Source organism: Nicotiana sylvestris, chromosome 4 (genome assembly GCF_000393655.2).
Source record: "Nicotiana sylvestris chromosome 4, ASM39365v2, whole genome shotgun sequence".
NCBI lineage: Eukaryota > Viridiplantae > Streptophyta > Magnoliopsida > Solanales > Solanaceae > Nicotiana > Nicotiana sylvestris.
Genome location: NC_091060.1, coordinates 8,310,648 through 8,382,736, shown reverse-complemented (window position 1 = coordinate 8,382,736; position 72,089 = coordinate 8,310,648). Strand labels below are relative to the sequence as shown.

The 72,089-nt window shown below is 36.6% G+C and overlaps 2 protein-coding genes and 1 non-coding gene across 3 annotated transcripts; 1 reads left to right on the top strand and 2 right to left on the bottom strand.

Moving 5' to 3' along the window:
* The first annotated feature begins 13,760 nt into the window (after positions 1-13,760).
* Positions 13,761-22,346, top strand: LOC104233509 (ATP-dependent 6-phosphofructokinase 5, chloroplastic). Its single transcript, XM_009786914.2, has 13 exons — positions 13,761-14,360; positions 15,318-15,408; positions 16,717-16,790; positions 17,437-17,548; positions 17,660-17,755; positions 17,952-18,053; positions 18,165-18,239; positions 18,660-18,800; positions 19,423-19,539; positions 19,622-19,726; positions 20,431-20,511; positions 21,456-21,584; positions 21,704-22,346. The coding sequence occupies exons 1-13, from the start codon at positions 14,035-14,037 to the stop codon at positions 21,869-21,871; spliced, it is 1,617 nt and encodes a 538-aa protein (XP_009785216.1). The 5' UTR covers positions 13,761-14,034; the 3' UTR covers positions 21,872-22,346.
* A 410-nt stretch (positions 22,347-22,756) lies between these two features.
* On the bottom strand, positions 22,757-22,838 carry TRNAS-GCU (transfer RNA serine (anticodon GCU)). The gene has a single exon. It is a non-coding gene; the product is annotated as a tRNA-Ser (tRNA).
* A 7,440-nt stretch (positions 22,839-30,278) lies between these two features.
* LOC104233549 (protein PELPK2) lies at positions 30,279-30,614 on the bottom strand. Its single transcript, XM_009786963.1, has one exon. The coding sequence runs from the start codon at positions 30,612-30,614 to the stop codon at positions 30,279-30,281; it is 336 nt and encodes a 111-aa protein (XP_009785265.1).
* Positions 30,615-72,089: the final 41,475 nt, after the last annotated feature.

The following is a 72,089-nucleotide window of genomic DNA, read 5'->3' as shown; positions in this document are numbered from 1 at the left end:
TAATAGTTCAAAAATATATCTACTAGAAAAGAAGGATGAGCGGCCAAAATACTTACTGTTGAATATATATTTACGTCCAAGAAATCTTATAAAAACAACTATCTCTTCCACCTGGAGAAACATAATGCGGGGTTGGTTGTGTTATCACTTCGGGCATCAATGGAACCTTACCAATGGCAACTATGTGCATTTTTGGTCTGATCCTTGGATTAAGCCAAATTTCACACTCCGTAATTGTATCACTGGACCATTCCCTAGATATGAGGCGGCAAAACTAGTTTCACATTACTACTATAACCAGGCTTGGCATTTGGAAAAATTGTCTTTTATATTACCACACCAACTTGAGCAAAGCATCAAGGACATATATATGCCTCTATCAACAATAAACTATGATCAAATTTTTTGGTCTCTTACCTCCGATGGTATTTTCCCTGTCAAATTTTGTTACGCATCTCTTAACCCTAATATCAGTCAACTTTCTTCTTACAATTGGATTTGGAAGTTAAACATTTCACCAAAAATGTATTTCTTTCTTTGGTTAATTTCCCATAATAAACTTGCTGCATACCTTTCCCATTTAGGTATTTTAGCATCATCTATATGTACACAGTGCCATTTGGCACATGAAACAATGCAACATATCTTTTTCTGTTGCCCTAACACAATCCAGTTATGGAAATATCTTAACATGTCACTCCCACTCTCGTGCACTAACACACCTCCAACAGATCCTACCACTTGGTTGTATGACATTATTCACACACATCAATCATCCAACCCCCATCACATCCCATCTACTATATTCATACTGTTTGCCTTATGGCATATTTGGCTTCTACGGAACAAACACAGGTTGAAAAATAAAAGACTTCCGTTAAAAATTTAATTACTTTTTAATACTACAGCGGAATATTATTACTCAACGAGTCATAAACAGAGAAAAAAGAATTGTCAATCCATACCTTTATATATCAGATGGCATCTGCCAGCTGAAAACTACTATAAACTAAATATAGATGGCCCTAGTTCATTTTCCCATAAACAATATGGCATTGGTGGAGTATTTCGTTGTCACCAAGGTAGTTGGGTTATGGGCTTTGCAGGAAAATCTAAACAAGGTACCAGCATACAATCAGAGCTATTTGCACTCCTCATGGATTAAAAATAGCGTTGCAAAAGCATTTGACACCATTTGTGATCGAAACAGATGACCAACAACCCATAGGTATGTTTCAAATACATCTATGCATTATACTAACATTATCAATGATTGCAGGTTGTTACTTCTACAGCTGGGTAGCCCACCCATCCAGCATATATATCGAGAGCAGAATTGTGTTGCTGACAGTTTAGCTAAATATGGATCCAGGAGTGCCGCGTCTATCTGCACACTTTTTGCACAACCACCACCTTTTGTTACACCTTATTTTCAGCAAGATCAAGAGGGCGCCCAACAAAGGAGACTTGTACATGCTTCAACACAATCGCTCCCTACTACAATTGGTACTAGTATTTGTAATACTAATGTAATATCTACTTATGACTTAGTACCTAGTAGTGTTCCCCATGCGGGGACACCTACAGTTCCTCTTATGCATTTTCCTCTGGCAACTATGATGCCTAGGTTGCATTACTTTTAATGTATTAGTACTTTTATCTATAATACATGTTCTTTCTTTTTACCAAAAAAAATAGATGTACACATGTCAAAAATGAGTTTAAAAAATTGCTTGAGATTTGCACTTGCTCCAAGTGTGGTAATGAAATAAGGAAAAAGTGTTAATTTAATTTTTATCGATTAATTCAATTTACCTCACAATCTTGGTATAGTGGTAAACAATTTGTACTGGGGTGAAGTGGAGAACAATAAAGAAAATAAGGAGATGAATTGGAAAGTGGGAGTACGTCCAGAATGAGGGAGAGAATGATGATGAAGGCTGGGGTCCACGGCTCCACGTGTCAAACCATAAATAGCCTCACTCAAGTATGATGTGGCATGTCTCACACGTTGTAAAATTTCTCGTCCCTTTAGTGTTGGGCTCCTTCGAATTTTCTGTTCGACAAGGTCAATTCCATGCCGTACCCGAAAGGAAAAAATAGTAGACCAACTTCTTTACCTAGCTGAAATAATATTAATCCAGTAGAACTGGCCACGGGAAAAGGAACTTTAAAACAGAAAATCTAGGTATGTGCAAATAATAAATTCAATTTCGTTTTCACAACCACAATAGGAAAAAAGGAAAAGTTAGATAAATTCAGACGTAAACCAGGCGAAACTATGCAAACAGCTCTGAAATCGCAGGTAAAGTCATCTCAGAAAATTTAATTCTAGCGATTGTGAAGTATATACAAAAGAGAGAAACGATCGACCAACTATTTTACCCCAATTATACAGTTTAATCGAATAGGACCTGTGATGAGATTATAATCTAAAAATAACAGAAGGTGAGAAAATCAAAGAAGAGAGAAGAGCGCAAATGTAAACTCACCGGATAGTTCCACAGACTATGCAACGAAATCTAACAGTGCCAGAGGAGAGGAATGGAGATGAACGAAAGTGTTAGAAAATAATAATCAAAATTGGCTTTGAGGCGTGAAAATCGATTGTCCTTAAAGAGTTATCGCTTGTATACTAATTTAGGGAAAATACAAAACGATTCTCTTCAGGATACAACAAAACCTGCAATAACACTTGTGATTTTCTATATCCACTTCCTTGGAATTCTTGTGTATTTATAGGCAACCAACAGACCCTTTCAGAAAAGATGTCTTGTTTCACAAACAGATACGACTATTTATTCGAATTTTGAATTTAAAATTCAAATAAATTTGATTTTTCTGTTAAAAATAATTAACTCTAGGATCTCGTGCCTGTTGAGTCAATCTCGTGCCTGTTGAGTCAGTCTCGTGCCTGTTGAGTCAGTCTCGTGCCTGTTCTGTGCTATTTCATAATGATCAGTTCCGAGGCTAACAGGCACGGTACGAGTAAGGTCGGTCCCGGGGTTGTTTCACATGACAGGCACGGAACTTCTTTCTTCCGATGTGGGAAGAATCCCACTTCCAACATGTCAATAACAAACTATCTTACAATTCCCCCCTAGTTTGTTATTTCACTTCATAACACTTGTGAATAATTGAAAGTATCTTTTACAGATTTGAACTTTTCTTTAGTGTAAGTATATTAAAGTTTTGATGAAGTTAATGGTATCTTAAGATTTGAACCACAAATCCTTGTTCCAAAACCGAAAGTACCACACACACAGCGTTATCTAGTAGCTTAAAAAATCCAGTATTCGTTTTAGCACGTTTACGGCCATGTGCTCATCCTGAATTCATGAATATTTACAAGATCAACCCTTTAAATCTTGCTAGAAGCGGCACCACTTCAATATTCATATAGGTGGAATTAGTTACTATGTCCCTGTTACTCCAGACATTAATAATTCCATTAAGATTAATCAACCTCTTCATGTAACAGTATGCACTTTGGAGTTTGTCTTTATGCCCCTGTTATAACAAGCATTTAACAACTCCTTAACTCCTCATATAACAGTAAGTAGTACAATAGAATTAGGGCTCCTAAAGAGGAGATCAGTGCTTAAACAATACAAGTAACTTGTTATTACCCATTGAACTTATATTGTTAGAGTGTATACTAACTCAAAGTGGGGTTCCTATTCCTTGTATTTAATTTAAGGGTCTCAGCCCCATCCCTCCACAAGTTTGTTGTACTACATCTCTACCTAATGGCTTCGTAAGTGGATCAGCCAAATTCTTATTTGATCTCACATATATTATAGCTATAGCTCCATTTGTAATTAATTCTCTTATATAAGCATGTCTCAAGCTTATATGTCTCGATTTCCCATTATATATTTTATTGTGAGCAACACACATTGTAGTCTCACTATCACAGAATATGGAAATGGCTGGCATAGGTTGTGGCCACAACTTTATATCAAGTAACATATTCCTCAGCCATTCTGCTTCTTTTCCAGCAGCTGCTAATGCAATAAATTCAGATTCCATAGTAGAATGGGAAATACATGTTTGTTTCTTGGATGCCCAACTAATGGCTCCACCGCCTAGAGTAAATATCCATCCTGATGTGGATTTATTATCATTAACACTTGTAATCCAACTTGCATCAGAATATCCCTCTAATACATTAGGAAAACCATTATAGCAAATGCCTAAGTGCTTTGTATATTTTAAATATCCAAGTACTCTACTTATTGCTTTCCAATGATCATTACCTGGATTACTGGTAAACCTTGAAAGTTTACAAACAGCAAATGCAATGTCGGGTCTAGTGCAATGCATTGCATACATCATACTACCTATCGCACTTGCATACTCCAACTGTGCTACTGCTCTTCCAGTATTTGCAGTTAGCTTAACACTAGAATCATAAGGAGTATTATACCCCTTTATTCCTAAATGACTGAATTTAGTAAGGATTTTATCTATATAATGTGCTTGTGACAAAGTCACTTGCTTGTTATCTCTTTTGACCTTGATTCCCAAAATAGTATCAACTTCATTTAAATCCTTCATTTTAAAAACTGAGGTTAGATACTTCTTGGTCTCGGTAATTCCTTGTAGATTCGTACCAAAAATCAGCATGTCATCGACATATAAACAAATTATTACTCCATATTCTTTTGTAAATTTAGAGTAAATGCACTTGTCTGCATTATTATGTACGAATCCGGTTGATAGTATTACACTATCAAATCTTTCATGCCACTGTTTAGGCGCTTGTTTAAGACCATAAAGAGACTTTATCAATTTACAAACTTTCTTCTCGTTTCCCGGAAGAACAAAACCTTCAGGTTGTTGCATATATATTTCTTCACTAAGGTTCCCATTTAAAAAGGCTGTTTTAACATCCATTTGATGTACGTAAAGATCATAGATAGAGGCCAAGGATAAAAGGACTCTAATGGATGTTATTCTTGCAACAGGAGCATATGTATCAAAATAGTCTATGCCTTCCTTTTGAGTGAAACCTTTTGCAACTAATCTTGCTTTGAAGGTTTGGACAGAACCATCTGTATTGTACTTTCTCCTAAAGACCCACTTACAACCTATAGGTTTTGATCCAAGAGGAAGATCAACCAAAACCCAAGTGTTGTTGGATATAATTGAGTCCATTTCATCATTAATGGCCTCTTTCCAAAAAGCAGCGTCTCTAGAAGACATTGCTTCTTGAAACGTCTTTGGGTCTTCTTCAACATTTAATACAATTGGAATTTGATTACAAACGTTTGTCCTATCTCCTTCAACAAGAAATACTATAGATTGTGAAGAAATAAAATCAGAACCAAGATGTTTTTCTTTTCTTATTCTTTGGTTTTTCCTTGGTTCTATCTGCATATCATCACTTCTTTCCTTAGTTTTAATAATTTCAAAAAGCAACAATTTATTAGCATCAATACGTTTTCCATTTATTTCAGTCATTTCATCAACATTGTCATTTATAAATCTATTTTCAATAAATTCAACATGTATAGATTCTATTGACATTAGATTCTAGATCTAGCAGTCTATAAGCTTTGGAGTATTGTGCATATCCTACAAAAACACTTTTAATTCCTCTAGGACCCAATTTTGTTCTTTGATGGTCAGGTACTCTATAATAGGATATACACCCCCACACTTTAAAATAATTTAAATTTGGTTTTCTACCATTCCAAAGCTCATAAGGCGAAATATGCATACTCTTTGAAGGCACTCTATTTAAAATATAACATGCAGTTAGTAGTGCTTCACCCCATAAATTATGTGGCAAATGTGCATTAAGTAACATAGCATTAACCATATCCACCAAAGTTCTATTTTTTCTTTCCGCTAACCCATTTTGTTGAGGAGTATAAGGGGCACTCATTTGATGTATTAGGCCATGCTCTTCACAGAACTTATTAAATTCGTTAGGAAAATATTCTCCGCCTCTATCACTTCGAATAATTTTAATTTTCCTACTCCTTTGATTTTCCACAACAGACTTGTATTCTTTAAACTTTTGAAAAGCTTCGTCCTTAGTTCTAAGTAGGTAAACATATGTAAATCTAGAGAAGTCGTCTATAAAAGTAATAAAATATCTTTTGCCTCCTCTAGTTAATTCTCCATTTAATTCACACAAGTCTGAATGTATTAAATCTAATAGTTCTGTGGATCTTTCAACTTTACGAAATGGTTTCTTAGTCATCTTTGCTTGTATGCAAATTTCACATTTTATATGTTGAGTTTTACATGAGATATAACCATTTTTGGACATATAATTCAAGGAGCCAAAATTTAAATGTCCTAGTCTAGCATGCCATAAACAAGAATCAGACTCAACGATGTAAGCAGAAACATAATTTATTTCATTAATACTCAATTTTGAACATGCCGTTACAGTTATAGCCTTTTTCCAACAAAAACTCCATTCTTAGACACTATTACATGATCAGACTCAATAACTATCTTGAAGCCTTTCTTTGATAGCAAAGCAGCGGACATTAAGTTTTTCTTCATATCAGGAACATGATACACATTCAGTAACGTCAACTTCTGGCCAGATGTGAAGTTAATCTCAATACTTCCTTTTCCAGCAACATCTGCCGCAACATGGTTTCCCATCAAGACTTGTTCAGAATCCTGCACTTCTGCATATGTCTTGAACATCTTCTTGTCATAACAGACATGAATAGTAGCACCCGAATCTAGCCACCAGTCTTGAGTATTTGTAGCAGCGGTAGCCACATTCAACTCTGTGACCATACCAATTTGCATTGCGGAAACCATGGCAACCAGTCCTTGGGCAGAATTTTCCACTACGTTTGCCTTTTCAGAATTTCCAGATTTTTTAATCTTTCCAGACTTTTCGGTATTGCCTGCATTGAAATTTATTCCTGCCTTTCTATATCTGCAAGTCCCGAATCATATGGCCTTTCTTTCCACAATGATGACAACTAAAGTTCTTTCTCTTTTTAAAAGAAGACTTTTTGGAAACTTTCAGATGTTTGTTCCCACTTCCTAAATCATTTTGTCTGACAAAATTGACTACGGAACTCGAAGGCTGACTAATAGCATCACGAGCACGAGTCTCACTTTCAATTTGAATGTGAGTACGAAATTGTTCCACAGTCATTTTATCCATAGAATGTAGGATTTTCTTTCTATAGTCATTCCAAGAGGAAGGGCAATTTCGAAAGAATAACACCTATTTGAAGTGCATCAGGAATTTTAACTTCAAGATCACTTAGTTTTGATACTAAGATTTGCAGTTCATGAATCTGATCCATTATAGGCCTAGTATCAAATATTTTAAATTCAAAGTACTGCAGAGCCAGGAATTTGTCAATACCTCATTTTTCATTCTGGTATGCAGTTTGTAGAGCAATCCAAATCTCTCTTGGCGACTTCAGATTGCAGTAAAGATCATAGAGTCGATCTGTCAAAGTATTCAGAATATGGCCGCGACGCAACAGTTCATCATGTTCTCGTTTCTTCCTTTCTTCCTTGACTACGTCAGAATCTTCTGCTGTGGGCTCAGGCATCGTAGGCAAGGCAGAATCAAGAACATAGTAGATATTGAGAGCGGACAACAAGAATATCATCTTGTCTCTCCAACGGGTAAAGTTCGTTCCATCAAAGCGATCAAGTTTGATGAACTCCTTCGGATTCTCAACAACAGACATCAATTTCTCCATAGCAGAATAACTCTTTAAGATTGTTAGAAAATAATAATCAAAATTGGCTTTGAGGCGTGAAAATCGATTGTCCTTAAAGAGTTATCGCCTGTATACTAATTTAGGGAAAATACAAAACGATTCTCTTCACGATACAACAAAGCTACAATAACACTTGTGATTTTCTATATCCACTTCGTTGGAATTCTTGTGTATTTATAGGCAACCAACAGACCCTTTCAGAAAAGATGTCTTGTTTCACAAACAGACACGACTATTTATTCGAATTTTGAATTTAAAATTCAAATAAATTTGATTTTTCTGTTAAAAATAATTAACTCTAGGATCTCGTGCCTGTTGAGTCAATCTCGTGCCTGTTGAGTCAGTCTCGTGTCTGTTGAGTCAATCTCGTGCATGTTATGTGCTATTTCATAATGATCAGTTCCGAGGCTAATAGGCACGGTACGAGTAAGGTCGGTCCCGGGGTTGTTTCACATGACAGGCACATAACTTCTTTCTTCCGATGTGGGAAGAATCCCACTTCCAACTTGCCAATAACAAACTATCTTACAGAAAGCAGGAGGAATTTGGGGAATTTTCACACAGAGGAACCGGAATACCCTGGTTACAAAATCCCGAAAATACCCTTGTGCGTGCAAGCAGCTAACCGGAAGCTACTCAAACTGTCTCTTATTAATATAGAGAATATTACAAAGAATACTTAAAAGGAAGCCCGGTGCACTAAGCTCCCACTATGCGCGGGGTTCGGGTGAGGGATATATAAAATGTGAAAAACTAAGCGTGTGGATAATGACTTCGTGGAATATATATGTCATCTTTCCCTGCACCTATAATTTGTCATTGTTGGGTGCAAAGTTTTGGTGTTGAAATAGTTTCACATGTTATTCTCTTTAGTTCTGGTAATTAAACAGATATTTGTTAGAAAATTATAGCTATACTTTCTACGTGGCTTACTTAATGAGTACATCTACATATGCTAATATATATCTGTGGGTAACGTGCATTAGAAACAGCCTCCTCTGGTTAGTTACTGGTCATAGTGATGGCATATATTGACAAAAGGGGTTCAATTGAATCCTTAATTATACCATGTTATATATACGAATACGGTATATATATATATATATTCATGCAAGAGAAACTTTCAATTTATCTTTAACTTGATGTATCGCGTGAAGAAGATTTTATCTGACAATATTAATGAATAACATTAAAAAAAACTATATATTTGTTTATTTTATGGTGTTACTTATTATTAATCTCCTTATTGAGAAAGATCTCTTAATGTCGCATTACTCGATTTTCTGCTTGAGTATATAAGGGGTGCTTTGATAATTTCTTAACTTAAAAAGTAATTTTAGAAAAGCTCTTCAAGTTTTAAAAAACAACTTACCTCTTTGATAAGGGACAGGAAAATCCTGCTCAACTTGAAACTGGGGGCAATAAAGGAAAGTTCCACGGGCAAAATGTGAAAGTGAAAAGTTTCCCATATGAAATAGGAAGAAAGTTCATAATTGCATATGGGAAAAAAACTATCTTGAAAGTTTGTGACAAAGTGCCTTTTAATGAAAGAAATATGCTAAACTCTTTTTTAAATAAATACAAAAAAAATTTAGCTTTTGCTTTATTTTTTCTAGAAAGAAATTGCTCATCCACAAAAAGTTGTATATCTTTTACCTTAAAATAATGCCAATCTATTGACCCAACCTTTGGAAATATAATACTATATCTAAGAAATTATTCTACCGAATATATAAAAAAGATGCTAGGGTTAGTACCCATGACACGAGATAAAATGACAAAGTGCCTTTATTCCATGGTCAACTTTCTGCTTTAATCGTTCAAGTTTTATAAGTTCATAAATGGATCACATCAATTCAATTGAGCACCAATTCTTCGATTTAAATGCTTCTACATCTAAAGCAAAGGGAGTGAACAAGACTAAATAATATTATTCATCACGTCCAACTATGCCTTATAAAAAAGACTAAGCGGTTGTTGCAAATATAATCCAGTTTATAAGTCCGGAGTCGAATCTCACAGAGAACTACGGCTTAGCTACAGTCGCTCAATATCGCTAAAAAACACAAGCTTGAACAATTCGTAATTATAAATATTAAGATTCTTATGTATAACTAATTAACTAACAAATTAAAATAGAAAATTAACAACTAAAGATATTAAGGGTTGGAGACAAAATTAAGGAGGTCTAGAGTTATGATTTCTCCAATTGTCGGAATCCTTTCCGCTACGTTTTCTATAAATTTGGCTAAGTTTTCTCTACCGATCATGAGCTCTCTGAGAGTCGTAATTCTCTCCCGAGTAATTACCACAATTTACTCGACATATTCTCTCGAATTATGCTAGCTGGCATTAAGTACGGTTCACTCGGATCACACCAAGGTTTCGTTATCCCTAATCTCACCTTTAAACCCTCCGTATTGATCCCTCATATACGTTAGGAGTGATGTTGTTTAACAACTACCTAAATATGCACTCTCTCCCGAGTAATACACACTAAATAGGCATAGTCGGTTGAGAGCTCTTCAACCAACTACAATAATAACGTAGTTAAACAAATAGAATATACTACGGCAAATCTATATTAACATAACAAGAAAATCATCCTCCAATAGGTTCTATCAAAACCCTAGATAACAAATTAGTTATTCATAATAGTATGCAATAATTACAATACTAAAATTCATAACCAATAATGAAAATAGGAAGAAGGAAGTGAAAAACTTGTAGAAGAATTTCCCGCCTTACTCCTAGAGTGTTCTTATCTTCTTAGGTCGAATATCTGGTCTCTCTGGTCGAATCTACTGTAAAAACGGTTCTCTCTCAAAATTGATGTTTAATAACTATTTATATGTATAGAAACAAACCTAGACAAAAATAACCAAGTTCAAAATTAAATAGGAAATAAAATAGGCCTTAAAACCCGAAACACGCAACGCCTCGCGTTACCCTGGCGGCGCGAGCTCTAACGCGAGTAAGTTTGCTTGCTCGCCTGCTGCTTCTTTTTTCAATTCGTTCCTTCTTTTCTTAGCTGCCAAACTTTGCCATTTCTTTTCTCTTCTTTTTCAATTCATTTGCATTGTTTCTTTTTGTTTTCTTTTGATTTCTTTTGTCCCCTAATTAAATAATTATAATTTTATTTTTATAGTGTATAAAATACATATAAAATTTTTACTTTGCTCCCAATTTCGTCTTCAACGTACCTACACAAAATAATTCAATTAAACACAAATATAATATAATTTAGCATTAAAACCCCGAAATGTAAGGTAAATAATGAACTAAAATATGAAATTATAACCGAACATCAATATTATAAATGATGAGTGTCCTCCTTTAATTACCAAAAAGAAAAATGATGAGTGTTCGCGCGCTATAGCCTAAAAAAATACAAATATGCACTATTTAGGTGTGTTTGGTATGATTTTTCAATTTTCTCATGTTTGGTTAGCCTTAAGAGAAGGAAAACATTTTCCTCCAATTCCCTATCAAGAGAAGGGAAAACATTTTCCAAAACTCTTATTCAACCTTCCTTATCCTATTCCTCATCCCCACCAACCAACCCCACACTCCACCTCCATCCCACCCCCACCCTAAATAAAAATATTATTAATAGTACTTTATTTTCATGTTATACATAGATTTTCTTTTCATTTCAACAAATGAGTATTTTTTTTTCATGATATAAAAAAATATTTTTTTCATTTTAACAATTTTTTTTTCATTTCAACAAAACAAGTATTTTCTTTTCATGATATAAAAAAAGTTTTTTTTTTCATTTCAACAAATGAGCATTTTTTTCATGATGTAGAAAAAATATTTTCTTTTATTTCAATAAAATGAGTACTTTATTTTTATGTTGTAGAAAGAGTACTTTCTTTTTCAACAAAAAAAAAAGAGTATTTTCTTTTTAGTTATGGAACATAAATTTCAACTTTATTTTTGCGTAAAAAAGTAAAGCAGCACATTAGTTCCTTTGAGTTTGCGTGAATTTTTAGAGATTTGGGGGATGAGGAGAGTAGCATAACAAAATATATTTCTAAAAAGTTATTTTCTACTCTCCAACCAAACACTAGAAAATATTTTCCGCTATTCACCAGCCAAACAAAGAAAACCATTTATTTTCCATAAAAAACATTTTCCTTCTTACCAAACACACCCTTAATGTATAATAGTACTCATTATAAGTAGGAAAATGAGGGCTTTGGAATAAAGGACGAACCTAACAAAAGAGGAGATTCGAATCTCAGGTTTGTGATTCCATTGTTCAAAATCACACAGTGAAAATAATGCAATCTCCATTGACTTGAAATGTCAAACATTATTTCCTTTTTCGTTTAAGCCGGAAAAATCGCCTATTTTGAGAAGTGCTTTTTTTAAAAGTGCTTTTGAAAAAAGTACTTTTGGAGAGAAGTAGTTTGTGTTTGGCTAATCAGTCTGAAAAGCACTTTTGAGAAATAATTTGTGTTTGGCCAAGCTTTTTAGAAAGTGCTTTTAAGTGTCAAATTACGAATAAGGACATGAATAGATTTACTTAATAATTAATATTATAAGTAAATAAATAATCTCAAAATTTTGTTATTACATGCAATAATTAAAAAAAATCATTTTATTTAAGTAAAATATGAAAATAAAATTAAAAAGTACTTAATTCATTTAATATAAGTTAATATATTAAAATTCCTTCAACAAATATAAAAGAATTCACCCCTAACGTCACTATATATTAGAAAGTTTTCCTAAAAATAAGAAGAAATATTTATAAATTAATATTCTAAGTATTAGATTTAAGGGTTGTTTTGGTATATACTATATTTTGTTAAGGGTATTTTAGGTAAGAAGAAAAGCCAAAACTGCTTTTGTTTTTGGAGAGAAACTACTTTTTTCTGCTTCTTCTCAAAAGCACTTTTTTCCCCAAATAAGCTTGGCCAAACACCTCAAGTTAGGAAAAAAAAAGTGCTTTAGGAGAAAAAAAAAGAAAAAAACTTTGGCCAAGACTATTAGAAAGAGAGAATAAGTTAACGAGGACTCAAGCTATGAAAAATACATGGACTTACCCTATTCTTTCCCTCTATTACAATTTGCCTACCTTTTCTAGATTGCGGAATTTGCAGTATATATTGTCCTCTCATGTTTCTTATCAAAATAAAATTAAGTTGACGAATGCAAAAATTAGAAAAGAAAATATAGTAATTGCCGATATGTTCTTTTATGTTGTACTAGAAAAACTTTTAATAATAAAAGTTTAGATTTACAATGTGAAGACGTTTTGTTTAATGATAAACCTAGTTAAAGATATAGAAATGAAATTTTATCCTATTATACTAATGAAAAGTTAATGCTGGTATGCTGAGTAATAATATTAATATTTCGAATATGCTAAAAAAAATTGATTTCAAACAAGCCACATATTGATAGTGGTGTTATACTCTCGACTAATATATATATAACACTTATATGAGGGTTCATTATTATTTTATATAAAATGTAAAGAGTATTAATAATGTACATATTAACAATATCAGTGCATATAATTTTTGTTTTATTATTAACCTTATAACATTCCACATGATGTTTTTTAGTGTATAACAAATTAGCAATTCTTACAATAATACTACTGCATAACAATACCTATGGACCAAAATTGTAGTAGTAGACAATACCAAAAGCACCAACAAGGGTTGTGGTGAAGTGGTAAGTACTTCTTCATCCTTAACCCTCAGGTTCTAGTCCCTGGGTATGGAGTCGTCTTTGTTAGGGAGCGCTTTTACCTCCCAATGTGAGACTTTCCGGCGCGAATCTGAATTTAGTCTGGTCTCAATATAGGTACCGGACACCGGGTGGGAAACCAAAAAAAAAAGACAATACCCAAAGCATAATCTTTACCTAACTAGTCCATGAAAATAACGGACTCTTTTGTCCTTAATGTAAAGTTTTAGAGGTTCAATGAGCAATATTTGAAATTGCAGGAATCTTTCGTCATCAACTGAAAATTAGAGTAGTAAAGTACCACTATTAACCTTTTATAAGTCTACTTTTTTAAGACTCTTGAAAAAAACTAAAACCCATAAAGCAAACAATAAAAAGGTCAAAACCCAAACAAAATTAAAAAAAATTGATCATTGCTTTGCTCTTATTCGCAAGCTGGCTGCTAAATAATTCTCTACTGTTTTTGTTTTTCTCTTCTCTCTTTCTCCGTCACTCTCCGATCTCTGTATCTTCCACCTATATATAATATACATATATATATTCCCACACACAGAACACACAGTAGTCACACACACAGAGGTACACGCAAACAGAGTTTCACATGGAGTCGCTTTCGCCGGCGATCGGACAGAAAGCGATTCTACGGTATACGACTACTTACAGCTATCACGATCTCTTTTTAAGTTCCGTTAGGTTAAGAACTGTACGGAATCCGAACAGAGTTAGCCGGAGATTGAGAATTCGAGTGCAAGCTAAAAGCGGAGCCTTCGAAAATTCTGCCGCCGGCGGCGGCTGCATCGATTTCAGTGATCCTAATTGGAAGTTAAAGTATCAGAGAGAATTTGAGGCTCGTTTTAATATTCCTCACATTACCGATGTATTTCCCGACGCCGTTGAGTATCCTTCCACTTTTTGTCTTAAAATGAGGTATGGTTTTGTAAAGAACTGTTTTTTGAAAAAAAAATTATGGTACTTTTCTCGATTTATGTTTAAAAATGCTGGTTGAATTGGAAATAGCGATTAAATTTTAGATTTATTATTGAAAAGTTATAGGTACTACTAGGAACTTAAATTATAATGTGACATTCTTTCTTTTGTAGTAGTCTATTGCAAAAAGAATGACAATTTCTTATATGTAGAAAAAAAATTAAACCTTAATTTTACATTTTTATGAATCATTTATAGTCACACAATACATGTATTTTAGACCGCAAGTTCAAAAAGTATTTTCTTTCCCTTAAACTCCGTGTTTGGTCAAACACCACCATATGAATTGGGACGGAGTGGGTACTACTTTTCTTTGGATATTTGACTGGACATGAAGTTTAATATTTTAATTTGACCAGCTGCAGCAAGAAGCATCTATTTTTGGAAAGAAAGAAAGAGGTGCGGTTATTCAATAGGGAAAGAAAATAGTAAATATTAAAATAACTTTTGAAATTTTAATTTGATAGATAAAATATCATATCAAAGTTTAAACTTTTAAGTAAGTTAATCATTTTGGATGCTTGAAAGTTATGAAAGTTATATGGAGTATAACTCTTTGCAACCTCCTAGTATGAAACGAGTATCACATGAATTGGAATAGAGGAGTATTCCATTCAAATTTGATTATTCTGCTGCGTTGTACACTTGTAGTATTAGTTACCTTTCTCTATGTACCACTAGTATTGCAATATTCAGTTGGTTATATTTGGCTTTATCACTTATCCAAATTTTGGTATTGCAAGTTCTCTTGCATAATTTGTTGTAATGCACTTGGCCAGGTGGTCTGGTAATTAAATGGAAAGAGATATATTTTTTCTTAAAAATAATGAAGATTTCTGACAGAAAATTTGCTTAAGGAGTAATTTTACTAACTTTGACGCATCATTCCTGTTACAGGACTCCAGTATCTGAGGAGTTTGCAGAAGGTTACCCTTCAGATGAAAAATGGCATGGTTACATTAACAATAATGATAGAGTACTTCTTAAAGTAAGTCCCTACTAATTTTGCATAGCTTTTCACCGATCAAATTCAGTTTCCTGTTGATTATGGTAGTAAAAGTGACATATATCTTTTTTCCAGTAATCATGTCATATTTATCTACCACTGCATGCGAAAATGGGGAAATATACCTTTCAAAAATCATGTGGGAAGTTAATGAGATTCTTCTTGTGGGGATTCTTCAAAATACACTAACCCATACCATGCACTTATGGGTGTGGGGTACCTACCCTTATATTAGTGCCTGTAACATTGGTTATCACTCCCTCATGTTTTCCAGCGGTAATGGACTTCAGGTCAAAAACCATGTGATATCAATTTAAAGTTGATTATTGTGTGGTATATCTACTTCTCAGCAGTCAGCACTGATCTCCAGCTACTTGGTTATTGTCTTTAATTCAAATGTAGAAGCTCTGGCTCGTATTGATGTAGTTTTCGACTTGGTACAGAGAACAGATATTACTTTCTAGTAATTTTCCTCTGGTACTATGATTCCTTGTTCTCCTTTGACATAGATGGATAGATTAAATAAGTCACGCACTAACATCCTAAGTTGCTCAGACTCTCCAAAAATGTTGTTGCACCCGTGTCGGATCCTCCAAAAATATACTACTTTTGGAGGATCCGACGCGCACCCGACGGCATCTTCTGAGAGTCCGAGCAACATAGCTAATATCTATCCTTTTTAGCTGCTATTTACCTCTTCCTACAGTTGAGGGTGGCTGTGTTTACTTATTTTTGATCCTCTTCTCTATCAAGTCTTCTATACCGATTTTCTATTTGACTGTGCAAAATACACCTACATGTCTAATGTGGATCATTTTGATGGAAAGTAGGTAGGCAGTTCAAAAAGCTAAAAAATCCAGTTTTTATGTCACAAGTATTATTTTTTCTTCCGTTAATTAAGAGCTCGAAGTATTATTCCTTGCTGAAGATGGTACTATCTCACTGTTCCAATATATATATATATACACACGTTCCACATATTGAGGATCAATTTAGATTAATTCGTCCATTTTGATCATTTAGGTATTAGTTGATAAAAAACTAAACTTGAACCTCCCATTTCAAAATGGCCATAAAAATATTTATTTGAACATCTTAGTCAAAAGTTGGTTTGACTCCCAAGAAGTGTAATAGGACTATCTTTGGAATGGACAAAGTAGTTGACAAAGTAAGCTATTTGTTTTTGTTGTCTGCTGATGAAAAAGTAAATGTTTTTTTTTTGTTCTATTTCCTCCAAGTGCACTCATATTATTTAAGTCTTTGACTCTAAGTTAACAATTTACATTTCAGGTAATTAATTATTCCTCCCCAACATCTGCTGGTGCTGAGTGCATTGATCCCAATTGTTCATGGGTAGAGCAATGGTAAACTTCTTTAGAATTTTCTACATTAAAGAGTTACATGATACAGTTATATACCTGTGAGGAAATGTTACAAACTTAACTGCTTATTGATATCAGTTTAACCACTCTCACAGTCTCACCCCCTTTTATTCAGGCATAAGTCTTCCATAGTTGCCATGTCTATAGATTGACAAAATGATTCTAGATTACTAAATTTTCTTTCTCCATCTACAAGCTCCTGCTCCCAGTTGTCACAAATCGAAGTCCTCTATCAATGTTGACTTTTCCACTATGCAAACAGTTCAACACCCGAATTGGCACTATCCATTTCCTTGCCATCTTCTAAATTTGAAATTTCCTTTCTCATAGCTTACAGAAATAAAACTAGATAGTTGAGACTTGAGATGTAAAAGAAGTTATTCAATGAATTAATAGAAAAAGAGGGTTCTTTAAATTTATATTCAACCTCTAATAACTAAATATTACTAGATATATACAATGTTGCATGCCAAGGCACAAATCCGTGAGGTTTATTGGGCCAAAGCGGATAATACGTGCCACGGGCTTGGGCTGTTGCATTTAGATCCAACAGTTTTGTGCCAAGTATCATTCTTGTTTGAAAACTGGTAAGACTTTAACATATACCTTTTGGCACCAATTTTTTTAGGGTTCACCGTGCTGGTCCCAGAGAGAAGATATATTTCAAGCCAGAAGAGGTGAAAGCAGCAATTGTAACTTGTGGTGGACTTTGCCCTGGGCTTAACGATGTTATTCGACATGTAATAGCATTTCATTATTGTTTGGTTTTGGTTCTTTGATTTCTCAGGATGTAGTTGATTGCTGCTGCACTTTGTTGTTCGTCATCCTCTCTTTGTTTTCATTGGACGCAGATAGTTATCACCCTTGAGATATATGGAGTGAAGAAAATTGTGGGAATTCCTTTTGGATATCGTGGGTTTTCAGAAAAAGATTTAGCCGAAATGCCAGTAAGTTACATTAACTCTTCTTCACTGCCCAAATGCTCCTTAAATTTTCAAGTTATGTTATTCGGAATTAAGTGCAAAAGCCTAACTTTAATCTCCAAACCGTCGTTACTGATGAGATGTTATTCTACAATCGATAGATTTCTCTTTAATGAGGTCATGTGTTTTAGTGATTCTTTTCCGGCTGCTTTGTTCTTAGTTATCCAGGAAAGTGGTGCAAAATATTCATCTTTCTGGGGGAAGCTTGCTGGGGGTATCACGTGGAGGACCTAAAGTTAGTGACATTGTGGATAGCATCCAGGTGCTTAACTGACTTTATCGTATACAACAAACATATAGCTCGTTTGGATTGTTGCATTAGAGATGAATTTGCTAGGGTTTATCTAAGATTCGCTTCTTTTGCTATTGTCAGGAAAGAGGAATCAACATGCTCTTTGTGCTGGGTGGAAATGGTACACATGCTGGTGCAAATGCAATTCATGATGAGGTATCTATGCCTGGCCTCTATAGTCATATAGGGTGCTCTTCTAGATCAATATGCATGTCAATTAATGTTCTCTGATTAGTTGAAGTTTGGTTAGTATGGTGTGTAGTTGGAGACTGTATAGAGAAATGAATATTTCGAGAATAAGTGATTCTCTCTAGTGGCTCTTTTAGAAAAGTAGAGTGAATGGTCCCTCTTCCACTGAAACTTTTTTTTTGGAAGTCCCTCTTAAATAGAAAATTATGCGTTGAATTTAGAGTTTTGTCCCCTGAAATTGAAGAAAGCTAATGTATCAGATGAGCAAGGATATGTAATAGTCTAGTAGTTTCTCCCTATGTCCCTGCTTATTGAATGGTTAATAACATTAAGTCCTTCTGCTATTGTTAGAAACTCTAATTTTGTTTTTGTCTACTGGATGTACAGTGCCGTAAAAGACGTATGAAGGTGGCTGTAGTTGGTGTGCCAAAAACTATAGACAACGATATTATGCTTATGGATAAGACATTTGGTTTTGATACTGCTGTTGAAGAAGCACAGAGAGCCATTAATTCTGCTTATATAGAGGTACTACATCATGATCAACAATAATGTCATGCATCGCTTTCTTCTATGGTCTATTCCATGATAGGAAGAACCTTCTATCTTCTTTTCATATGTTTTGCTCCCTTCAATTTGCTGGACCTCCTCTGACCTAATTCAGTTGACAATCTCTTTTGAGAAGGAATTCCATTGACAATCTCATCAACTTCGATTCTATGAATTACTCTCAGTGCAGTTATATTTTCTTGATCTTCTACTACAAGTTCAAGACATATTGATCACGTGTTGCCAAATCTTGCAAGAACTACCTTGTTTGACAGCATTGCCTAACTTTTTCTTTTTTGGAATATCCCTAGTGATCAGTGTCTATTTTTTCCCTGATTTGTTGGACTTCGAGTTGTTTTCTCAAGTTTTTAAAAATTTGCCTCTAAAATTACATCGTAAAAAATTATCTCATGTTAAGGATTGATTTCCAGAAGAAAAGTGCTCATTTGCTTTTTCCTCAATTACAGTTGTTTTTTGACGAAGTAAGATGTTATTTGCTGGCATCAAGAAGATGCAACGAGTCCTCAATTACAGTTGTTATGCATCATATTTCTTCCGTGCAATCTGCTTTAGATGAAGTTTCTTTTTCTCTCTTTTGCAGGCGCACAGTGCATACCACGGTATTGGAATTGTGAAGTTGATGGGCCGTAGTAGTGGGTTCATAGCTATGCAAGCATCCCTAGCTAGTGGACAAATAGACATATGCTTGATTCCAGAGGTTTGCCTGATATATATCGGATGTTATGCAATTCTTTTTCTGATGAGTTTCTCATTAGATCATATCTTATTTCTGATCTCAGGTGCCTTTTAATCTGCATGGTCCACATGGTGTATTGAGGCATCTAAAATATCTGCTCGAGACAAAGGGATCAGCTGTGGTCTGTGCAGCAGAGGGAGCTGGACAGGTTAGTTCCATCATAATCATGTTTGTGCTGCATAGGGATGTAACATTAAATGAGTTTTTTTATTGAGAAGGTCCCAACTAACAGAAACTGAAAGCAATCTCTATAAAATTAACGAAACTTGCACTTGCAAAGCATCATTACTATAGTCAAAGCATGTGACAATAGTAGTTACTTAAATCAGTTCTTCCTTTTCTTCCTTAACATCTGCTTACCATCTTGACCGTCTCCATAATCTGTGTGTTATAGTTAAGGGCTCGAGAGTTTTATATGAACAGGAATTCTGGAAAAAGACCTCAGTCATTCGTTTGTTTTGTAGGAATCCATTTGCATTTTCTTCACTTAGATGAAAAGTGCTCAGGTTTAGCAAATTTAGAGGATCTTTTGTGTTCAAGGTAACAAAATAGGGACAAAAATTGACCTACTTACAGGACTATTCTAGTTAAGAACTCAATATTAGGTAGTGTTTAATATCCTCATAACTTATCCCCTTTGCTTTTATTTATGTTACATAGTTTTCTTTTTGAACCTTTCTTTCAGTTCAATGTTATCACTATACTACACGGCTCAAAGGTTATTTAGATGTTTACAAGTGTTGGTTACTTTATCATAATTTATTGTTTGCAAACTATGAGTAATGAAAACAGATAGATCAGTTTCTGATTCTCTACAACACTTAACTGCATCTGGCCCAACTTTCATTGCAGGATTTCCTCGAGAAAACCAATGCAAAAGATGCATCTGGAAATGCTGTACTTGGAGATATTGGAGTTTATTTGCAACAAGAGGTTAGTGGCTGGCCAGCTTTACCTTTGCGGGATTTTTGCTAGATACCTCTTAGCTATTCACATGAATGTTAGTCTGTACATCCCTTGTCATTCTGAGGATTTTATTCTTTATTGATCTTCTTCATTAAAGAAGTTCAAGTTACTTGACCAAATCACTTGTAAGTTCTACTTGGCATCTATGTACAGTATGAGCACAAGGCATGTGGTGCTCTACTTAACATAGCATTGGTAATCTTCCAAAATTCTTTTTCATGCATCTGTTCTCAAGACCGTCTTTCAGTTGGATCAAATTTAGTGGAGTTCTTAAAGAGCGTTTTTGCTGGATGTAACTCCTAGTGTTACAATTTCTTGGGTGGTCTCATGTATTGCACATAAAAATCTTGAAACTTTTGTTCTGGAATTTCTCAAAGGAAAATTCTTACCTGAATATCACTTTATCTTAGATTGACCTGTAATTGTGTATTAAACTGCTATGACTGGCGTCCTTGCTTCTTTCCCTTGAAATGAGGTAATCTTCAATCACTTTTTAACTGCTATCTAATTTGTGGTCATCATCACTTATTTAAGTCTGCCTACATGAGCTTCACAATGCATAACTGGTCCCGAGCATACAGGAGAATGTTGTGGTTGGTGATAGGTTGACCGCCAGTGTGGAAAAAGTAATATCATTATAAATCCACTGAATTCTATCTGGAATAAGCTAATAAATACATAGTTCCTTCTCAAAAAAAATAAGCTAATAAATACAGAGCATCCATCTAACCGATCCTCAAACTAATTTGTGAGGTAGTTGATTGATTGATCAATCACTTCATCTTTTTGATTCTTAAACCACCGTACCTGGCAGTAGAAATTTCCATGCACATTAAGGCTCATGGCTCGCTCGGTTATCCTTCTTTATCAAATTATGAGAAATTCATGATAATCTGCCTGCTCTCTGACAGATTAAAAAGTACTTCAAGGAGATGGGAGAGACATCTGATGTGAAATACATTGATCCTACTTACATGATCCGTGCATGCCGTGCAAATGCTTCAGATGGAATTCTGTGCACGGTACTTGGACAAAATGCTGTAAGTCTCTCATGCTTACTTATCGATTAATTCGACTTGTCCTTCCCGACTTATATATTTTGTGATCGAGACATTATTCAACCATTTTCTAATTCAACATGCACTCTTTGTTTTGATAGGTTCACGGTGCATTTGCTGGATATAGTGGTATCACAGTGGGTATATGCAATACTCATTATGTCTACTTTCCAATTCCAGAAGTTATCTCTAAACCCAGGGTTGTGGATCCTAACAGCCGCATGTGGCATCGTTGCTTGACATCCACAGGCCAGCCAGATTTTCTTTAATCAAGAGACAATTTATACTCCAGATATCTATCGCAGTATAAAATAGAGAAGCAGGGAGCCAAATTGAGAAGCTCTATGGCTTTGCCGGTTCCATTTATTTAAGAGAATAACACAGAAAATAGGATTCCCCCATTTTTTGCTAGGCATATAATTTGATGCCAGTTCAGAAGGGCATATTGATAAAAGAAGCTTTGTCAGATATCAGGAGTAGCATTTTCACTTGTTCTTCACGTTCTGTAAAGCTTCTCTCATGGTTAAAGAAATTCAATCTCAACCTAGCCCTTATGTACTACATTTGAACTTACTCCTGGACCTATTAAGGTCTACCATAAGTTATTGTTATTCAGTTGGACTTGGATTCATTCATCTGTAAGTCAGCAAATACCTGTATTTGTTAACTGACAATGACTAATGGAGTCGTTGCTTTCGTTGAATAAATTTTCCATAAGGAAAAAGTTACTGTTAAATTGCCAAAGGATGTCAAAGACCTAGTAAAATAAAATTTCTCATAATTAACAAAATATTCTGTAGCATATTCTGTCCTTATATACATAGGAATCGACAAAAGGAATCAGCTTTAAAACTGGAGATTCATATTTGATCATGCTTAGCTGCTTGTTGCTCGGGCAAAACTGTCCAAATACCGCAAGTTTGTCCGGACATGATGTTAGATTGATTTTCCTATTTTGGATACATTTGGCTTTTAAATTTCGTGTGGATTCGGACAGAAAAAAATATATTTAGACCTTTTAAATTCAGAGACAAGTGAATGGAATTAACACCTGCACACCTGGCTACTTTATGCCGTGGTACGTGGCAGAAGATTAATGGCTGATTTCATGCCCTTTTGGAGCTTAAAAGTAGAAATGAATGAGAAAAGAAAGTCGTCGCCTGAGAGATTCGAACTCTCGCGGGGAAACCCCATGTACTTAGCAGGCACACGCCTTAACCACTCGGCCAAAGCGACTTGTTGATGCTTGCTGTGAAGCTGACAATTATTTTATCTTATTCTTTATAGTGGTGGCAAAATAGTTAAAAGAAATTAGTTATTCACCTATATTATCCACTAAAAAATGGGTTCGATAATGAACTTTGTAAAACATGTCAAATATGGATAAGAATAATATATCCATTTAGAAAATGGATAACTAATGAGTTTAACTTTCACATTTGTAAAGCTTCAAATTGGGGGTTCCTCAAGTTTGGGAAACTAGAAATTCTCCGAAAAGTGATCATATTCAATAATTAATGGATAATATGCATATCCACACCGGTTAACTCATTTTTTATCCGTATTAATATGGGTGAATAACTAATCCGTTTTTATTACCCGTCTGTCGCCCGACCCATATCCGACCTGACACACCCGTTTGTTACCCCTAATTCTTTCCACTAATCCGGACAACAAGAACTATTCCTTAGTTCCAAATAAATTGAAGCCGGCTATATAAATCCTTACTGACCATGTTACTCCATTTAAACTATTAAAAATAAAAGTACTAGAAGTTCTAGTGATAATTAAATCCCCGAAAAGCTAAACACTTTCTAGAAAAAGCATACAACATAAAATAGAAGTGCGCATTAACATGACTAAAACATACTATTAGTAATAGGTAGGGGTGTCAATGGTTCAGTTCAGTTGGTTATTTTATAAAATTTGTACCACACCAAATTTTCAGTTATTCTATGATGTATAATCAAAATTAGACTTTTAAAAACCGTACCAATTATGTCGGTTTCTCTTCGGTGTCGGTACGATGCAGTTAATTTTCGGTATATTTTTAAATGTCATTTAAAAGTCACTAGTAGAAGCATAATGCAATGACATACCTACTTTTATAGGACTATTAAAACTCTTTAGACAATTTTACTATTTAAAAGGTGATGAAATAAGAAAATATGAAAGATGGCGAGAGTATAGATCCATCAACTATTTTATAGCAACGTAAAAGAAACTAAGCAAAGACCAAAAAAAATATAATTCACATGGGTGGAAAGATATTAAGCAAGCTTAGACTCAAGAATAAAGTCTCCAAAGATTAAATATTTAAAAATATAAATTTAAATCATAAAATTTATACATTGTAGTTTGATACTCATAATCGCTAGATTACCCTATGTCTTGCCTAGTGAATATGCTAAAAATAATTTAATTTCAATAGGAGTAGTATAATAGGTTTGAGAATTACGATTTTTGGTTTAATTAATTGTTGGCTTGTAACCGGTTTTATAATTTTAAGGCCAAAGGAAAAATTTAATGCTTTATTATTTTTAATATTAATACATTTTTCCCATGTAAATTTATTCGGTACGGTTCGGTATTTTTTCAGTTTATTTTCACAAAACAAAAAATTTACCCTAATTATCGGTACGATTAAAGATTTATATAAAAACCTACGATTTTATTAAAAGAAACCTAAAAATCGGTTCAGTTCGGTATAGTTCGATCGGTTTAATCGTTTTTAAATATCCATTGACTCCCCTAGTAATAGGTATCTTTTACTCCATTTAAAGTCCAAATAAATTTTCTAAAGTTAAAAGGCTTGTACACAGTACATATATAGTTCACTTTTTAAATTTTTTTTTTTTAATTTCTGTCTCTTGTTAATTTGCGCCGGTACAGTTTCTCTATAATTTAAGCTCCGTTACCTCCACCGCTTTTACTTAAAGAAATGGGTAAAGCTATCTATTTGACTAGGTTTTATGCCGTGTAGGTTATAAAGATCGGAAAAGGGCTAAATATATTCATCTACTTTCAAATATTGTTTACATGTACCTTTCGTTATATTATTGGGTTATCCATACCCCTACCATTATACTATTGGGTTATCTATACCCCTATTGTCATACTTTGAAACAAAAATACCCCTATTTTTGGATGGAGTGCCACATGGCAACACTAGATTAAAACGACCCGTTTTAAAAAACCCACAACCCGACCCCTATTTTCATTTTTTCTAGTTTTTTTTTTTAAATTTCGGTTTTTTAAAAACGAAAATATTTTGTTAAAAAACAAAAAATTATTTATTCTGTTTTTAAAAATTTGTTTTTCCAGTTTTTACAAAACAAAATTCTTTTAAAAAACTGAAAAAACGAAAAAAATATTTTTCAAAAACAAAAATATTTTGTTGAAAATAATTTTTTCAGTTTTTAAAAAACGAAAATATTTTGTTAAAAAATGAATTTTTTTTCTATTTTTACAAAAAAAAAAATCAGTTTTTACAAGTTTGCGTTCTAGTTTTTCAAAAAGAAAATCTTTAAAAAAACTGAAAAAATGAAGAAAAAAACATTTTTCAAAAGCGAAAATATTTTGTTAAAAACTGAAAATATTTTTTTCATGTTTTTACCAAAAAAAAATATTTTGTTAAAAAAACGATTTTTGCAATTTTTTTTAAGTTTTACAAAAAGAAAATTCTTTAAAAAACTAAAAAATAAAAATATGGTTCGGGTTGTGGGTTTTTTTGTAAAACGGGTTGGGTAAAAAAAAAGAAATGGATCATTTAATCTGGTGCTGCCACGTGACACTCCATCCAAAATAGGGGTATTTTTGTTCCAAAGTATGGCGGTAGGGGTATGGATAACCCAATAGTATAACGAAGGGTACATGTAAACAATATTTGAAAGTAGAGGGATATATTTGGCCACTTTTCGTATAAAGATTGATAGTCCTGGCTTCAGATTGACATCATTTTTCGGAAAAATAAAGAAATAAACTTTGCTCTAGAATAGTATAACGAAATAGACGGAAAAAATTAATAGTAACAGTAAATTACATCAAATGATGTTTCACAAGCAAAACATTGATATGATGTCCATCTCATTCAAATGATTTGGTAGCCAATTTTGTTAACTTGGTTTGGTTTGGTAGCCAACCTTGTTGAATTAGTATAATTTGGTAACCAATTTTATTGACTTGGTTTGGCTTGATTTGGTAGCCAACCTTGTTGAAATTGTGAAAAGGGTGTGCAAATTGTCAAATATTGTAGGCTTTAGAGAGTGAGGTTTTGGCTATAAAAGGAGAGCTTTATCTCTCATTTCCACACACCAACAAAGAGAGAAAAGAGAGAGAGAGCAAGTTATTCCATAAACTATAAGAAAATAGTTTGTGAAGAAAAATAGAGTGTGAGAGATATTGTAGTAAGGTGGAAAAAGCAAAAGAGTATTTATTTCTTTTGAGGGTGCAGTGGTCTTAGGAATATTTTTACTCGTTACTACACAGTGTAAATTCTTCGCTATAGTGATATCAGTTGCTCTTCTTGGCCGTGGTTTTTTTCTCCCTTATTCAGAAGGATTTTCACGTAAAATCTTGGTATCATTATTACTGTATTTTTACTCTTGCTGATTTAACCATAACTTAGTGTTCTGCGTTTATCACTAATACCGTGAATACTATTTTTACGGGGTTTATTCCCAACAAGTGGTATTAGAGCCAAGGTTCTGTCTGAGTATGCTCTGTGGTTGCAGCACAGTCTGAACTTCCACATCAGAAAAGAATTACTTTGGTCTCATAATAAATAATATTTGTATTTGTGATAAACAATGAAAGCCAACACTAGTAGAATGGTTACTTTGAATGACACAAACTATGCCATTTGGAAGGGCAAAATGGAAGATTTACTCTATGTCAAGATTTTTCATCAACCTGTCTTCGCCACTATAAAGACTGATAATAAATCAAATGAAGAATGGAATATATTACACAGGGAGGTTTGTGGCTTTATTAGACAGTGGGTTGACGATAATGTTTTGAACCATATTTCTGGGGAGACACATGCTCGGACCCTATGAGAGCACCTTAAAATTTTGTATGCTCGAAAAACTGGATATAACAAGATGTTTCTAATAAAGTAGATGTTGGGTTTAAAATACCATGATGGTTCCGCGATGACAGATCATCTGAATAATTTTCAGGGGATCACGAACCAGTTATCTGCTATGAGCATTAAATTTGATGAAGAAATTCAAGGTCTGTTTCTACTTGGTTCCCTACCAGATTCTTGGGAAATTCTTAGAACTTCATTATCAAATTCTGCTTCAGATGATGTGATCTCTATAGATCTTGCCAAGAGCAGCCTTTTAAATGAAGAGATGAGAAGAAAATCTCAAGGTTCCTCCTCATCAGATTTCTTGGTGACTGACTTTAGGGAGAGAAGGAAGAATTGGAGTTCTCAAAATAGAGAACATAATAGAAGCAAATCCAGAAACAGACTTAAAGATATTGAGTGCTATCATTGCGGGAAGAAAGGGCACACAAAGAAATTCTGCCAGATTTTGAAAAAGGAGAATAGAGACAAGGAAGAACAAAAAGAAGATGACAATCGTGTAGCTACCGTCACTACAGAAGATCTTGTTACTGTCCTTGATGCGGATCTGCTAAATATTGTTTGTGATGAGTCAAGCTGGGTTGTGGACAGTGGTGTCGCATCTCATGTGACATCAAAGAAGGAATTTTTCTCATCCTATACTTAGGGTGACTATGGAACTTTGAGTATGGGTAATGAGACTATATCTAGGGTGGCTGGTGTTGGAACGATTTGTTTGGAAACTAGTATTGGAACTAAACTAGTTTTAAACAATGTAAAGCATGCACCTGATGTTCGTTTGCATTTGATCTCTGTTGGTATTTTGGATGATGAGGGATATGTCAGTACCAATGGTGCTGGAAAGTGGAAGCTCACTAAGGGTTCCATGATTGTGGCTCGTGGGAAAAAGCGTCGTGGTCTATACTGGACTACGGCCTCTACCTGTGTTGATATGGTGAATGCCATTGAGAGCAATAGATCTTCAACGTTATAGCATAAGAGGCTTAGCCACATTAGCAAGAAAGGACTAAATGTTCTGGCCAAGAAGAAATTGTTGTCAAATTTTGAAAGTGCAAAATTAGAAAAATGTGAGCACTGCTTGGCTGGAAAACAAAAAAGAGTTACTTTCCAATCTCATCCTCCTTCAAGAAAGACAGAGTTGCTTGAGTTGGTGCATTCAAATTTATGTGGTCCAATAAAGACAAGGACTTTGGGTGGTGCACTTTATTTTGCTACCTTTATTGATGATTGTTCAAGAAAACTTTGGGTCTACATCTTGAAGACTAAAGACTAAGTGTTGAGTGTCTTTAAGCAGTTTAAGGCTTCAGTTGAAAGAGAAACTAGAAAGAAGTTGAAGTGTATTCGTACTGATAACAATGGTGAATATTGTGGACCGTTTGACAAATACTGCAAGCAACAGGGTACAAGACACCAGAAGACTCATCCTAAGACTCCTCAGCTTCATGGTTTAGTAGAAAGGATAAATAGGACCTTAATGGAAAGAGTCAGATGTTTGCTTTCTGAAGCAAAGTTGCTGAATTCCTTTTGGGGTGAGGCTTTGTTTACCACCGCACATGTTATTAATCTATCCCCTGCAGTTGCTTTGCAAAGTGATGTTCCAAACAGAGTTTGGTATGGCAAAGATGTTTCCTATGACCACTTGAAAGTGTTTGGTTGCAAAGCTTTTGTACATGTGCCTAAAGATGAGAGGTCAAAATTTAACTGCCAAGACAAGGCAGTGCATCTTCATTGGTTATGGCCTTGATGAGTTTGGTTACAGGCTATATGATCCAATTGAGAAGAAAGTCGTGAGAATCCGTGATGTTATCTTCGTGGAGGATCAAACCATTGAAGAGATTAACAAAGCGGATAAGCTAAAATCTCCAAGTTCTGAAGGTTTAGTCAATCTTGATCAAGTTCCTCATACAAATGCGGATGCCGTTGGTAGGCTCAATGATGATGGTGATGCCTAGAACCATAATCCAAATCAACATATTGATGGTGATGGTGATAACAATGCTAATGTTAATGAGGTAAATATTCCTACTCACGCAGCTGTGGGCGAGCTAGATATTCCACTCAGGAGGTCCTCTAGACCTCGTACTCCTTCCTCCCATTATTCACCCAATGAGTATGTATTACTCACTAATGGGGGAGAACCTGAATGTTATGCGGAGGCCATAAAAGATGAGCACAAGGATCAATGGATTAAAGCCATGCAAGATGAGATGAAATCTCTCCATGAGAACCATACTTATGAGTTGGTGAAATTGCCTAAGGGCATGGGAGCTTTGAAGAACAAGTGGGTGTTCAAACTTAAAGCTGAAGAACATAGTTTGAAGCCCAGATACAAAGCTAAATTGGTTGTCAAGGGATTTGGTCAAGTAAAGGTATTGACTTTGACGAAATATTTTCTCCTGTCATGAAAATGTCCTCCATTCGGACAGTCCTTGGTTTGATACTACTCTTGATTTGGAGATTGAGCAGATGGATGTGAAGACTGTTTTTCTTTACAGTGACTTAGAAGAGGAGATTTATATGGAACAAACTGAGGGATTCAAGGCAAAGGGTAAGGAAAATCTTGTATGCAAACTTAAGAAGAGTCTATATGGATTGAAGTAAACTCCCAGACAGTGGCACAAGAAGTTTGAGTCTGTTATGGGGGAGTAAGGCTACAAGAAGACTTCTTCAGATCACTGTGTGTTTGTACAAAGATTTTCTGATGATGATTTTATCATCCTCTTGCTATATGTGGATGATATGTTGACCAAGGTAGTACCAAGAGACAAGTTCGAGCTATGCAAAGAACTTGTCGGCATGCACTCAGACTAGAAGACAGTGTTACCTCCTCTATATGAATGAGACTGGAGAGGGAGATTGACATGGTGTCCATCTCATTCAAATGATTTGGTAGCCAATTTTGTTAACTTGCTTTGGTTTGGTTTGGTAGTCAACCTTGTTGAATTAGTATAATTTGGTAGCCAATTTTATTGACTTGGTTTGGTTTGGTAGCCAACCTTGTTGAAATTGTGAAAAGGGTGTGCAAATTGTCAAATATTGTAGGCTTTAGAGAGTGAGGTTTTGGCTATAAAAGGAGATCTTTAACTCTCATTTCCACACACCAACAAAGAGAGAAAAGAAAGAGATCAAGTTATTTCATAAACTATAAGAAAATAGTTTGTGAAGAAAAATAGAGCGTGAAAGATATTATAGTAAGGTGAAAAAAGCAAAAGAGTGTTTATTTCTTTTGAGGGTGTAGTGGTCTTAGGAGTATTTTTACTCGTTACTACACAATGTAAAATTCCTCGCTATAGTGATATCAGTTGCTCTTCTTGGCCGTGGTTTTTTCCCCTTATTCAAAAGGATTTTCACGTAAAATCTTGGTGTCATTATTGCTGCATTTTTACTCTTGCTGAATTAACCATAACCTAGTATTCTGCGTTTATCATTAATACCGTAAATACTATTTTTACGGGGTTTATTCCCAATAAACATAACACTCAGACAAGACTCACTATCAGCTTGAATGACATTGGAAATTAAGAAAAAAAACAATAGACCAATAAGGGTAATAAAAACAACTAATATGTAGTGGAGCTGCAAAATTAGTTGGATGGAGGGGGTGAAAATGTAGGAATGGTAGGAAGTAAGGGCATGTTGGGAAGAGGAACATTGGCAGGCATTGGTGGCAGTATCATCTTTGGAACAGTGGGTAACGTAGGCAAAGATGGTAATGGCATAGCCGTTGGAAGAGTTGGCAATGGTGGCAAGTTTGGAATAGTGGGCAATTTCGGCATTGTTGGCTGAGACAATGATGGGATTGTAGGCAAGTTCGGAAGTTGAAGTAGGCCGCGAGCAGCATGTGTTGTAGTGATGCTTGATAAGGACAATAATGCTATGATCATCAAGAAAATGATTGAGCAATTGTTGGAAATAGCCATTGTTAATTAATTTGCTAGCTAGATTGATGCTTTGTTTTCCAAGGAAGTTATGTTGTATTTTAATTTGATTTGAGTTTGATTATTAGAATTGAAGGGTATATATAGAGGAAGTTATTTGGGCGGGGGGGGGGGGGTCTATGAGGGTTTGGTGAGATGTTGTACTTGTACTACTTTCTGAAAGATGAAATTTAGATCAACGATATTTGGTGGACATTTGATACAACACTAGTTGGTAAAATCTTTTTTATAGTTTTTAATTTATATTCTCTATTGGTTGGGAAGGTGACCCTTGTAACGCGGGTTCGAGCCGTGGAAAAAAACTCTTGTAGAAATGTAGGGTAAGACTGCATAAAATAGAGCGTAAAAATAGTAGGGGCTAGCCAGTTTTCGGACTGGTCATTCAAAAATAGCCAACGTTTGTAAAGTCATTAAAAAATAGCCACTATTTTGCTGCAACACGGAAAGTTTCAGCATAATATATTGGGGATCGGTGCACATGTGTATGAACTTCCAGCATATTATGCTGGAACTCCAACACGCAGAAAGTTCGAGTATAATATACCGGAGAGTGGAGCACCGGTGCTCCAAACTCCAGTATATTATGCTGGATCAGTATATAATACTGGAGGTCTAGTATACTATACCGAAGCTCCAACATAAGTATACTAGAACTCTAGTATATTATACTGGATTATTTTTCCGGATTTTGAACAGTGTTTTCGTTCAGATTTATCTTTACATAAAAAATGACTAAATTTCAATTACTTTTGAAACTGTGACTATTTTTGAATGACCACTTGTAAATCTGGCTATTTTTGAATTTCTCCCAAATAGACCTGGTGATCCGGCCTTTCCCCGGACCCCGCGCGTACTGGGATCTTAGTGCATCGGTAAAGTTGATGTCGTGTGACTAGGAGGTCGCGGGTTTGAGCTGTGAAAATAACTTCTTGTAGAAATGCAGGTAATATTGCGTACAATAGACCCTTATGATCTGACCCTTTCCCGAACCCCGTGCATAGCAGAAGCTTAGTGCACGGGGCTGCCCTTTTATTCTCTATTGGTTGGCACGATTAATAGAATGGTAATCTTGCAACTACGTTCATACACAGAACATATTAAGGAATTCATATTTTTTTTCCTCTTGAGTAGCGTGACTAACAAAACCACGAAAATAATTAAAAGGAAAAGAAAAAGACAGCAGAATGAAATGCTAATTAACTGGTTTATTTTTTCTCCTTTTCCTATAGTTTCTTTTCTATTTTCTCTTATATAAGAAGCCACAGTGACCTGCCTCTGTCATCGACATGCCTGCTTAATTTGAGTGCATTTTTTATGTTAGGCTGCTTGAGAGTGATTGATAATAGGTGAATTTAACTATAATCAGGCCCTAAATAACCACTTTCTTGTATAGTTTCGATGATAAATGTGATAACAAAATGCTCTTATTAGTGTTTTTCATGCTTTGCAGGTTATATACGACCAAAGAAGGCTATGGAGTACTTTTGGGATCAAATATGAAGAAAAAGAGGCCGATCGTAAAATTCCGTCAAGTAAACCACGCGAAACAGCTCAAGTCAGAACTGAAAGAGTACTGTCGCGGTTCCACCGCAACCGCGGCAGAACCGCGGTAGAAGAGGGCTGCAGACAAAGTGAGAATCAGAGAGCAAGTATGGCCGCGGTTTGACCGCGACTGCGGCAGAACCGCGGCGGAGGCGGAGAACATCTGGTACTAAAGTGTAAAATACGGGATTTTTAGCCCAAAACCCTATTTTAAACACTAGACTCTGCCCAAGAGAGACATGTATTGTTTTAGAGAGTATTTTGGCAAGAAGAACAATTGTGAGAGATCACCCAAAACATCTTTCTTCTTTTCTTTATTTTTCTTGCAAGTTTTATGATGAATATTGTTTTAGTTTGTTTACACATAGTTATGAGTAGCTAAATCCTTTGTCTAAGGTTTTGATGGAACCTATTGGGGGATGACTTTCTTGTTTATGTGAATACAAATTGCTAGTCTCAATCTTTATTTGTTCAACTTTGTGTATGTTGTAGTTAATTGACAGGATCCTCAATTAGCTGTGCCTATTTAGTGTGCATAACTCGGGAGAGAGTGCATATTTAGGTTATTGTTGAACAACACCACTCCCAAAGTATAAGAGGGATCTATAACTGCGGGTTTAAAGGCGGGATTAGGGATAACGAAGCCTTGAGTGCAATCTAAAGTGAACCGTGTTAATTAGAGCTAGCTAGTGTACCTCGGGAGAGTGCATTGAGTATATTACTGTGATTACTCGGGAGAGATTTACGGTAAGATGAGCGTTCATGGTTGATAGAGAAGTGTTGGTCAATTTGTATGAAGCATAAACAGAAGGGATTCCATCAATAGGGAAGTCATTACCTTAGCGTTTTCTCATTATTGTTTACAACCTTAGCATCCTTAGTTTACAGCTGTTTATTTACTTGCAATTTTAGTCATTGAAGACACCATTAACTGTGATTCAAACGTTTGGGGAAATTAGTTCTCAAGAGTTTAGTAGGTCTAAAGATAGTGATTGATAGGTTAATTCTCTGTGGATTCGACTCTGGGCAGAATACTCAGGTTATATTTGCAACGTCTGCATTGTCTTTTTTATACGGCATAGTTGGGCGTGATCAAACTTTGGCGTCGTTGCTGTAGAGTTAACGGAATTATCAATTACCATTGATAGAAATACAAACATTCTTAGTGTAGTCAGGTTTCTCTACACCAAGTTTTGATTGAAAATTTTGACGGTTGTTGACGTGGTTGCACATGTGTGTGCCTAGAAACTCTACGAGGACTGGAGAATTACTTGAAGGACTCCCAGACTCCGAGAAAACATTCCGGATAATGACCCGTGCCAACAAAAGACTTCAACAACCTCATCAAACACACAAACTCGAAATTGACATGGGTGACGTAGACAACGTCAACGGAAACGTCAGAGATATGGCACCTCCTGTGCCTGAGGCTGCACTATATGACTGGGCACAACCCACAGCTGACAATCTGGCCACTGCCATTATTGTGCCCGCGATACAAGCTGAATCTTTCCAGATCACGAACAACATACTGCACTTGCTGCAAAATAAGGGACTATTTTCTGGAACACCAACCGAAGATCCTCAGCAGCACTTGAAGAACTTCCTGTCGATTTGCAAAACTCAAAGGCAACCCAACGTAACTCCGGAAGCAATCAGACTGTTATTATTTCCATTCTCGGTGACAGAAGCTGCTCAGGTTTGGCTAAACTCACTCCCCATAAACTCTATAGAAACTTGGGATGAGTTAGTCAAGCAATTTCACATCAAGTTCCACCCGCCCAACAAAACAGCTCAACAAATTGATGAGATCGTGAGCTTTAAACAGAAACCAATGGAGACACTGCATGAGACACGGAGCCGGTTTAAAGGAATGTTGGTTATATGTCCACACCATGGTATTCCAGATCAGATGTTGGGACAACGGTTTTACATAGGACTGTCAGATAGCATGAAGAACATTGTAGATGCCTCAGCTAGTGGGGCATTTTTGAGCAAAACTTGGAGAGAAGGTCAGAGTTTGCTTGACAAAATGGCTTAGAATTCGGGGTGGACGACGAGGAATGCACCTATCACTCTAGTGGTACACTTAGTGCCTTTTGACCCATCAAATTCCATGGCTGAAAATGTGGCGACCCTTTTGACACAGATGAGCATACTCACCAAAAAGGTGGAGGAATCAGGGCAGAAACAGCAAGTGCACATTGTAGATACTACCAATAGGGGCTTGTGTACATCTTGCATTAGTCAGCCAATTGGTAATCCTTGGAATGCAGAACATGATCATCATCATCAGCACTCTGAGGACATGAACTATGTGTCAAACTTTGGAGGCCAGAGACAGGGCAATCAGAACTAGGGTTAGCAAACTCAGCAGCCATACAGACCACCTCAGCCACAGTACAACGCTGGAAACATGGGAGGTATGAGACCTCCCAACAATATGGCACCTTATCAAGGCCACAGGGGTACAACAATCAGCAGCAAGGGTATCCCCCACCTCAGCAACAACATGGTGGAAGGCAAGAAGATGGGTTCCCGAGACTTGAAGCAATGATGCAGCAGGTTATTGGGTCCAATGCAAAAATAAATGAAAGAGTAGATGCACATGACGCAGCAATCAAAAATATTGAAGCGCAATTGGGCCAAATTTCAATGTCTCTGAACAATCGTCCTTAGGGGACATTACCTGCAGACACCCAGATTAATCCAAAAGATCAGGGCCCAAAGCAGATGATGGCGGTGAATCTCCGTAATAGCGAGGATCTAGATGTAGAACAAGAGAGAGGTCGAGAAACTATACAGGTTGAAACATTAATTCCAGTGCCCATTGAGCTGGATGAGTCTACGATACTGACAGAAGTGACAGTCCAGCCTGCTCAGGAAGAAAAGAACATTCAGCAGGAGACCGGGAAAGTAGCTGAGCCAGTTGAAGAGCCAGTAGTTGAAATAGAATCTGATAAAGAGAAGTCCCAAGTGATTGGGAAGAAGAGACCTCCTGCACCCTTTCCACAGAGGCTGGCCAAGCATCAAAAGGAGGAGCAATATAAAAAGTTCTTTGAAATGCTCGAACAAATCCAGGTAAATATTCCACTGATTGAAGCTTTAAAGGAGATGCCTGGGTACACAAAAATGATGAAGGACTTGATGTCCCGAAAATTTAATTTTCAAGACTTGGCTACGGTTACACTTACTCAGACCTGTAGTGCAGTGGTGACAAGACCTATTGCTGAAAAGCTGTTTGATCCAGGTAGCTTTACAATTCCATGCACTATTAGGAATTTCGCCTTTGCTAAGGCGCTGTGTGATTTAGGGGCCAACATTAATCTTATGCCCCTGGCTATCTATAAGAGGTTGGGCATTGGGAGAGCTAGACCCACCTCCATGTTGCTGCAGCTGGCCGACAGGACTGTGAAGCGTCCATTCGGTATCCTTGATGATGTGCTTATTCAGGTGGGGAAATTTGTGTTCCTTACAAATTTTGTGATCTTGGATTGCAAAGTGGATGAAGAGATTCCTATAATCTTAGGAAGACCATTCTTGGCCACGGGGAGAGCTCTGATTGAATGTGAGACTGGGGAGCTCAAAATGAGACTCAATGATGAGGAAATAACGTTCAATGTGCAGAAGTCTATGAGGCGACCAAACGAGTTCGCCAATTGCTCTCTTATTGATGCCGTGGATGTAATTGTAGAGTCTGATGATGAGGTGTTGACAGTTTAGGACCCCCTTGCTGCATGTTTGATGAACTTGGATGAAGTGAATGGTGAGGATTTGGCGGAATGGGTGTTGGCATTGGAAGGTAGAGGGTTCTGGGAGAGAAATCTAGAGTTTGAGCCCTTGCACTTAGAAAAGAGAGAATCTCCTCCAGATAAGCCATCCATTGAAGAACCTCCAAAGCTGGAGTTAAAGCCATTGCCAGCCCACCTCAGGTATGAATTTCTGGGACCTGACTCCACATTACTTGTTATTATCTCATCTAGTTTGTTAGATGTGCAGGTTCAAAAACTTTTATAGGTACTAAAGGAGTGCAAAACTGCCATAGGGTGGACCATGGCAGACATCAGGGGGATCAGTCCTGCCTACTGCATGCACAAGATTCTGCTGGAAGAGGGGCACAAACCTTCTAGGGAACATCAGAGGAGGCTGAACCCCAACATGAAGGAAATGGTGAAGAAGGAGGTGATAAAGTGGTTGGATGCGGGAATTATTTTCCCAATCTCTGACAGCAGCTGGGTGAGCCCAGTGCAATGTGTTCCTAAAAAGGGTGGCATGGCAGTTGTGACAAATGAAAACAATGAATTGATCTCAACAAGAACCGTCACAGGTTGGAGAATTTGTATGGACTATCAAAAGTTGAATCTAGCCACCCGAAAAGACCACTTCCCACTTCCCTTCATTGATCAGATGTTGGACAGATTGGCAGGGAGGTCACACTTCTGTTTTCTGGATGGGTACTCAGGGTACAATCAGATCTCCATTGCACCGGAGGAAAGAGAGAAGACCTCTTTCACATGCCCGTATGGCATTTATGCCTTTAGACGGATGCCCTTTGGCCTATGCAACACACCTGCCACATTCCAATGGTGCATGATGGTCATATTCACTGACATGGTTAAGGACATAATGGAGGTGTTCATGGATGACTTCTCAGTGGTGGGGAATTCATTTGATGAGTGCCTGATAAATCTGACGCGTGTGCTGAAACGGTGCATCAAGACTAACTTGGTTCTGAACTGGGAGAAGTGCCATTTCATGGTACAAGAAGACATAGTCTTGGGGCACCGGGTGTCAAACAAGGGAATAGAGGTGGATCGCGCGAAAGTTGATGTAATAGCAAAGCTGCCTCCACCAACTTCAGTCAAAACCATCAGAAGCTTCCTTGGACATGCCGGTTTTTACCGGAGGTTCATAAAAGACCTCTCCAAAATCGCCAACCCCCTCTGTAAGTTGTTAGAAAAAGATCACCCGTTTTTGTTTTCTGATGATTGCAGGGTAGCATTTGAGGAGTTGAAAAAGAGACTGGTCACAACACCCATCATTGTTGCCCCCAACTGGGAGCAACCATTCGAACTAATGTGTAATGCCAGTGACTATGCAGTGGGAGCAGTGTTGGGCCAGCAGAAAGACAAACTGATGCACCCAATCTACTATGCTAGTAGAACGCTGAGTGGAGCCCAGTTGAACTACACTATGACTGAAAAGGAGATGTTGGCTGTAGTGTTCGCGTTTGACAAGTTCCGATCCTACCTGATAGGGTCCAAGGTAATTGTATATACTGACCATGCAGCTCTCAGGTACTTAATAGAAAATAAATAATCTATGCCACGCCTGATTCGTTGGGTGTTGCTATTGCAAGAGTTCGATCTTGAGATTCGTGACCGTAAGGGCACTGAGAATCAAGTCGCTGATCATCTATCACGACTTGAGGGAGCTAAAAATGTAGTTGAGGTTGAGGAAATACTGGAAACTTTTCCAGACGAGCAGCTGCTCGCCACCACTCATCAGGAAGCGCCATGGTATGCAGACTTTGCTAATTACCTGGCCAGTGGTATAGTTCCTCACGACCTTTCATCGGTCCAAAGGAAAAGATTTTTTCGTGAAAGCCGCCAGTATTACTGGGATGAACCTTATCTGTTTAGAATATGCCTTGATAATATGATTCGGAGATGCGTCCCTGAGATAGAGCAATTTTCTGTTTTGCAGGCTTGTCATGCATCGGCGTATGGTGGACACTTTGGAGGGGTTAGGACAACAGCAAAGGTGCTAGAGTTTGGATTCTTCTGGCCGACAGTGTTTAAAGATGCTCACCTATGGGTGAAGGGCTACAATGAATGTCAGCGGACCGAGAACATCTCTCGACGCCACGAGATGCCCATGAACCCAATTCAAGAGGTGGAAGTGTTTGACGTTTGGGGGATTAACTTCATGGGTCCCTTCGTCAGCTCCTATGGCAATAAGTACATTATTGTTGCTGTAGACTATGTGTCCAAATGGGTGGAAGCTGCGGCGTTACCCACCAATGATGCAAAAGTGGTGGTGGGATTTCTAAAGAAGAACATATTCACCCGTTTTGGGATACCACGAGCAATTATCAGTGATGGAGGCACTCATTTCTGCAACAGGGCCTTTGTCAAGTTGCTTGCTAAGTACGATGTGTGCCACAAGGTAGCTACTCCTTACCACCCACAGACTAGTGGACAAGTTGAAGTGTCCAACAGAGAAATCAAGAGTGTGTTAACCAAAACTATAAACGCCACAAGAACTGATTGGGCGAGGAAGCTAGATGATGCACTCTGGGCTTACAGAACTGCCTTCAAAAATCCAATTGGTATGTCACCATACAAGTTGGTGTTTGGGAAGTCCTGCCACCTGCCAGTGGAACTTGAACATAAAGCGTGGTGGGCATTGAAACAACTGAACTTAGACATGGAAGCTGCGGGCACGTCAAGAGTCACTGAATTGCATGAGCTTGAGGAGTTCAGATATCTTGCTTTTGAGAGCACAAAATTGTACAAGGAGAGAATGAAGAGGCTGCATGACCAGAACATTGTTGAGAGAAATTTCAAACCCGGGGACATGGTACTGCTATACAACTCAAGACTACGTCTGTTCCCAGGTAAACTTAAGTCACAATGGTCTGGACCATTTCGAGTAGTTGAAGTTTTCCCTTCAGGAGCTGTTGAGATTGCCACAGAGAATGACTCTCGTACATTCAGAGTCAATGGTCAGAGATTGAAGCAATATGTGGGCATGAGCGAGAAAAAGGAAGTGTCTGAGATGCACCTGACTGACCCACAGAGGTCGAGCGAGCCTTAAATGCGCTCATCCTGCATCGTGACATGACGTTAAATCAGGCGCTGCGTGGGAGGCAACCCACGAAATTGTTGTAAGTGTAACACATTATATAAATAAAGAAATAATAAAAAAATAAAATAAAATAAAATTAGACAACTGCCCAGACCGCGGTTCCACCGCGACCGCGGTCAGAGACCCCCTCTGACCTTCGTTCACCGCGACCGCGGTCAAACCGCGGTGGGAACCCCTCTCTGAACTTCGTCTACCACGGTTCAACCGCGACCGCGGCAGACCCCGTCGGGCCCAGGTATGCAAATTTTTTTTTTTAATTCACCCCCCTTTTTCTAATTCACCTAATCCTTCACCCACCCCAAAACAATTATTACCCCTCCCTCTTCAGAATCAAAATGACCCCCCCTCCCAAAATAAAACCCAAATCCTCTCTTCTCTTTCTCTCTCAAACCCCTCTCTCACCCCCAAAAACAGCCATTGTTATCTTTTCCACACCACCACCCACCCCTTCCAACCTTCATCAAGTAAGTGTTCTCTTCTTTTTTATTATATTTCCTCTTCTAATTAGTGTAATATAGTCTAAACTAGTTTAGTTAAACCCTAGGTAGGACTAGTGTAGATTTTCTTTCAATTTTTGCTTCTTCTCTGTTTTTATTGTTGTATTTGCTTCTTGTGAATTTGTTTGGTGCTAAAATGGTTGGGTTTTTCTTATACTTCGATTGTGGGGGTTGCTTGGATGATTTGGAGGCCTAGAAATAATTTTTGCAGTGTAGTTTGGTGGAGGGCCCTTTTTGGCCGAAAATTTGGGGCTTGTGGTGCTATTTTGAGGCATTTTGTGCCTATCCTAGGTTGTGGTGGTATTGTATTTGGTGAATGGTGGTGTTATATTTAACGTGAATTACTTGAGGGAGTAAGTGTGGGGTATTGTATGCCAGGATTTGTAAGAAAGTTGTGGGGCCATTATGGAGGTGGTAACCTGGAACACCTCATTAGTTGGGGGTTTGGCATAGTGTATGAATGGAGTAAATGTGGGTTATTATTTGATGCCATCGGGTGGTGAAGTCTGAGTAACAATCCGGCTGACCCATGTAGGATATCTTTGATGGTTCTTTTGTATTCTTTGCAGGTCATATGGCTCGTAAGAAGCAAAAGAGATCGGCAGGCACGTCCCAACAGCCTACATATGATGCCTCAAGGTTCGAATCAGAATTGGCAGAGGACGACTTTCATGCCAAGGCCTCAAAGAGCTTCATCCCTGAGATTCCGATTGACAGGGCGGCCCTCCGTGCAGAAAAGGAGGAGATGTACCTCTGAGGAAAATGGAGTTCTTATTTGATGAACCTGTAACGGTGAACAGGATGCTTGTCAGAGAGTTCTACACGAACTGCCCATCACATACGTTGTGGGAGGTGACTGTGCGGGGCATATAGGTAGATGCCTCAGTTGATACTATTCAATAGGTGTTGCGGCTGCCCCGGTTTACTGGTGACGTCGACTATTACCAGGACGCACCAGGAGTCACTTGGGATATTATGACTGATGCACTCTGCACAGGGGGGCAACCAATCTGGATTCGTGACCATATCACCCTGAACTCCAATTCATTCACCTATTTGGCTAAGTGTTGGCTCACTGTCATTTGCAGCCAGTTCTTGCCCTCAGGCAACACGACTGACGTGAACTTCCAAAGAGCCCTCTTGACGTGGTGCTTCGTCACAAAGAAAGATTTTGATGCGGCAAGACTTATTGGTGATGAAATGATCATACGGTCCCCGCTGAGGTCAAAAGGATTCTATTTCCCCTACCTGGTGACTACATTGTGCCTGCTGAAGAATGTCCCCACCCATCCTACTGATGGAGAGTTGCCCCCTAAAGCAGATTTCAGAGCTTCGGGCATCAGAGTGGGAAGGAGTGCACGTACCACCATTCAGATCGATGATGAGGATGATGACCCGGTTCCCATGGCACCATCCAGGAGATCTTATGACAGTGCCGGACCCTCTCGGCGCCCCCATGCTGGGGTAGGCTTATCCAGATCACAGTCCACCCAGCCTATGTTGCGTACTATGGAGGAAGAGGTCGCGGATCTTCGCACCTCAGTGGAGGGCCTACACACGCTTATGGATGCCATGTCTCAGCGGCAGGCCAGGTCTGAGAGCCGGTTTATGTCCTGGTTCCGTGCTTTGGGGAGAGCTTGCCATGTGGACCCCAGCACCGTCTCCGACTCTAATTGAGGCTCAAGGAAGTCTTCTTACCCCAGCACCGTATTTTCATATTGTAGTATTTGATTGGTGTTGTTGTGTATAATGGACTGTACTCAAATTAGAAGTAACTGACTTGGCCCAACGATGGAAACTTGTCGACAGGTCTTTTGAGGGTCAAAGTCGGATGTTCAAAAAAACAAAAAAAAACAAAAAAAAGAATTAAAAAAAATGTAGAGGACTCTTCCTGAGGACGGACCACTTGGACAGTACTCTTGAGGGAAGTAGTCCATATAGTTTCTTTATTTTCTTTTCTTTTTTCTTTTTTAGGTAGTGTAGTAATTTTTCCTTGGTTTTTCTTTTGACCACGGTTCTTTTCCAAGGGCTTTTCTTGAACCGGGTTAGGTAAATTTTTTCGTTTGTAGTTTTAGGACCAAAATGGGTGAAGGATAGAATGCGACCCTTGATGTACACACCTGAGAATAACAAAAACGAACATGAGGGTGCGACGTCTAGGCTCGTTTGTAGACTCTTAAATCTATCCCTTAATTTTGCTCATCCTGTCTTGCTTGAACGCTCGTATGAGTGTGTTGATAAACTGATTCGGAATAAGTTACATGCCAAGTGTGTGTGAGCTATTACTTGTATTCTATGCTTGCATATGATACCTAGAACTTACCTTGTGTGTTTGCAAAGCGAAATAGAAGTTGTTTGGTTTTAGAGATGATTAAGGCATTTTTTTGTGTAGCCTGTATATTTGTGAATCCACCTGTATATATTGTCATAGTTAACCCCTTTGAGCCTGAAGTCTGTTCTTTGATAAATCTATAATGACCTATATCCCTGTGTTTGAATAGTTTGACTGTTTGACCCTGTACCTCCTAGAAGCACTTGAATTACTAAAGAACATACAAAAGTCAAAGTCTGGGGTGGTAAGGAAGTAGGAAAAAAGGGGAATCAGGAAAGAAATACTTGAATGGTGCAATGGATTTTTTTTTAAAAAAAAACAGTTGCACCTAAAGAAAAGTGGGGGCCCCTATGAACTAAAATGTGGAAGAACGAGTGGGTTGATCATGGAAATTGAAATAAAAGGAAGTGTGTAGTAAAAGTACTTAGGGAGGTTAGTCATTATATTCAAATATATCCTACCCATCCCTTAGCCTACATTACAACCAAATAAAGACCTCTTGATCTTTGACTGAATAGCTCGATTAGTAGAGTACTACACTAGGGGCAAGCTTATGGTGTCTCTGTGTGGCATGTGAATGCTCTTTGCTGAGAATGAGTGAATTCTTCCTATCTTTGGTTCCTTGTTGCTTGAATTTTATGTGTGTGGAACTTCTCTCAGAATTATGATGTGAGGGCATGTGACTCAGGAAGAAAAAGTGAGTTTTCACCTCTATTAGAGTAACTAGAGTGAGCATGAGTGTGTCATGGTGTTAGAGTCTTCATCTGAGGCGTGACTGTTGCACTGCTTAGGTTGTTCCTTCATAATGGAGGGTGTGGCATAAAAATTGGGTAATGCATCGAACGATTAGGCCTAGAAGTGTTGTGTAACTTGCTCGAGGACGAGCAAAGGTTTAAGTGTGGGGTGTTGATAATAGGTGAATTTAACTATAATCCGGCCCTAAATAACCACCTTATTGTATAGTTTGGATGATAAAAGTGATAACAAAATGCTCTTATTAGTGTTTTTCATGCTTTGCAGGTTATATACGACCAGAGAAGGCTATGGAGTACTTTTGGGATCAAATATGGAGAAAAAGAGGCCGATCGTAAAATTCCGTCAAGTAAACCACGCGAAACAGCTCAGTCAGAACTGAAAGAGTACTGCCGCAGTTCCACCGCAACTGCGGCAGAACCGCGGTAGAGAGGGATGCAGACAAAGTGAGAATCAGAGAGCAAGCTTGGCCGCGACCGCGGCAGAACCGCGGCGGAGGCGGAGAACTTCAGGGACTAAAGTGCAAAACACGGGATTTTTGGTCCAAAACCCTATTTTAAACACTAGACTCCGCCCAAGAGAGGCATGTATTGTTTTAGAGAGTATTTTGGCAAGAAGAACAATTGTGAGAGATCACCCAAAACATCTTTCTTCTTTTCTTTATTTTTCTTGCAAGTTTTATGATGAATATTGTTTTAGTTTGTTTACACATAGTTATGAGTAGCTAAATCCTTTGTCTAAGGTTTTGATGGAACCTATTGGGGGATGACTTTCTTGTTTATGTGAATACAAATTGCTAGTCTCAATCTTTATTTGTTCAACTTTGTGTATGGTGTAGTTAATTGACATGATCCTCAATTAACTGTGCTTATTTAGTGTGCATAACTCGGGAGAGAGTGCATATTTAGGTTATTGTTGAACAACACCACTCCCAAAGTATAAGAGGGATCTATAACTGCGGGTTTAAAGGCGGGATTAGGGATAACGAAGCCTTGAGTGCAATCTAAAGTGAACCGTGTTAATTAGAGCTAGCTAGTGTACCTCGGGAGAGTGCATTGAGTATATTACTGTGATTACTCGGGAGAGATTTACGGTAAGATGAGCGTTCATGGTTGATAGAGAAGTGTTGGTCAATTTGTATGAAGCATAAACAGAAGGGATTCCATCAATAGGGAAGTCATTACCTTAACGTTTTCTCATTATTGTTTACAACCTTAGCATCCTTAGTTTACAACTGTTTATTTACTTGCAATTTTAGTCATTGAAGACACCATTAACTGTGATTCAAACGTTTGGGGAAATTGGTTCTCAAGAGTTTAGTAGGTCTAAAGATAGTGATTGATAGGTTAATTATCTGTGAATTCGACTCTGGGCAGAATACTCAGGTTATATTTGCAACGTCCGCATTATCCTTTTTATACGGCATAGTTGGGCGTGATCAGTGATGTACATGGTACTTTATTACATGGACATTATCAATAGCTGCAAAGATCGCTGCATGTTCCTGCTAAATTGCAATTATGGTGGGTCCCTTAGCGTCCACTTGTTCAATTAATACGTAGTCCTGTAAAGAATAATAATTTCTCAAAAAGAGTTTAATTTGTGGTGATGTGGGCTCTGTGTAATACATGACATCATCACGTTTTTCGGGTATCTACAAGCCCTCAACCTTGGCTATATTTACCAAAAGGCAGTGTAAGGATATCTGATGGGATAAAGCTAGCATTCACGCATAGATTTGATTGAAATTCGATTTTTTTTTTTTGAAGTTTGTTGAAAAATAATTTTGAAAGTTGAAGTTGTGTTTGGACATGCATTTTATTTTAAGAAAAATTGAAGTTTTGTTAGTGGAAAAAAAATTTCATCCAAAACTACTCTAAATCAGTTTTTGGGAACTTGAAATTTTTTGAATTTTTTTTCCCATAACATGATCATTTTTCATAAACAAACAATATTTTCAATTTTATTTTGAAAAAATAAAGTCAAAATCTACAGTCAAACGGGAACAAACACAAGGATAAAAAGTTGAAAGCTTACTCGACAAAAGAGTTACATTTGATTAACTCAAAGAGTTGATACATGAAATTTTATAATTTAATCGTAGAGCTTGACTTTCTTGAAGATCAACTTAAGATTTAATAGTTGTTAGATTCTATATTATGTTTTTTTTAAAATCATTTAAGGCATGTAGGAATTAACTGAAGCATATTCCTACAAAAATTCTCTGCCAATATCTGCACAAATTAGACCCTCAAAGTTTTTTTTTTTTTTATGGCTTATATAAGCTATCTCTATATAAGCTATACAATGTTTCATAAAAAAATCATTATTCAATCTTAAGTGATATGCTTAAAATTTATTAGCTCAAAGTCATTTTTCAAATTCAAATTAATTTAATTGGCGAGGTAGTTTCACTGCAATTCAAAAAAGAGTAGTTTTTGTTTTATAAACTTTTAAAAGCTTCGAAATACAATTAAAGCAACTTATCTTTCACAATTGTAACTAAGATCGTTTAAGAAAAAATGAAGACTTTTGAAATTTGTGGTCCTAAACAAGTCAAAAAGGGGTCCAGAGTATTTGTGTGGTTATAAAAGCTTCTCATTAATGGTAGAATTGTAAGTTTAAGCTAAATTGTTTTTAAAAGTTAGAAAGGAGTTATCCTTTTGAAGCAAACCAAAAAGGAAATAGGTTCACATAAATTGGAATGAAAGGAGTACACCTTTTGTTTTAAGTTGGCTAAATACGAAGCCAATTTCAGTTCATGTATTAGATGAGAATTGTTTAGAAGAAGACAATGCTATTGTGTTTTAATATAGTCGGATTATTGTGGTCTCTTGAATTTGTTATTGACGAATATATAAATGGGATCTCGTGAATTTGTTATTCATGGATAATAATAAATAAAAAATCAAGTGAAAAAATAATAACTAATACTAACAAAATTGCAACAGTCGTTGCTTCCAAAGTCAAAATGTTGGTAGAAGCTATTAAAGCCAATAGCCACGATAAATTGAAGGAACAAACATACTCAAAAGCGTTTGGTGAGAATATTGCATGTAAAACTGCGATGTCTCAAAGGAATTTGCATACAATTTGAAGGGGCAAAGTATATATTATGCCAAAATTATTTTACTCTATAATCTATATTTAAGTAAAATAGCAAGACAAAAGTATTTGAATAAGAAAAGAAAAAAAGAAAACTAAATATTAGCAACACTTATGAGTTTATGATAATGTTTGATTGTATTATTGCGAGCTTTCATTCTAAAGTTGTGTACAGAGAATGATCAATTAATGAGAATTTCATATAGGGAATATTTGAGATACGAATAATTATTATTTGAAGTTTGAGTCAATTTAAATTTTAAGTAAGTTTAGCTTTTGTCTAAAAAAAGAAAGAACCAAATTTTTTTAAATTTTGCTTGAACGTAACGGACATTTAAGCCATTAAAAAGAATTAATTATATAACCACCCACCCAATTATATATTTAGTGAATAAATATATAATATGTATAAATCATATATACATAGAGGGAAAAAAGAAAATTTTACACTTGATTATGGTTGGTGGGCCCGGGCACTACCCGGGCTAATCGTAACTAGTCTATTATATAGAAATGGGAGTGGGGTGATACGAACACAGCTTTGAGGAGTTGTACTAAATTCAATGTGAAGTGTACCGTAAGTTGGGCCCATATCATTAAATGAATACATGGTTATTCCTTCATCTCTTCCTTTTTAACACGTAATCTAGAAACTCCTACTGTTAGAACTAATTATGATCCTCCTTTCTATTGCTCCTCTAGAGACATTTAATTCGTTTTCTTTCAGATTTCTCCGGTTGATTTCAAGTTAGTTGTAATTTCTTTATCTTCCAATTAGTGAGTTTTCTGCATTTTTTTCTTTGTTTAACGCACTCGGCTATTAATGATGGCACTTTAATTGAAATTTGTAAATTTTTGTGCTCCTTTGAATGCTTTTCTGTTGGATCTCTACATGCATAGTGATGATAGTATCAATTTGTACATTGGTTTGGTTTGAAAATAGGTGCACGATTCAATTTTTTGGATAATCAAAATTAATTCTTCTTCCCTTAGTGAAGATCGCAATAGATTGTACACTTAATTTGGTGATTCAGATGAATTTCTCTATTTACTATCTCCTTTAACTGGAAAGTAAAGCTACTATTGATTTTGCGTTGTGTGAGGGATAGTAAATTTCCCCAAAAGGTACTGAAATTAGACATTTCTTCGAAGCTTTTCAGGGCTTCCATTGGCTGTCATTCTCGAAAAATACTATGCGTACTCTAATTTTTTCAGTTCTGCTAAGTTTTCCCCCCTATTTTTCCCTTTTTAGGTTCACCAAATTATTAATAATGAAATTTTATGGGGTATCAATTTGAATAATGATGCACTGAGGTTGTTTGACAATATTCTTGAATGTCTCAATGATACATAACTCTATAGACTTCCCCGTCAATGTCCCAATGTTCCAAGACCCAACTCTATGCTTTCTTACCCCCTTCCCACCCCTAGACCCCACCCGAGAACATGACCTTACTCTCACATCGTTCACTATCACCACTATAAGCAAAAGGTATCAGGTAAACACTATCACCAAGAGCAAGTAACGAGAATGAAGGACTACAAGCTACGAACCCGAGAGCTAAAAACAACTCAAAGGAGCTACTAGGAGAACAACAACACAAGCAGGCACTAGAACAATGAATCTACCACGTCTAAGAAACTACCCCTATGCAAACACAGAATTAAAATGGATAGATAAAATCTTAAGCTTAAAACACTAGTAGAAAAGATAAAAAAAGCAATCAATCCAATTAAAATTTCCGGCAAAGCAACAGAGATGTGCGCAAATACAACACAAGAAAGATGGAACCTGGATCAGATGTCCGGACGCGCTTCCAAATCCGCTGAATGCGCAACCAAACCCTTTTCTCGGCAAGAAGGGTAACACAAAACAGAGTCCCAATTATTTCACGTAATAATCCGACGGAGGGTTCTTTATTTTTCGACCAAATGCAATTCAGATGTGGAAAGAACTGCGAGAAAAGAAGGTGCGAGTACTGATCTTCGATGGCGTCAGGTAAATTTAATGATTCAAAGGGATTTGAAGAACTGGAGTGAAATTTCTGAATAAAAAATTGGATTGGATTATTCTCCAGCAAGGCGACGACCAGTTGTTTGATACCGACGGCGAATATTTGCTCAAATTACTTGGCCGGTGCAAGAATTACAGCCCTCTGCATGCCTATGGTCAATGTGAGTAATATTTTAGTATTTTTAATCTTTTTGCTTCTTGATTTCTTTTTGAAAGTATAATAAGTTGAACTTCATTGGGTTAGATATATATATATATATATATATATATATATATATATATATATATATATATATATATATCTGCACTCTAGATTATTGAGGGAAGGGAGTTAAGTAGCTATACAAGACGGTACTAGACTGGGAACTTATCTTTTTTGTCTTGTTATATGATGTGTCATACGGTAAAACTAGCTCTTAGATTGCTTAGATTTAGCGCTTTGAAATAATGTATTAATGTTTTTTGAAAAATTAACTTCACCCATTTGACATTTTCAGACTGCTTTGCTTGACAAATTATTCCAAGTGTCACTCTTTGATTAGTCATACAAAATTATCTCGATTTTCTGTTTATGCTGGTTGTTTGGGCTTCATGTCATTAATTTGGATGAGCTCAGAGGAGCTAGAGAAATTTTAATTTTGATGAAGCAGCCACACATAATGCTATTGATATTTCAGTGTCTAGGAAATTCAACTAATCTATTTTGCAGTAGAAGTTGAAGACCTATCTTATGTAATAAAATGATATAAACTTTCTGTTTCTTAAACTCTGAATTATCTATAAGTTGGAATAGTAGAAAATGCTCCACCCAAAGTCATTAGCTTTGAGCATTGCACAATGGTTGTTTGGTACATGTGAACCTGCGAAGAAGAGATTACACCTTATGTTACATATGTTACCTTTGCTCCAGAAACCTAAAACAAATTAAACAAAAAAGTTGGTTGGGGATTTGATCCCTGACCCTTAAGGCTATAGGAAATAAGAAATCAAAACCAATGAACCACTTCATTTCTTTTGACCATGAGTTCCATCAAATATATATACTTATTTTTGCCAAATTATGTATATCATATCAATACTTTAACCCGATGACCACGGGTTCACGTGAACCATATTTTATACTGTAAATCCGCCTCTGCCAGAAACTCTAAAGACAACAGTCATCTAATTTTTTTTACTTGAAGTTAAATGAACAATGTTCTGTAAGATTCTGTATAAAATTGGGATTCTTCCCTCCTTTTAGTTTTTACTGTTTCAACTTTCATATTGAACCAACCTTGGGTACCCTTCAGTAATCAATAAGTGTTATATTAGGAACAAAAGCAAAAAAATATGATATATTTCTTTGCTTTTTCCTCTTGGTTGCAGTGGTGTAAATAGCTGAAGCAAGTGACAACAATACCTGAAAAGGAAATACAAAATGAATCCTCAACTATATAATTACTTGCAGATAATGGATGGGAGAAATTGCATATGAAGAGAAATATTTTTAGCAAGAACTGCTCAACCCTACTCTTGAATTAAATGTTTTGTGAACTTTTTATGTTATTAATATTAATCTATAGTATTCAGTTTTGTTATGTTTGTATATTATTAATAATTAATCATAGTATTTTTTTTGTTTTTGTTCTAATCTTTACCTAACGCAGTAGAAATGAAGTTTCCAATAGCACAGAAGCAGAAAGTATTGGTCATTCTAATGTAATTCAAAAACCAAAGTTGTTATTGGGCCCGTACTTTAGCACGGGCATACCTAATTAGTTTCTCCTATAGGACAGTTAATTGATAATTGAACCTTTCAATTTTGTTCAACTAACTACCTTGGACATATTTTCTTGCCTAATAATGGTCAAATAAATAATTAATCAGCTCAACAATACTGTAAAGCCTAACACATTTCCGCGTGTACTGTTGTCCTCCGATAAAATATTAATGCTTGTTTAGGGAGCTAAAATATAGCACAACAACAACAAAACTCAGTAGTGTGAGATCTGGGGAGGGTAAGATGTACGCAGTCTTACCCTAACCCCTGGAAGGACAACTAAAATATAGTACGTAGTAATATTGATCTCATTATAAGAATTATACAACAACAACAAAACTCAGTAGTTGTTACACCTCTTTTTTCACTACACCCTTGGAAGAGGGGTGTATAAGGGAGTTTTTCCAATTTAAGTGACAATCGAAACAAGATTATTTATTTGAAATTCAGAGTCGCCACTTGGGATAATTTATGGTGTCCCAAGTCACCGGTTCAAATCCCGAGTCGAGGAAAAGATTGACTCTGTTATTCAGTTCGCGAATACAGAAATCCGGGTAAGGAATTCTGTTAACCCGGGAGAAGGTGTTAGACATTTCCGAGTTCCGTGGTTCTAGCACGATCGCTCAACTGTTATTATTGACCTACTATCTGATTTTAATACATGTTTTAGCCTATGGTTCAATTTTAATTTTAACCGCTTTGTTTAATTATTTCTGAGGAAAATTGCAACGTCATTTAAAATACGTCTTGAACCCCGTCACATAAATGCACTCGTGGCTCTCGACATATTTCCTCTAACATTGTTAAGATTTGGATTTGGGTCACATAAATGCGCACCCGAATTTAGGAAATTAATTTTTTAAAATAACGCGCCTAAAGCAACTACGCACTATTTAAGGGATTTGAGATTAAGAAGTGTGGTTCATGAATAATGAAAATTTGCTGTGAAAATGGCGGCTTAGATCGTTAGACTACTAGGCCAAGATATGGAGGTAATTGGCGTCAATCCACCAGCAAGTCGTGGAACCAATCCCTACAGAGAAAAGATGTGAACGCAAACGTTAGATCAAACCTCCACCACATCAGCAGAAGAGTAAATGCGTTCGAGCATATGGCATGTGAAGAAATTTCTTCATACATTACAATCCATGTCACGTTGGGTGCACACAAACCAAAGGCCTCACAAATTCGTTGTGCTTTCCAAGTTTTCTCTCACAACATGTTATTTTACAAATCACGGCCAATGAAATTAATTCATCTAAATCAGTATCACAGACCTAAAGTAACTTAAAAAGATTATGAACCATACTACTAATATTTTTAACATGTAACTTTGAGATAAAACGAGATGATTATGTGAGTAAGCTATTTGATAACTAAAACAATAAGGAAGCTCAACACCTGAATAAAATAAATTACTCCCTTCGTTTAAATATATGTGAACCCATTTGACTGGGCACGAAGTTTAAAAAAAGAGAGAAGACTTTTCAACTTGTGGTGTAAAATGAGGCACATATATTTTGTGTGGCTATAAATCATTGCATAAAGGTAAATTATTTCCAAATAAGGAAAGGGGTCATTCTTTTTGGCACGGACCAAAAAGAAAATAGGTTCACATAAATTGAAACGGAGGAAGTATAAGAAAACATACTTTATTCACATAAATTTCACAAAGAACAGAAGTATGCAATCATAGATATAGAATTACACCAAAGCGAAAGAAAATAACCTCAAAGTGAACCTTCACACCAGTAGGATGAGCTACTGTTGACCGGACTAGCAATCAGAAACCTCGAACGGAAAATGACGACTCCGCTGAACCTCGCCTTCACTCAACGGGCTCGAATCGGCACCTCGGATCTGCTAATGGAAAGCTCGTCGGCTCGACTCGCAAATAACCAGCAACTGCTCGTTCACTCACCTCTGTTTTCGCCGGAACTCTAGAACGAAGTTTCACATGAATTTAAGATGGCTTCAAGTGATTTACACGAAGTGTATGGTGATTTCGGGGCTGATTTGTGATGGTTTAATGGTGAAGCAATGGAGTCTCTTTCATTGATGGATGCAATAGGCTATGGAAGATTTACATGGTGTTGAAACTTTGTGCTTTAATGCTTGGGAAAGGAAGAGGATAGCTGAAAACAAGTGAAGCTTTTTTTTTTTTTGTTGATGAATTTGGTCGATTCTTCGTGAGGAAGAAGATAGCTCTGTTTTTTTTTGTGTGCCCCTCAGGTTTTTTCGTTCCCTCACCTCCCCTTCTTTTCGTTTTTCCTCTCCAGCCCCCTTTTCCCCGTTCCTCTCTATATATCAGCGTGTATGTGTATATATGCAACAATGTTGGCCAAGAAAAAGCCATCCAGATAAGAATGTGTGTGGTCCCTACTTAAAAGAATATTTCTTGTTTTTTTTCTGGCATGTGGCGTGTGTGTGTTATTTTAAAATTGGATTGTGCATGAGAGTTGTTAACCTATTTTTGTCCACTAGTGGGGAGGGGTCCACATTTAAAGAATGGAAAGACTCTTCTTTTATTAATAATCAAATTCTTTTGTTTCTTAAATACTAAATAAATGTGAAGAATGTGTATGTGACTTTATACTAAAATGAAGACGAAGTGTGCGATTTCCTCCTTTCTTGATTTTCCCTTTTCGCTTTTTTTTGGATTCTTTTCTCTCTTCTCTTTTTTCTTTTAAAAGATAATAAGTAACAAAACTAAAATTTGATACTACTAAATCCAAATAGAAACAAAGTTCCAATTACTTCAAATTAAAATACTAACTAAACAAAAAATACTAATAACCTAAAATAAAGAAAATATTATTATATTTTTTTGTAGTTTTTTTAAAAAATAAAATAAAGCAAAGAAGTTGAACTAAAAGTTAAAATATCAATATTAAACCTAAAATAAACATCTAAACACTCAAATGTGTAAAATTTCGGGAGGGGTCAAAAATTACATGTCTACAGCTGCCCCTCTTTGACTGGAAATACGAAGTATTTTCAGGCAAAGAACGACTAGACAGGTTTTTTGACCCGACCCTTATTTAAAGAGACCAAAAGCTAAAAGAAAGGAGAATGTGACCGAGCCCTGGTATCTGAGCTGCCTACATATCCATTGCTATAAAGGAATCAGGCCACGTGTAGTTCAGAAGTGAGTGAGATGATGGAGTATGCCGAGGTGAAGAGCCGGTCGAGGTGCCGTTCCGCCGAGGTTCCGGTCTGCAGTCCCTTTATTACATCAAAAAATCAAGAAATGGAAAAGTCTAGCTAAGCCTGCCAACTACGAGTTACAAGATTCCTATCTGTAAGTCTTCTGAAGCTTGATCTTGAGTTTTGAATGGTTCTTCATACAGACTTTGGATTTGAACCTAGACGCTTGCTAGTTGCAGGCGCTAGTTCGTTCTTCTTCTTCTTCAGCCTTTCAGACCAAAACGAGACATGCAGAGCTTGTGACCTCAGCCCTATCTTGAGCAGCTCACATCTTTCATTAACTTTTGCATTTTTCACTTCTTGTCTTTCTTTTTGTTTTTTCTTCTTTTTATTTTGGATTGTGACTAACTTCTGTTGATCATCTTGGACTGCTGACTCACATTCTTGACGCGAGCTTCTTTTGTTGCTGACCTGAATTGCATTCTGAATTGAATTCTCTTATTTTCCAGGCGGGCGTCTGATTGTTGAACTTGAATCGTCTTCTCTTGTTACTTGACACTGTTTTCCTTTGCACCTTGAACCATTTTCCCTCGAAACTTGAATTGTCTTCCTTCGAAACTGCTTGCCCTAAAAACTTGAGTCTTCCTTCGAAACTGTTTTCCCTTGAAACTTGAATTGTCTTCCTTTGTTCTCCAGGTGGGCGCCTGATTACAACAAAGCAGACAAAACGAAATAAATTTTTTCTGCCCCAGTTTGCACTAGGAAGATTTGTGAGTTGTTAGCAAAATTGTAAACCACTTGTACTATTGATGCAATGATGAGAGTAAACTAAAGACTAGACTAGGAAAACTATAAACTAAGCTTGACTAAAGTAAAAACTCACCCTATTCTCCAGGCGGGCCCCCCTGATTTCAGGAAAACTAAACATTGATAATCTTAAGAAAACTAAAAATTGACCGATTTTTTTCAAATCGAAACTTCCTCTTCTCTTTTTTCTTTTTTTTTTTTTCAAAATATCCTAGGAGAAAATTCGTAAGACTAGGTTTTCTATCTCAGGAGAAAGATTCATCAGATTAAGACGTTAATCCTATGAGAAAATTCATCAGACTAGGTCCTTTTTTTTGTTTGTTTTTTTGTGTATCTTAGGATAAAGATTCATCGGACTAAGACGTTTACCCTAGGAGAAAATTCATCAGACTAGGTTTTCTATCTTAGGAGAAAAATTCATCAGACTAAGATCCTGATCCTAGGAGAAGATTCATCAGACTAGGTTTTCTATCTTAGGAGAATAATTCATCAGACTAAGACATATATCCTATGAGAAAGTTCATCAGACTAGGTCTTCTATATTAGGAGAAGGTTCATTAGACTAGGTTTTTTTTTGATACCTTAGGAGAAAGATTCATCAGACTAAGATTTCTATCCTAGGAGAAAGTTCATCAGACTAGGATTTCGATTGGGAGAAAAATCCATCAGACTAGGACTTTTTATCCTAGGAGGAAAAATGTGAAGATAAATGGCAAGATTTTATGCACAATAGCAAGACAAATAAAGTCAAAAATTTGAGAAACTTCCCTTTGTCGACTCCTATCGTCTTTCCTTTTTCTTTTTTTTTTCTTTTTTTTTTCTTTTTCATTTTTTCTCTTTTTGAATCACTTTTCTTGCACCGTTTTGTTCCTGTTTCATACAAAGAAAAATTTATCAGTTTTGAAAATGGTGGTTGGTTTGTGGCCTTGAGTCTTGGGCAACTTGGCTTCTGCTCAATCAACTTGAGTCGGTCTCAAAAGACTTTTGTTCTACACCAACTCTGATTGTTTCACACCCATTACCATTTGTATTTGTAGCTCAAACAGCCTTATCCCAACCAGGGATCTTTGCTTAAGTGACCTTTTCCGATATCTTGATTGATTCCTGCTTTTTGAGCAATTTGTCTGTAAGAGAGAATCACTAGTTATCTTTGTTTGCACCAAGTAAGCTGACAATAGTCTTGGAGGGAGGAGCTTTTGCATGAATCCTCAAGGCATGTTAACTGTAACAATTGAGTGTGCTGGCTAAATTTACTTTGTGCAACTGAAAAGCTGGTAGCAGATTTTAAAATCTTTTCTTGCTTATTATGACAAGGACTGACTCAGAGTGAAGGACAGAATGGTGCAAAAAAAAACAAGTATTAACAAGAAATGCCCTTGCCGGAAGGACAGAAGGAAGAGTTCTTTTTTTTTTTCTTTTTTTTAATAACTAGCCTTAACGATCATGACATGCATTTTGGACTTAACGGCTGATCTACCAAACTAATCCAATCTTCCCTTTCACCATTCTTATGACCTTTGAAGTCGGGCTTGTTTATGCCAATTCTTCGCATCAGCTTCACGACTCATTTTTGACAAGTAGTGCCCGAACGGTTTTCAGCAACAAGTCTCTCTCATTTATTCATCTCTGCTTACCGTCGCCTTACAGTGCCCGTAGGGGTTTTCACTAATAAGACTCTCTCAATTTTTCTTTTTCTTTCTCTCTTTTTGTGAGCATCTCGACGATGTTCTACGTTGTGTGACAACTGTTGCTCATTGCATGCATCTCTTGGCATTCTTGAAGGCATATCGGGAGGTCTTTATTTGGAAGGATTTTGGATAGGGTTGGAAAGAAAGGTCGGCATGAAGGCTCAAAATACACTCAAAATGAGGGGTTGTAGACTTACAACTCTTAGAATCGACTCTTTCAAAAATGAAATAAAATCTTTGCCCCAGTTTCAGATCCTGGGGATTTTTGGATTTTTCTGTTTTTTCTATTTTTTTCTTTTTCTTCTAAATTCTTATTTGGTTGGAACGAACCATGAGGCTGCCTACATATCCTTATTTTAAAGGAATAAGGTCTAACGTATTTCAAACATCAGACCTAAACTATATTTCGTCTTTCTTTCTATTTTCTATTTTCCTTTTTCCTTTTTTTTTCTTTTTTTTCTTTTTTTCTGTTTGCCCCAGCTTCTATTTTTTAGGGCATGAACCTTTGACAATTCTCTTTTTTTTTTTCTTTGAACTTTCTAAGAATTGCCCCAGTTTGTACTCTTGGGACATGGATTTTTTTTGACTCTAAACTTGATTCCAAAAGAGGGTAATCAAAGAAAATAACACAGGCTCAAAAGGGGTAGCGAAGGATATAAAGTGTTTGGGTAGCAGAAAAAGGGCCTCCCAACCTCGAGAACGTCAAACATGGTATCTTTTCGCGATCACAGCATTGACAAACATGTTTGTCTTCTTGGTGTGCCATGGTCACAAGACATTTTTCATCCCTTAGTGACAAACTTTCCAACAAACTTCAATTGATTAAACATCCTCAAGCCCGATCTTCACAATGATTTGAAAGTGAATTTTGCTCGACCTTAGTTCCAAAGTATTCCAACTTTTTATTCATCCTCAAAAGTATCTTTTTCTCAGTTGTCTAATTCAAGCTTAAATCAATTTTCTAAGATCTGGCCAAAAATTCCGCATGCATGTCATGTCATTAAAACTAGCTGGAAAAGAACTAAGAACAGAATGACACAAAAGGACAAACTCTATTTTATTGAGTAAAGAATGAAAGAGTTTTACAACTAATCAAGCAACCTAAAATACGAGTTACAACCCTAAAATAACCTGAATAATGAAAATAGCAACAGAATAGACAGACAAGACTCACACAAACAGAATGGAGGGATAGAAGGGGTTGACTCAATAAAGCAAATAAAACCTGGATCACAACCTTGAAATAACCCAGATAATAGAAAAAACATCAAAACAAGCTACCAAGATTCCTTCCTAGTGCGGAGGGAATGACTTTTCAATTGTTAGGCTTGGCATTTAGCTACAAATTTGCTCATCAGAATCAACAGAGCCTTCTCCAATTTCAACATCATTACCTTCAGTTGTGCCCCTGGGCATTAGAATGGTATTCACACCTTTTAGAAGGGTCCAAGCTTCTTACACGTGGGTCCACACGATTTGGAGGAATGGGTGCAATCATGTCATGATTCTTTAACTTCTCAAATAAGCTTGCATAGGACTCTCCTATTGATGTAAAATTATCTTTCAATGTTTGGCAGGGATGTGGGTTATAGGGCACTTGAAAATTTTATGGAGGCTAGTCGAGATTTTGTGATGCTCGTGCTCGCCTTCTGGGGTGCTTTGGTTGGCTGGGCAACATACTGAGGTGGAACGACAGAGTGTTGTGAGTTCTGAGGGGGATAGTAATGCTCAGGGGAGTTATCAGAATACAGACGAGGTTGGTCATAACTTCGAGACGCTCTCTTAGGACATCTTCTCGACCCTAATGTCAACATGATTTCTTCAACCTTCTCATTCGAGTCACTAAAATTATCAGATTTAATCTGGACAGCCTGAGTTGCGGCTTTGAGAACTGCTTTACTTATAATTTTGCCTGTCTTAAAATCATTCTCAACCATTTCCCCCATTTTGATTGCTTCCGAGAAGGATTTACCCACTACGGACATCATATTTTGAAAATAATCTGCCTCTAGAGCTTGAAGAAAGACAGTGATTAGCTCATGGCCGTCCATGGGTGTCTTAACTCTGGCTGCTTGTTCTCTCCATTTGATGGCATATTCCATGAAACTTTCAGTTATTTCTTCTTCAGGTTTGAAAAAGAAAATACGGTCTGGGGCGATGTCGATGTTGTATTGTAACTGTTTGACAAAGGAATGTGCCATGTCATCCCATACATACCAGCGAGACGTGTCTTGATCCATAAACCATTCGGAGGCTATTCCTGTAAGGCTTTCCCCATAATAAGCCATCAACAATTCTTCATTTCTTCCCACACCTCTTAGTTGATTGCAATACCTTTTCAGGTGAGCTATGGGATCTCCATATCCACCATACTTTTCAAATTTGGGAGTCTTGAAACCAGGCGGTAAGTGGACATCGGGGAACATACATAGATCTTTGAAGGCAACACTCTTTTGACCTGCCAACCCTTGCATGTTTTTCAACCGTTGTTCTAAGTTCTTCACTCTTTGGGTCATTTTTTCTTGTACCATCTTTCAGGCAGGCTTCTCAATGTTTGTAGGAAGATCAAACGAGTACAAGTGGTACTCAAGAGAGTGGTACTACTCTTGTTGTGTAGCAAATTGTGACCCATGACGAGGTTGTCCTTGACCACTGGCCCATGCTTGACACCTTTCGGTTATTTTCTGTTTCAGCATTCTATTTTTCTCAAACACAGTAGACTCTTGTTGAACCCTCTGACCCTGAGTCTCTTGAGAACTTGTAACAGTTTCGATGTCAGTTATCATTTTTCCTTGGATCTTGTGTTTCCAGCTTACCACAAACCGACAACCTCAACTTTCTTCACAATTCAAAAAAAAATGTTAGAATGGACTCAGTCGGTCCTTATTATTATCAATATTTTTCATTTTGTTTTTCATTTTTTTTCAATGGTTGATCGAACCTATTGTGGGTTGCCTACGTATCATGTGGGAACATGAATCAGATCTTGCGTAGTTCGGGAAGATTAAGAATAAAGTAAATAAACTAACTCTTTTTTTATTTCCGAAGAAAGACTTATAAAGAAAAAAGAAAATATTTTTTGGATTTCGATTTTTTTTCTTCCGAATTTCGAAAGAAAAACTTCTAAAGAAGAAAGAAAATATTTTTGGACTTTTATTTTGAATTTATGAAAGAAATACTTCTAAAGAAAAAAGAAAATATTTTTGAATTTCGAATTTTCTTTTCAATTTTCGAAAAGAGAATGAAAATATTTTTGGATTTTTTGATTTTTTGTTTTGAAATTTTTGAAAAGAAAACTTCTAAAGAAGAAAGAAAAGTATTTTTTTGGATTTTTGATTTTTTTTTGAATATTTGGGAAAAAGACTTCTAAAAATAAGGTAGAAAATATTTTTGATTTTAAAAATTTTTATTCGGGATTTTTGAAAATTGGGGTCTCAAAAAAAGAATTTTCTAGAGAGGAAGTAAAGGAAAATATTTTTGGATTTTTTAAAAATTATGGGCCGGAACCGTTGAGGTTTGCCTACGTATATCACATCCGGTAAGAATCAGACCCGTGTAGTTCGCCCAGTTTTGACGGAACAAAAGAAAATATGACTTATTTTGAAACATCTTTTCTTTTTATTTCTTCAAAATTTCAACAGAATTTCAGGGTAATTCAAATACCGATCTCTCACTTTCTTTTCTTTTTTTTTTTTTTTCGATTTTCATTTTTTTTCATTTTCTTTCCTTATTCTAGAAACTAGTTAGCATGCAAGCCGTAATAGACAGATACGCAAGTAGCACGTAAGATGTATCAAGATGGTCTTTTAATTTGGGTGCACCTGTCCTAGACGGACTCAACCCATGTGTTGAGTCCCCAAAGTCAATTGCACATGATACAAACAAACGTTCCTACTAAGGATCCGGCATGAGACTGAGTTATTCTAAGCTAAAAACCTAGGTATATTGTTCTAGACTTGGCTTACCCAAGCGGACAACTCGAGCCGATGGGGGGCTGCGTACCGGTAACCAAAATATCATCCGGCTTTGCAACTTGTCCGAGCCACGTTCTATTTGGGATATGACACTAACAGAAAGAAGTCATGACCAACGTGCACTCGTCGGGTGAGAGAAGAGAGGGGTTTCGTAGGTTTATATACAGTTCAGATAATATCAAAGCGGTAAAAGCAACATTTAGCACATTAGGCCCAAACATGTAATAAAATCAGATAATAAATAGAGCCAAATATAACAATTCATCTAAGCTCGAATTCTGAACCCTGAACCAGAAGTTCTAGGTTCTTATCCCCAGCAGAGTCGCCAGAGCTGTCACACCTTCTTTTTCACTACACCCTCGGAAGAGGGGTGTATAAGGGAGTTTTTCCAATTTAAGTGAGAATCGAAACAGGATTATTTATTTGAAATTCAGAGTCGCCACTTGGTATAATTTATGGTGTCCCAAGTCACCGGTTCAAATCTCGAGTCGAGGAAAATATTGACTCTGTTATTCAGTCCGCGAACACAGAAATTCGGGTAAGGAATTTTGTTAACCCGGGAGAAGGTGTTAGGCATTCCTGAGTTCCGTGGTTCTAGCACGGTCGCTCAACTGTTATTATTGGCCTACTATCTGATTTTAATACATGTTTTAGCCTATGGTTCAATTTTAATTTTAACCGCTTTGTTTAATTATTTCTGAGGAAAATTGCAACGTCATTTAAAATACATCTTAAACCCCATCACATAAATGCACCTGTGGCTCTCGACATATTTCATCTAATATTGTTGAGATTTGAATTTGGGTCATATAAATGCGCACCCGAATTTAGGAAATTAATTTTTTAAAATAACGCGCCTAAAGCAACTACGCACTATTTAAGGGATTTGAGAATAAGAAGTGTGATTCATGAATAATGAAAACTTGCTGTGAAAATGGCGGCTTAGATCGTTAGACTACTAGGCCAAGATATGGAGGTAAATGGCGTCAATGCACCAGCAAGCCGTTGAACCAATCCATACAGAGAAAAGAAGTGAACACAAACGTTAGATCAAACCTCCACCATATCAGCAGAAGAGTAAATGCGTTCGAGCAGATGGCATGTGAAGAAATTTCTTCATACATTACAATCTATGTCACGTTGGGTGCACACGGACCAAAGGCCTCACAAATTCGTTGTGCTTTCCAAGTTTTCTCTCACAACATGTTATTTTACAAATCACGGCCAATGAAATTAATTCATCTAAATCAGTATCACAGACCTAAAGTAACTTAAACAGATTATGAACCATACTACTAATATTTTTAACATGTAACTTTGAGATAAAACGAGATGATTATGTAAGTAAGCTATTTGATAACTAAAACAATAAGGAAGCTCAACACCTGAATAAAACAAATTGTAAGAAAACATACTTTATTCACATAAATTTCACAAAGAACAGAAGTATGCAATCATAGATATAGAATTACACCAAAGTGAAAGAAAATAACCTTAAAGTGAACCTTCACACCAGTGGGATGAGCTACTGTTGACCGGACTAGTAATCAGAAACCTCCAACGGAAAATGACTACTCCGCTGAACCTTGCCTTCACTCAACGGGCTCGAATCGACACTTCAGATCTGCTAACAGAAAGCTCGTCGACTCGACTCGCAAATACCCAGCAACAACTCGTTCACTCACCTCTGTTTTCGCCGGAACTCTAAAATGAGGTTTCACATGAATTTAAGATGGCTTCAAGTGATTTACACGAAGTGTTTCTTTTGGTGATTTCGGGGCTGATTTGTGATGGTTTAATGGTGAAGCAATGGAGTCTCTTTCATTGATGGATGCAATAGGCTATGGAAGATTTACATGGTCTTGAAACTTTGTGCTTTAATGCTTGGGAAAGGAAGAGGATAGCTGAAAAAAGTAAAGCTTTTCTTTTTTTGATGAATTTGGTCGATTCTTCGTGAGGAAGAAGATAACTCTATTTTTTTTGTGTCTCCCTCAGGTTTTTTCGTTCCCTCACCTCCCCTTCTTTTCGTTTTTCCTTTCCAGCCTCCTTTTCCCCGTTCCTCTCTATATATCAGCGTGTATGTGTATATATGCAGCAGTGTTGGCCAAGAAAAAGCCATCCAGATAAGAATGTGTGTGGTCCCTACTTAAAAGAATATTTCTTATTTTTTCTGGTATGTGGCGTGTGTGTGTGATTTTCAAATTGGATTGTGCATGAGAGTTGTTAACCTATTTTTGTCCACTAGTGGGGAGGGGTCCACATTTAAAGAATGGAAAGACTCTTCTTTTATTAATAATCAAATTCTTTTGTTTCTTAAATACTAAATAAATGTGAAGAATATGTATATGACTTTATACTAAAATGAAGACGAAGTGTGCGATTTCCTCCTCTCTTTTTTTTTCAATCCGCTAGGCAAGCACGTAGGGCTAATTTTTTTTATTAAAAATAGAAAAGAAAATACAATAATTAGGAAATTGTCATTGTCTTCCTTCAATGAAAGGAAATAGACTTTGCACTCTAATGTAACATATTATCAAAATTGAGCATAATACTCAAATTGATATCACATTATGCCTACTAAAACTTTGTAGTTGTCAAAACAGCCAAGTGAGTCCATGTCGACGTTGTATCTCCAGTCCAAAGCGTCCCAGTTCTAGAGTTAAATTTGATTTGCGTGAATAGACCCTTTTCAACAACTTCACGTCGACTCCACCAATTTGGTAGATCGGTACTGTAGCATATGGCACTGTAGCATATGTACTGTATCACACGACACTGTAGCATATGGTTACTGTAGCAAGCCGGTACTGTAGCACCTGATCACGTGATGTCTCCTTGAGATTCCCACACTATTGAGGGGGCCAAGGTCCTTGGCATTTGCACCCAAAGTAATGCACATGCCTACAATGTGCTTGTCTGCATTATCAACTTTATTGTTTGGTATTTGAACCCATGCTTCACATGTTTTTGCTCCTTTTGATACATGAGTTTATATTTCCAAAAAATAACCAGCATCATGCTAATGTCTTGATGTCCTTTCCACGTGCTGCAAACTTTTCCATTGCATTTCCAAAAGAATGAACTACAGGCGTGCATTATATCCTGGAGAAAAGTGTTGTGCATAAACATGCATACACACTGCCAACAGCTCGAATTAGGTGTGCTCGCACAACACCCAAAGTTGCTAATCCATGCGTGCATGCCTACACTTTCCAGCTTTGTTCTTGTAAATTGCAGCCACGCCATTTTCCCTTTTCGCTTTTTTTTTTTGGATTCTTTTCTCTCTTCTCTTTTTTTCTTTTAAAAGATAATAAGTAACAAAACTAAAATTTGATACTACTAAATCCAAATAGAAACAAAGTTCCAATTGCTTCAAATTAAAATACTAACTAAACAAAAAATACTAATAACCTAAAATAAAGAAAATATTATTATATTTTTTTTTGTAGTTTTTTTTAAAAATAAAATAAAGCAAAGAAGTTGAACTAAAAGTTAAAATATCAATATTAAACCTAAAATAAACATCTAAACACTCAAATGTGTAAAATTTCGGGAGGGGTCAAAAATTACATGTCTACAGCTGCCCCTCTTTGACTGGAAATACTAAGTATTTTCAGGCAAAGAACGACTAGACAGGTTTTTGACCCGACTCTTATTTAAAGAGACCAAAAGCTAAAAGAAAGGAAAATGTGACCGAGTCCTTGTATCTGAGCTACCTACATATCCATTGCTATAAAGGAATCAGGCCACTTGTAGTTCAGAAGTGAGTGAGATGATGGAGTATGCCGAGGTGAAGAGCCGGTCGAGGTGCCGTTCCGCCGAGGTTCCAGTCCGCAGTCCCGTTATTACATCAAAAAATCAAGAAATGGAAAAGACTAGTTAAGCCTTCCAACTACGAGTTACAAGATTCCTATCTATAAGTCTTCTGAAGCTTGATCTTGAGTTTTGAATGGTTCTTCATACAGACTTTGGATTTGAACCTAGACGCTTGCTAGTTGCAGGTGCTAGTTCGTTCTTCTTCTTCAGCCTTTAAGACCAAAACGGGACATGCAGAGCTTGTGACCTCAGCCCTGTCTTGAGCAGCTCACATCTTTCATTAACTTCTGCATTTGGATTCACTTCTTGTCTTTCTTTTTGTTTTTTTTCTTTTTCTTTTCTGGATTGTGACTGTTGATCATCTTGGACTACTGACTTGCATTCTTGACGCGAGCTTCTTTTGTTGCTGACCTGAATTGCATTCTGAATTGAATTCTCTTATTTTCCAGGCGGGTCCCTGATTGCTGAACTTGAACCGTCTTCTCTTGTTACTTGACGCTGTTTTTCTTTGCACCTTGAACCATTTTCCCTCGAAACTTGAACTGTCTTCCTTCGAAACTGCTTGCCCTAAAAACTTGAGTTGTCTTCCTTCGAAACTGCTTTCCCTTGAAACTTGAATTGTCTTCCCTTGTTCTCCAGGTGGGCGCCTGATTACAACAAAGCAGACAAAATGAAAGAAATTTTTTCTGCATCAGTTTGCACTAGGAAAATTTGTGAGTTGTTAGCAAAATTGTAAACCACTTGTACCATTGATGCAATGATGAGAGTAAACTAAAGAATAGACTAGGAAAATTATAAACTAAGCTTGACTAAAGTAAAACTCACCCTATTCTTCAGGCGGGGCACCCCTGATTTCAGGAAAACTAAACATTGATAATTTTAAGAAAACTAAAAATTGACCCATTCTTTTTCAAATCCAAACTTCCTCTTCTCTTTTTTCTTTTCTTTTTTTATTCAAAATATCATAGGATAAAATTCGTCAGACTAGGTTTTCTATCTTAGGAGAAAGATTCATCGGACTAAGACGTTAATCCTAGGAGAAAATTCATCAGACTAGGTCCTTTTCTTTTGTTTTTTTGTTTTTTTGGTATCTTAGGAGAAAGATTCATCAGACTAAGACGTTTACCCTAGGAGAAGATTCATCAGACTAGGTTTTCTATCTTAGGAGAAAAATTCATCAGACTAAGATATCTATCCTAGGAGAAAGTTCACAGACTAGGTCTTCTATCTTAGAAGAAGGTTCATTAGACTAGATTTATTTTTTTTTTTTTTGATACCTTAGGAGAAAGATTCATCAGACTAAGATTTCTATCCTAGGAGAAAATTCATCAGACTGGGATTTCGATTGGAAGGAAAATTCATCAGACTAGGACTTTTTATCCTAGGAGGAAAAATGTGAAGATAAATGGAAAGATTTTATGCACAATAGCAAGACAAATAAAGGCAAAGATTTGAGAAACTTCCCTTTGTCGGCTCCTCTCGTCATTCCTTTTTCTTCTTTTTTTTTCTTTTTCATTTTTTCTCTTTTTGAATCACTTTTCTTGCACCGCTTTGTTCCTATTTTATACAAAGAAAATTTATCAGTTTTGAAAATGGTGGTCGGTTTGTGGCCTTGAGTCTTGGGCAACTTGACTTCTTCTCAATCAACTTGAGTCGGTCTCAAAAGACTTTTGTTCTACACCAACTCTGATTGTTTCACACCCATTACCATTTGTATTTGCAGCTCAAACAGCCTTATCCCAACTGGAGATCTTTGCTTAAGTGACCTTTTCCAATATCGTGAATGACTTCCTACTTTTTGAGAAATTTGTCTGTCAGAGAGAATCACCAGTTATCTTTGCTTGCGCCAAGTAAGCTGACAAGAGTCTTGGAGAGGGGAGCTTTTGAATGAATCCTCAAGGCATGTTAACTGTAACAACTGAGTGTGCTGACTAAATTTACTTTGTGCAACTGAAAAGCTGGTAGCAGATTTTGAAATCTTTTCTTGCTTATTATGTCAAGGACTGACTCAGAGTGAAGGACAGAATGGTGCAAAAAAAAAATAAGTATTAACAAGAAATGCCCCTGTCGGAAGGACAGAAGGAAGAGTTCTTTTTTTTTAAGAACTAGCCTTAATGATCATGACATGCATTTTGGACATTACAGCCGATCTACCAAACTAATCCATTCTTCCCTTTCACCATTCTTATGACCTTTGAAGTCGGGCTTGTTTATGCCAATTCTTCGCATCATCTTCACGGCTCATTTTCGACAAGTAGTGCCTGAAGGCTTTTCAGCAATAAGTCTCTCTCATTTATTAATCTTTGCTTACCGTCGCCTTACAGTGCCCGTGAGGGTTTTCACTAATAAGACTATCTCATTTTTTCTTTTTCTTTCTCTCTTTTTGTGAGCAACTCGACGATGTTCTACGTTGTGTGACAAATGTTGCTCATTGCATGTATCTCTTGGCATTCTTGAAGGCATATCGGGAGGTCTTTATTTGGAAGGATTTTGGATAGGGTTGGAAAGAAAGGTCGGAATGAAGGCTCAAAATAAACTCAAAATGAGGGGTTGTAGACTTACAACTCTTGGAATCGACTCTTTCTAAAATGAAATAAAATCTTTGCCCCAGTTTCATATCCTGGGGATTTTTGGATTTTTCTATTTTTTCTATTTTGTTTCTTTTTCTTCTAAATTCTTATTTGGTTGGACCGAACCGTGAGGCTTCCTACGTATCCTTATTTTAAAGGAATCAGGTCTAACGTAGTTCAAATATCAGACCTAAACTATATTTCATCTTTCTTTCTGTTTTCTGTTTTCCTTTTTCCTTCTTTTTTTTTTCTTTTTTTTTCTTTTTTTTTGTTTGCCCCAACTTCTATTTTTTAGGGCATGGACCTTTGACAATTCTTTTTTTTCTCTGAACTTTCTAAGAATTGCCCCAGTTTGTACTCTTGGGACATGGATTTTTTTGACTCTAAACTTGATTCCAAAAGAGGGTAGTCAAAGAAAATAACACAGACTCAAAAGGGGTAGCGAAGGATATAAAGTGTTTGGGTAGCAGAAAAAGGGCCTCCCAACCTCGAGAACGTCAAACATGGTATCTTTTCACGATCACAACATTGACGAACATGTCTGTCTTCTTGGTGTGCCATGGTCACAAGACATTTTTCATCCCTTAGTGACAAACTTTCCAACAAACTTCATTTGATTAAACATCCTCAAGCCCGATCTTCACAATGATTTGAAAGTGAAATTTTACTCGATCTTAGTTCCAAAGTATTCCAACTTTTTATTCATCCTCAAAAGTATCTTTTTCTCAGTCGTCTAATTCAAGCTTAAATCAATTTTCTAAGATCTGGCCAAAAATTCCGCATGCATGTCATGTCATTAAAACTAGCGGAAAAAGAACTAAGAACAGAATGACACAAAAGGACAAACTCTATTTTATTGAGTAAAAGATGAAAGAGTTTTACAACTAATCAAGCAACCTAAAATACGAGTTACAACCCTAAAATAACCCGAATAATGAAAATAGCAACAGAATGATAGACAAGACTCACACAAACAGAATGGAGGGATAGAAGGATTTGACTCAATAAAGCAAATAAAACCTGCATCACAACCCTGAAATAACCCAGATAATAGAAAAAACATCAAAACAAGCTACCAAAATTCCTTCCTAGTGCGGAGGGAATGACTTTTCAATTGCTAGGCTTGGCATTTAGCTACAAATTTGCTCATCAGAATCAGCAGAGCCTTCTCCAATTTCAACATCATTACCTTCAGTTAGCAAGCTACCGAGAGGATTCTCATACTCCATGTCACCAGGCATCATCCCCACAAAGTGTGCATCATGATGTACAGGTAAAGGATTCTGCGCGATATTCTGGATGTCACTGTCGTGGATCACAATAAGGTTTTCCTGGATCATCCTTTCTATTTCTCTTTTCAAATCCCGACAGCTTTCAACATTGTGCCCCTGGGCATTGGAATGGTATTCACACCTTTTAGAAGGGTCAAAGCTTCTTGCACGTGGGTCCATACGATTTGGAGGAATGGGTGCAATCATGTCATGTTTCTTTAATTTCTCAAATAAGCTTGCAAAGGACTCTCCTATTGGTGTAAAATTATCTTTCAATATTTGGCAGGGATGTGGTTTATAGGGCACTTGAAAATTTTATAGAGGCTGGTAGAGATTTTGTGATGCTCGTGCTCGCCTTCTGGGGTGCTTTGGTGGCTGGGCAACATACTGAGGTGGAACAACAGAGTGTTGTGGGTTCTGAGGGGGATAGTAATGCTTAGAGGAGTTATCGGAATACAGACGAGGTTGGTCATACCTTCGAGACGCTCTCCTAGGACCTCTTCTCAACCCTGCTGTCATCATGATTTCTTTAACCTTCTCATTCGTGTCACTAAAATTATCAGATTTAATCTCGACAGCCTGAGTTGCGGCTTTGAGAACTGTTTGACTTATAATTTTGCCTGTCTTAAAATCATTCTCAACCATTTCCCCCATTTTGATTGCTTCTGAGAAGGATTTACCCACTGCGGACGTCATATTTTGAAAATAATCTGGCTCTTGAGCTTGAAGAAAGACAATGATTAGCTCGTGGTCGTCCATGGGTGGCTTAACTCTGGCTTCTCGTTCTCTCCATTTAATGGCATATTCCCTGAAACTTTTATTTGGTTTCTTCTTCAGGTTTGAAAGGGAAATGCGGTCTGGGGCGATGTCGATGTTGTATTGTAACTGTTTGACAAAGGCATGTGCCATGTCATCCCAGACATACCAGCGAGACATGTCTTGATCCATAAACCATTCGGAGGTTACTCCTGTAAGGCTTTCCCCAAAATAAGCCATCAACAATTCTTCATTTCTTCCCACACCTCTTAGTTGATTGCAATACCTTTTCAGGTGGGCTATGGGATCTCCATGTCCCCCATACTTTTCAAATTTGGGAGTCTTGAAACCAGACGGCAAGTGGACATCGGGGAACATACATAGATCTTTGAAGGCTACACTCTTTTGAACTGCCAACCCTTGCATGTTTTTCAACTGTTGTTCTAAGCTCTTCACTCTTTGGGTCATTTTTTCTTGTACCATCTTTCGGGCAGGCTTCTCAATGTTTGTAGGAAGATCAAACGAGTACGATTGGTACTTAGGAGAGTGGTACTACTCTTGTTGTGTAGCAAATTGTGACTCATGACGAGGCTGTCCTTGACCACTGGCCCATGCTTGACACATTTCGGTTATTTTTTTGTTTCAGCATTCTATTTTTCTCAAACACAGTAGACTCTTGTTGAATCCTCTGACCCTGAGTCTCTTGAGCACTTGTAATAGCTTCGATGTCAGTTATCATTTTTCTTTGGATCTTGTGTTTCCAGTTTACCACAAACTGACCACCTCAACTTTCTTCACAATTAAAAATAACATTTTAGAATGGACTCAGTCGGTCCTTATTATTATCAATATTTTTCATTTTGTTTTTTATTTTTTTCATTTTTCTTTTCAATGGTTGATCGAACCTGATGTGGGTTGTCTATGTATCATGTGGGAACATGAATCAGATCTTGCGTAGTTCGGAAAGATTAAGAATAAAGTAAATAAACTAACTCTTTTTTTTAATTCCGAAGAAAGACTTATAAAGAAAAAAGAAAATATTTTTTGGATTTCGATTTGTTTTTTTTTCTTTTTTTTTTTTCCGAATTTCGAAAGAAAAACTTCTAAAGAAGAAAGAAAATATTTTTGGACTTTTATTTTGAATATATGAAAGAAATACTTCTAAAGAAAAAATAAAATATTTTCTAATTTCGAATTTTCTTTTCAATTTTCGAAAGGAGAATGAAAATATTTTTGTATTTTTTGATTTTTTTTTTGAAAATTTTGAAAGAAAAACTTCTAAAGAAGAAAGAAAAGTATTTTTTTTTGGATTTTTGATTTTTTTTTTGAATCTTTGGGAAAAACACTTCTAAAAATAAGGTAGAAAATATTTTTGATTTTAAAAATTTTTATTCGGGATTTTCTAAAGAAAGACTTCTAAAGAAGGAATTAAAGATTTTTGTTTTTGGATTTTTGAAAATTGGGGTCTCAAAAAAGACATTTCTAGAGAGGAAGTAAAGGAAAATATTTTTGGATTTTTTAAAAATTATGGGCCGGAACCGATGAGGTTTGCCTACGTATCTCACATCTGGTGAGAATCAGACCCGCGTAGTTCGCCTAGTTTTGATGGAACAAAAGAAAATATCACTTATTTTGAAACGCCTTTTATTTTTTTTTTCTTCAAATTTTCAACAGAATTTCTGAGTAATTCAAATACCTACCTCTCACTCTCTTTTCTTTTTTTTTTTTTTCGATTTTCATTTTTTTCATTTTCTTTCCTTATTCTAGAAGTCAGTCAGCATGCAAGCCGTAATAGACAGATACGCAAGTAGCACGTAAGATGTATCAGGATGGTCTTTTAATTTGGGTGCACCTGTCCTAGACGGACTCAACCCCTGTGTTGAGTCCCCAAAGTCAAATGCACATAATACAAACAAACGTTCCTACTAGGGATCCGGCATGATGCTGAGTTATTCTAAGCTATAAACCTAGGTATATTGTTCTAGAATTGGCTTACCCGAGCGGACAACTCGAGCCGGACAACTCGAGCTGGGGGGGGGCTGCGTACCGGTAACCAAAAGATCATCCGGCTTTGCAACTTGTCCGAACCTCATTCTATTTGGGATATGACAATAACATAAAGAAGTCACGACTAGCGTGCACTCGTCGGGAGAGAGAAGAGAGAGGTTTCGTAGCAGTTTATATACAATTGATATAATATCAAAGCTGTAAAAGCAATATTTAGCACATTAGGCCCAAACATGTAATAAAATCAGATAATAAATAAATCCAAATATAACAATTCATCTAAGCTCGAATTCTGAACCCTGAACCAGAAGTTTTGGGTTCTTATCTCCAGCAGAGTTGCCAGAGCTGTCACACCTCCTTTTTCACTACACCCTCTGAAAAGGGGTGTATAAGGGAGTTTTTCCAATTTAAGTGACAATCGAAACGGGATTATTTATTTGAAATTCAGAGTCGCCATTTGGGATAATTTATGGTATCCCAAGTCACCGGTTCAAATCCCGAGTCAAGGAAAATATTGACTCTGTTATTCAGTCCGCTAACACAGAATTCCGGGTAAGGAATTCTGTTAACCCGGGAGAAGGTGTTAGGCATTCCCGAATTCCGTGGTTCTAGCACGGTCGCTCAACTGTTATTATTGGCCTACTATCTGATTTTAATACATGTTTTAGCCTATGGTTCAATTTTAATTTAACCGCTTTGTTTAATTATTTATGAGGAAAATTGCAACGTCGTTTAAAATACGTCTTGAACCTCGTCACATAAATGCACTTGTGGCTATCGACATATTTCATCTAACATTGTTGAGATTTGGATTTGGGTCACATAAATGCGCACCCGAATTTAAGAAATTAATTTTTTAAAATAACGCGCCTAAAGCAACTACGCACTATTTAAGGGATTTGAGATTAAGAAGTGTGATTCATGAATAATGAAAATTTGTTGTGAAATGGCGGCTTAGATCATTAGACTACTAGGCCAAGATATGGAGGTAATTGGCATCAATGCACCAGCAAGTCGTGGAACCAATCCATACAGAGAAAAGATGTGAACACAAACGTTAGATCAAACCTCCACCATATCAGCAGAAGAGTAAATGCGTTCGAGCAGATGGCATGTGAAGAAATTTCTTCATACATTACAATCCATGTCATGTTGGGTGCACACGAACCAAAGGCCTCACAAATTCGTTGTGCTTTCCAAGTTTTCTCTCACAACATGTTATTTTACAAATCACGGCCAATGAAATTAATTCATCTAAATCAGTATCACAGACCTAAAGTAACTTAAACAGATTATGAACCATACTACTAATATTTTTAACATGTAACTTTGAGATAAAACGAGATGATTATGTGAGTAAGCTATTTGATAACTAAAACAATAAGGAAGATCAATACCTGAATAAAACAAATTGTAAGAAAACATACTTTATTCACATAAATTTCACAAAGAACAGAAGTATGCAATCATAGATATAGAATTACAGCAAAGTAAAAAAAAATAACCTCAAAATGAACCTTCACACCAGTGGGATGAGCTACTGTTGACCGAACTAGCAATCAGAAACCTCGAACGGAAAATGACGACTCCACTGAACCTCGCCTTCACTCAATGGGCTCGAATCAACACCTCGGATCTGCTAACGGAAAGCTCGTCGGCTCGACTCGCAAATAACCAGCAACTGCTCGTTCACTCACCTCTATTTCCGCCGGAACTCTAGAACGAGGTTTCACATGAATTTAAGATGGCTTCAAGTGATTTACACGAAGTGTTTCTCTAGTGATTTCGGGGCTGATTTGTGATGGTTTAATGATGATGCAATGGAGTCTCTTTCATTGATGGATGCAATAGGCTATGGAAGATTTACATGGTGTTGAAACTTTGTGCTTTAATGCTTGGGAAAGGAAGAGGATAGCTGAAAACAAGTGAAGCTTTTTTTTTGATGAATTTGGTCGATTCTTCGTGAGGAAGAAGATAGCTCTGTTTGTTTTGTGTGTCCCACGGGTTTTTTCGTTCCCTCACCTCCTCTTCTTTTCGTTTTTCCTCTCCAGCCCCCTTTTCCCTGTTCCTCTCTATATATCAGCGTGTGTGTATATATGCAGCAGTGTTGGCCAAGAAAAAACCATCCAGATAAGAATGTATGTGGTCCCTACTTAAAAGAATATTTCTTGTTTTTTTCTAGCATGTGGCGTGTGTGTGTGATTTCCAAATTGGATTGTGCATGAGAGTTGTTAACCTATTTTTTCCACTAGTGGGGAGGGGTCCACATTTAAAGAATGGAAAGACTCTTTTTTTATTAATAATCAAATTCTTTTGTTTCTTAAATACTAAATAAATGTGAAGAATGTGTATGTGACTTTATATTAAAATGAAGACGAAGTGTGCGATTTCCTCCTTTCTTGATTTTCCCTTTTCGCTTTTTTTTTTGGATTCTCTTCTCTCTTCTCTTTTTTTCTTTTAAAAGATAATAAGTAACAAAACAAAAATTTGATACTACTAAATCCAAATAGAAACAAAGTTCCAATTGCTTCAAATTAAAATACTAA

Bases quoted from the DNA above. Each gene is read 5' to 3' on its own strand.
- LOC104233549 (XM_009786963.1), bottom strand. From the start codon at position 30,614: ATGGCTATTTCCAACAATTGCTCAATCATTTTCTTGATGATCATAGCA.
- LOC104233509 (XM_009786914.2), top strand. From the start codon at position 14,035: ATGGAGTCGCTTTCGCCGGCGATCGGACAGAAAGCGATTCTACGGTAT. The intron at 17,549-17,659 runs GTAATAGCATTT...CATTGGACGCAG, and splicing joins TTAACGATGTTATTCGACAT to ATAGTTATCACCCTTGAGAT. The intron at 19,540-19,621 runs GTTTGCCTGATA...TTCTGATCTCAG, and splicing joins ACATATGCTTGATTCCAGAG to GTGCCTTTTAATCTGCATGG.